At 46.2% G+C, this 58574-nt stretch overlaps 1 protein-coding gene across 1 annotated transcript; it reads right to left on the reverse strand.

The window, feature by feature from the left end:
* Positions 1–9211: 9211 nt before the first annotated feature.
* Positions 9212–58212, reverse strand: EFNB2 (ephrin B2). The gene is made up of 5 exons (XM_061133390.1): positions 57906–58212; positions 33014–33297; positions 16080–16172; positions 15231–15344; positions 9212–12942 (listed from the first exon to the last, which is right to left on the reverse strand). Exons 1-5 carry the CDS (start codon positions 58025–58027, stop codon positions 12554–12556), a joined length of 1002 nt encoding a protein of 333 aa, XP_060989373.1. The 5' UTR covers positions 58028–58212; the 3' UTR covers positions 9212–12553.
* Positions 58213–58574: the final 362 nt, after the last annotated feature.

A 58574-nucleotide genomic window follows, 5' to 3' on the forward strand; every position in this document is an offset into this window, starting at 1 on the left:
GTGATCATAAAGCAAGACTGACGGTTCTGGGCCCTCTAGAAGGTACAGCGTCCTATGTAAATATAAATACGCATATTTGTGTGTGTGATATTTCTAATTCCCAGAGCTTGGCACCAAAGCAATATTTAGTGCCTTAACAATTGCTACCTAAGGAGAAGGTACTTTAAACACAGCCCCACATGCAAGCAGAAAGCTCCTGGTGGTATTAATCTTTCTCATCCCATTTACCTCTTGCAGGTTTTAAAGCTCATCACAGAGGAAAAATGTAAACAAACTAGGGGAAGGGAGGCAATGGAGTGAGGCAGAAGTTGTATATTTAAGTCAGGAAAAAAAAAAGAAAAAAGAGGAAGGTAATTGGAAGGCAGTCTGGCAGTATTTATCAACATTTCAAATGTGCATTGCCTTTTGTGCAGCAATTTCGCCACTAGGAATTTACCTTATGGGTATACTTGGAAAAATACCTCGAGATGGTGAGGATGTATAAATTAGGGTAGGTGGGCACAGGCTGTGGTAACAAACACCCCACCCCCGCCACCCGCCCAGATCTTCTGGCTTACCACGTAAATTTGAGTCATCACACGCAGAGCCCAGTCACGCAGACGAGCAGGAAGCTCTGCTCCATACGGTCACTCGGGATTCAGGCAGACCAGACCCAGCCTCCACCGCCTTTGAACTCTGCCCCCTGGAACTTGTGACATCCTCGTCGTGACAGCCGGGGAGGAGGGAAGCATGAACCCCTCACCTGCTCTTCTGTCCTTCATACGGCATCCCCATTGCTGCCCATTGCCTTCAACCTAATTGCAAATAAAGCTGAGAAAAGCACAGGAGTATGTAATTACCCAATGAACCCCACTGTCTCTGCCGCTAACCAAGAGCTACATGTGATGTATTGTGTGTCCAAGCTTAAAAACCAAATTTTGCTAGTGGCCAATGGTTTAAATAAGCTGTGATATATTATAATGTGATTGTTTAAAAAATGAATCTACATTCTAATAAGGAAAGACCTCTTAGATGTATTATTTAGCAAAAAAAAAAAAAAAGAAAAGAAAGAAAGAAAACATGAACAATTGTGCAAAGTGTGATCTCTAGAGACATCATTTAGAGAATGCACATATGCAAGTATATACATACAGTGTTTTTCTAAACAGACAGACAAGATTCTGTTCATGATGGTTGCTATGAGGAAAGAAGGAAGGGTCAGGAAAAGAAAGATAATTTTTGCCAGTTGCAAGCACAGTACTAATTTTATTTAAAATAATAAAGATAAAAAGATAAATCTAATACACTAGTTAATAATATTATGAAATTCTTAGTTTTCTCAAGATTGATCATGGTGCTTTGGTTCCATGAGGGGGGAATCTTTGTTCTGTTATTTTCAATATTTTCTTGGCCATGCTGTGCAGCACATAGGATGTTAGTTCCCTGACCAGGGATCAAACCCACGACCCTTGCACTGGAAGCTCGGAGTCTTAACCCCTGGACCTCCAGGGAGGTCCCAGGTTTTTCTCTTCTTAGATGCTGAGAGGTGAAAGGAAATGTCCTGAGGTCTGTGCTGCTGTAACTGCTAAGTCACTTCAGTCGTGTCTGACTCTGTGTGACCCCATAGACGGCAGCCCACCAGGCTCCCCCGTCCCTGGGATTCTCCAGGCAAGAACACTGGAGTGGGTTGCCATTTCCTTCTCCAATGCGTGAAAGTGAAAAGTAAAAGTGAAGTCGCTCAGTCGTGTCTGCTTAGCGACCCCAAGGACTGCAGCCAACCAGGCTCCTCCGTCCATGGGGTTTTCCAGGCAAGAGTACTGGAGTGGGGTGCCACTGCCTTCTCTGCGTGAAGTCTATAACCACTTTCAGATGCTTTAGCCGAAGAATTGTGTGCACACGCACACACACGTGGCCACAGAACACACACTTATGTGCAAAATATGAACTGTTGAATCTGCGTGGTAGATCCATGGCAGTTTACTGTTCTGGTCGTTCAGCTTTTCTGTATATCTGAGAATTTTCAAGGTAAAAAGCTAAGGAAAATGAAATGATTAAAAAGCTTAGCACTTTAGGACAGAGAGCTTCAGAGATCTCCCGTCTTCCTGATGTAGGCAGCATTCACAGGTTGCCGTATTAAAACGTCAGAAATCAGGCATCAAAATCTGAAATCAAGACACATCACAGAAAGAGTGGAGACCGTGGTTGGACGGAAGGAGCTCTCTGAATGGATTTCTGTTCAGGCCTAGGAGAAGCTGGGAACCTCGGTAAGGGTAACGAGACTCTTCCAACTGCTTTGTCGCTATCATAATCATGGTACCTTCTTGGCTGGAGATGCTGCTTGAAAACTTCGGTTGCCTTATATCAAACCCTTTTCTGGAATCTATTCTTCAAGTTAACCTAAAGGAGACTTAAAAACAGTGCAAGGGGATGGAAAGCCCAGTGACGGTAACTGATTCTCTCCTGCGTCCTTGAGGTGGTTGTGACTTACAAGAAGGTGTGTCCCTGCAGGACGTCCTCGGGGAGGCAGCGAAGCTGCCATCCCAGTGGCTGGCGGCCTCTCTCCGCATCCCGAAGGTTGCTACACACAGACTCTTACCCGTGGCGTCCCACGCAAACTGCAGCGTTTCCCACATTCAGCAATCCGATCCAGCCAAACCCTGTCCCCACAGCGCAGAGCTGAGGGGGCAGGAGAGAAGTAACCATCACGGGCTATCTTCCATCATCCGACAAGACAAATGGTAACTTCTTCTTTGAATCTGACACACGTGCTCCTAGAAAGAGCATACGTGGTGCAATCTTGTCTTTTCCTGACCACAGTATGGAGGAATCCATGTGTGACGTGTGTCATTGACGACAGGGAGATCTGTGCAAGAGAATTAAAAGAGTCGGTGGTTATCTTTTCTTCTCTCCATTACAAGGAGAGAAGTTAAAAGGCAGAGTCCTGGTCTCGACAGGAGGAGGCCTGCGTCTGCTCTGCTAGAAACCTTCTGGTGCAAGAAACTCTGGAGGTCAGTCTGGCAAGCATCCCAGATCCTCAGACTTCAGTTTTTTTTCCTGCTGCTTTTGAGCTCAGCGCTAACTACTGTTAGCAGACAGAGAGCTCTCTGCAATTCTTTCCTCAGAACTAGCTACAAGAAAACTACCAATTATAGCCAAGAAACAGTCTTTCAAATACACATACACATTGTAATGTGGGCTGGAAACCAATTGGAAACGTTTTGATTTGCCCTTTAAGGCCAGAGGCTGGCGCTTGAGGCAGACTCTGAAGATGTTTTGAAGAACCATTACACTAAATTTAGCATCTGAACCAGCCTGTTGGCATATATATAATGAAAGATTTAAAAGGAAAGAAATGTAACCCACAGTAACAAAGACATAGGCTGCTAATGGACAAATACTTCTTACAAAAGATGCTCTGGGAATAAATCATAGAGTGGTTATTAGAGTTGTTACTCCTCTCTTTACACGTGTTTGAGATGCTTCATTTTTATTTGTGAAGGTTTTGAATTGCTGACTGGACTCTGAGCTCCCTACCAGGAGGAATCTTCTGATTCATGTCATCATTTCCAAAGCTTAGGGCCCCCGCCTGGCATATATTAAGTGTTAAATAGATTCGTGATGGGTAAGTGTGTGTGTGTGTGTGTTCAGTGGACAGAAGCTTCTAGACTTGTGTAGAGTCTACTGGGCCCCTTGTTAGCATCTTGGACCAGTCCAATAAAAAGAATCTCTCTGAGGATGCTGAAGTCACTGCTAATTCTGTTTCTGTGTCATGATTATCTGCTAATCTCTAAGTATTCACTCCAGATAAGCTACAGAGATAATAGGTTTTGATTTGTTTTGTTTTATAAGCTACACATCAAAATGGGATGCACAGAATTAAGTTAAACCTTATGAGTGAGTGTTCCAAAAACCCACTTTCAGATGACTGGCCTCGGAGGAGGAAGGAACAGCTATGCACTTTGCCTGGAGCAGGGCGGCGGGGGCGGGTTAGGGGTGGGGGAAGTGGAGAGGGGAATCCTGCAAGGAACCAGAAGCTCCAGACAGGTGTCCCCAGTTGTGGGAGTTGTATGCATTCTCTCAGGCAAATGACACTTCATCAGAAGGATGTGAAGAAACCCAAACACAGTAAATGACACATGTAAAACAAAGAAGTTTGCGGTGATGTTTGTAGAAACCTCTTACAGACTTCTCAGCATCTTGAACAATATGCAGATTGCCGGGATGATAAAGGGACCAAAAATCTTATGGACTCGAATGAGAGCTGTCGCAGCAACTTTTCCTGTAGTGTTCCTGTTACTTTTCCCAGCTGATATTCCTGGAGCCAGACATTATTCTCGGCCCCCTTTTTGGTCTCCCTCTCATGTTGCCTTAATGAGGCTACTGTACAAAAACGATACACCTCAAAGGCATCTCCAGATTTCAGTCGACTTTAAGCAGTTTTCTTTGACGACCATTATCTCCTCTACTGTTCTTGAGTTTTTAAAGATAGAATCGTGGATGGCTTTAAAAACAAAACACACAAAAACTCTGTGATGTCTTTATTATGCATGAATGATACTTAGGAAATAATAGTGCTCTTAACAACCAAAAGATGTTCTTCAGTCAGGTAATTCTCTGCCACAGACTACAGAATCAGAGGTGTAAATCAAAAAGGAGATATTAATAATAAAGACGTGTTCCAGCAACCAGCATGGAAAGAATGAACTACTGAGCAAGTTAATCTCAAGTACAAGGAAAACAAAGTGAACTTGGGCTCAGTTAACTGGTGGAAAAGAACATGGCCAATCGCTACCACATTGCCTGGCCCCTAGTGAAATCTTTAAATAGAAGCTGGGAGCCTGCTCAGAGTGACCTGACAATGTTTTTTAAAAAAGAAAGGAAAAAAAAAGATTTACAGGCATGCCTTGTTTTACTGAGCTTAGCTTGATTGCCTTTTTTTTTTTTTTTAATCAAATTGAAAATTTGGGCCAACCCTGTAGTCAGCAAGTCTGTTGGAACCATTTTTCCAACAGCATCTTCTCACTTGGTGACTCTGTGTTACATTTTGGTAATTCTTGCGATATTTCAAACTTTTTCATTACGATTATATTTGTTATGGTGATCTGTGGTCAGTGATCTTTGATGTTACTGCTGTAACTGTTTTGGCATTTTTTAGCAACAAAACAATTAAAAAAATTAAGGTCTGTACATTTTAAAAAACATAATGCTATTGCACACTTACTAGATTATGTGTGTGCATGTTCAGTCACTTCAGTCGTGTCCGACTCTTTGAAACCCCACAGACTGTAGCCCACCAGGCTCCTCTGTCCGTGGGATTGTCCAGGCAAGAATACCCGAGTGCGTGGCCATGCCCTCCTCCAAGGGATCTTCCTGACCCAGGGATCGAACCTTCATCTTCTGCTTCTCCTGCACTGCAGGCAGATTCTTTACCACTGGGCCATTGGTGCTAGACTACAGTATAGTGTAAGTATAACTTTTTTATATGCACTGGAAAATCAAAAAATTCATATGACTTGCCTTTATTGCAGTATTTACTTTGTTTTGGTCCAGAACCAAACTCAAACTATTTCTGAGATGTGCCTGTTCTTAAAAATTACGGCTAAAAGGCTGAACACACAAGAGCAGGGCTCCCAGTTCAATCAGTGTGTAAGATTGTTAGAGGCTGGATCTTTCTGAGTTTTAACGGCAGGAAGGGGTGGCGAGCTGCTGAGCTCAGAGCCGGAGGTGGACTCTCGACGGTGGCGGGGGGAACGGTCAAGTGCAGCCCCAAGGGGGGTGGGGTTTGACTGCGAACAGTCTTCAGAGCTCTGCCTGTGGGATGCCAGGATAAATAGGAGCTTGCATTGAGATCCCTTTGTACAGAGACTGACAGCTTTGCTGCAAATCCTGTAAAAAGCTGAAAGCGACCTTCAGTGTGTTGGAGACACGCCCTCTCACTTTACAGGTGAGGCCGCTGGGGCGCAGAGCACAAAGCAATTTGTTCAAAGGCCATGGAGTCAGTGGCAGCAGAGACAGAGCAGGAAGCCAGGTCTTACTTTCATTCATTTGACACATTTATCGACTATCTACAATTGTCCGTGAACTGTGCGGGTATCCTTATTTCCCAGGTCACACACTTGTGTCTGTAGAGATTTTTTTTTGAGGAGTTCGGTTGTTTTTTTAAATGTGTGTGTGTATTTGTTGCTCAGTTGTGTCCGACTCTCTGCAGCCTCCTAAGACTGTAGCCCACCAGGCTCCTCTGTCCATGGGATTCTCCAGGCAAGAACCCTGGAGTGGGTTGCTACTTCCTTCTCCAGGGGATCTTCCCAACCCAGGGATCGAACCCAAGTCTCCTGCATTGCAGGCAGATTCTTTACTGGCTGAGCCACCAGCGAAGACCCCCCTCTTAAAAAAAAAAAAAATATATATATATATATATATACACACACACAAATATAATTAGCTTCATGTGAAGAATTGTTTCTAAGAGAGTCTGTTAGTTCATTTACCATGATGTAAAATCCTTGAAGTGAATACATTTTCAGCTTTGGAGGCACACTTCCATCACTAAAAAGTGAATTTATCTATCTGTACTTTGCTAGAAAAAAAAGATAATATTTTAACATCCCCTCTATCATTGATAAATGCTTCACTACCTGGAAATATGAGGTAGGAAATACAGAAAAAGGAAGTATTTAGGAAATACAGAAATTGTGACATCAAGGGCATCTGTTGTGTAAATATCACAAACGTTATCCCAAATTCACTGAAAACAGGAACAGAAGACCATCCTGGGCCTTTGGATGCAGGAGCAATTTTGCCTCCCATTGAGCCACCTGAAGACCTCTTTTCTACCCAACCAAAAGGAGGTAATCAGTCTTTTGTACGAACATTAGCAGTCAGTCTTATTCCTCTGGATTTTATTTAATTTTTCCTCTTCCCCCGATCCTTCTCTGGGCTGGGGCCACAGACTGACACCAAGCCGCACGGCCAGAGGCTGATCTTTTATTTCATTTTTTTTCTCATTTCCACTGTGGACCTTTATCACAGGGTTTGAATGGACAGCTGCTTTACCAAAAAGGAGACGGACAACGGTGAGAGTCGTTCCGAAGAGTCGTCACCTGGCCGGGCAACACTTGGGGACACAGGCAGGGAGGTCGCAACCGCGGGCTTAGCTTTCAAACGGGACGCAGGGCTCCTGCTTTTGCAGCCTCTGCGAGGAGTTTCTGTATGTGACATTCCTTCTCTCTGATCGAGAAGAACAACAACTGTTGGGCACATTTTATTTTTCTCAGTTGAGGCTGACTTAGTTTGGAAAGGATGGTTTCAAAAACAAAGTGGCAAAAATAGTACTATGCATGTGACCATTGAAACTGCGTCAGAGGTCACAACGCTAAGTTGAAAACACAGTATTTTGCCATTGATTTCTTTTACTCACACTAATCATTTGTGATCGGGGTTGAACATTCAGCTGGGGGATGTGGCTGTAAACTGTGCCCGAATCTTGGATTTGCACTGGAGGGGCAGTGAAATAACCTGATCGGGGAGATGAAGCTACTATTCAAGCACCACCTGAAACTGCGGGCCTCCGGAGAATTTTGTTTCTGGTTTTTGGAAAGAGAGCATTTACTCGACAAACCCGCCTTTAGTCCAAGTCTGCTGGGCCAAGGCTGCAGACGCAGACTTTCATGACAATCTCCTGAGGGGCTACTGAAACACTCAGATTCTTCATTTGCTGCGGCCGTGGTCTGGGGCAAATCACCGTGGGCTGCAACGATCTCTGGCTCCTTACTTCAGGGGCCCCTTCTCATCCTCTCAACCTAAAAGGCTTCACTCCTTAAGGCAAGGATTAACCAGAGTTAATACAGCCAGTGAGGGCTTCTGAGGTAGCTCGGTGCTAAAGAAACTGCCTGCCAGTGCAGGAGACACAGGTTCGATTCCCGGGCAAGGAAGATCCTCTCACTCCAGTGAGGCTCTGGAGTCCTGGCCACTCACTCCAGTAATCTTGCCTGGGAAAGACCATGAACAGAGGGGCCTGGTGGGCTGCAGTCCAGGGGGTCACGCAGAGTCAGACACGACCGAGAAACTGAACGCTCACGCGCTGCATAGTCCCAGCGTAGCTGGAGAGCTGAGCCCTTCGTGGTAGCCAGTCGCCTTCTGGCTGGACCACAGCTCTGCCCTCGGAAATCGAAGGATGACCACGGTGGGGGTCTGATGATCAATCCTAAGACCTCAAAGACCACAGGATCGGGGAAGACACTCGGGCAGCAGGCACCTTCCCCAGGAGGCGCACGGCAAGCGGGGCTGAAGCTAAACTCACTGCTGGCCTCTGTCCGGCATCACAACACTCGCTTTCACCCTTGCTACATTTTCACAAAGAACATTTGACTGTTTCCCTCCTCCTGGGATTATTTTGTGAAGGAAAGGGAAGCAAACTGCTTTGTTTGAATGGAAACCAGATCAATCCCGAACTAAGGTTGGCATAAAAGTCCTTCTTCTGGGCCTTTCCTGGTGGTTCAGGGGCTGGCTAAGACTCTGTTCTCCTAATGCAGGGGGCTCCGGTTCCAGGTAAGTTATGGGCGTCCCTCATAGCTCAGTCGGCAAAGAATCTGACTGCAATGCAGCAGACTGGGGTTCAATCCCTGGGTGGGGAAGATCCCCTGGAGAAGGAAATGGCAACCCACTCCAGTATTCTTGCCTGGAGAATCTCATGGACAGAGGAGCCTGGCGGGCTATAGACCATGGGGTCGCAAGTGTCGGACACGACTGAGTGACTTTCACTTCATTTCAATTCCAGTTTGATCCCCGGTCAGGGAACCTGATTCCACTTGCTTCAACTAAGAGCCCGCACGCTGCAACGAGAGGTCCTGTGAGCCACACCCAACACCCAGTGCAGCCAAATAAATAAACAAAAATATTTTTTAAAAGTCTCTCTTCTTCTCACGGCTGTTTTCACACTGTGCAGGTCAAAGTGCTCAGGATGAAGAGGAGACCATATAAAACTTGACACTAAAACGTGAGATCAAAAGTTTTACAGGGAAGCCAAGGGGCTCATGCACCAGTGTGGGGCAACATGAGCCTTTACATTGCGCCCACCGCCTGGTTTGAAAAATGGGCGCGTGCACGCCTGTGGGCAGAAGGGTTTGGGTAACTGCAATCACAGAGAAACATGGGAGGCAAATTAAAATAACCAACAAAAAAGAAAGCCAAAGGAAAAGAAAACAAGCAGGAAAGGAAAATACTTTGAAGGCGCTTTTTCCATAGGAAAAAAATATTTTATTTTTTTTAAGAACAAATTCAGTTTGAAACAGGTTTGGAACGTGACTTCATTGGCTGGGGGCTAACGGCAATGTGGAACTAAAGCAGATCGAAAAACCTATGACAGGCTATCAAAATAAAACAAAGGAAAGGAAAAATATTTATAACTCAAGCATAATACTGTGTTACTTACAAATTGGACAACGAAATTTTAAATAAATATTCATGGTACATAATTACGGCACAAATATGCAGCAATTTGGCAACGTTTTATACCATTTTTTTCCCTCATTACAGTGCAAAGGGGAGTGACACTGCCGTTTATCAAGCTGTAGCTAAATACATTGCAAAATTCAGATTTATACAAAACATCTTGCTTAGACTTCATAAAAAACCAACATTGCTCTATGTACACAATCTGGGTAAGAAAAGCCATTTCTGTCTTGTTTTTCATGTGTATTTTTATTAAAAAGGTGAATAAGGCTACTGTAACACCCCAAATCCATATACAGTAAAATCTGAACTTATTTACAGCATCTTCACTTAAACATTATGGTGCAAATTCCAAAGTCAGGTGACTAGGGATGAGAATACAAGGAAGGCATTTACAGTAACTTTCCAAAGCTGAACCAACTTCAGACAAAGGGACAGTTGGTAGATTGTCATATTCTGCACCACACACCAAACAGACGCACAGACTACTTGTCAACTGCTTGCAGGCAACTCTTCATCAACTCATCTGATTTTTTTTCACAGTTTGGCACATCCTCAAAATGTAGCCAACTGATGACACGCACCTTCGATTGCATTAAAATCAGACTGTTTCCCATTTTTCCCCTTCTTGCCCCTCTCCCCCATCCTAAAGGTCAATTTTTGATGGCTTACAAGAAAACCTTATATGAATGCACGTACAGGAGAGGCCAGGGTGATGGAAAGAATTACATATGTACTGTGGCTGGTCACCATGGCAACCTTCCACAGAACTATGATATAGATATATATAATATATACTGTCGATATATATTATACATATATGTACACATGTATACCACACACCCACTCACACAAACACACACGCACTTTGGACCAACATCATTTTCAGGTTCAGGAATTAGAAAGAAGAATGTCTGTGACAACTCATTTTTGCAGGTATTCACTGGAGGTTTGAGAACCTTAAAAATGCTGTTGCTTCATTTCTTTTTTTTTTTTTTCTCCCAATTCAGAAAGCAAAGTGTTACCATAGTAACGGGACTATGTTAAAGATGTCTATTTTGCATAGCACATAAAAAGTAGGTTTCCTGTTTACTCGCTTCTTTTCCCAGCAGGGAAGGGGCGAGGGGAGGGGGGAGAGAGGAAGGAAGGGGGTCAGGCTGAACTTTCAGCCGAAGCCCCCCTCGACGTGACCCGGTGGATTCTAGCGAACACTTCAGCCCATGAGGCGAGGGAAAACACAACACAGAAACTAAAGGCCAGCACATCTTCTCATTGTTGAAAACACGATGCAGTGAACACTGATTTCCTGGTATTTGGGGCTTGCACTTCCTAATCTATGGTGACGTGACATGCCTTCAGAGGACTTGGTTATTTTTGTGTTTGCTCCCATTATTGTTATTTTTGGAGTAATGTCGTTTTTCCCAGAAGTAGCAGTCCAATTAAAACAAAACAAAACAAAAAACCACGGAGCGTTTGAGACCACTTAATCGTCACAAATGAGTTTCACATCTTCTGGTGTGGATTGTGTGCAATCTTAAAATATATATTAGTAAAACTCTTTCACTTTATATCCCTTGTGTTCTATATACCTATTATAAACACATCCTACCTTCCTTCCCCCTCGGCATCATCGGTTGGGTCCTCAGGACTCCTAGGAGGGTTGCCGTGTGTGTCTGGCCCTGACACGGTACCAGGGACTGCAGTCTCGCTCGGCACCCACCCCTCGGCCCCAGGCCAGGAGGGCACCACCGTAAACCGAAGTATCACAAGCCGCGATGAGGAGGGGGGCGGCAGGGGAGGGGCGATGAGGGGGCGGGGGGATCTGACCTTCCTTAAGGGTATGAAGATGCCTTAATAATGTCAATGATGATGGAATTACAGCCCGTGTGACCTTTGGCTTTTTAAACTGCTAGGTCAGATTTGGCTCTCCGCTAAAGGCTCTCCCTGTGTTAATAAAATGTGATAAGTATAGCAGCTGGGTCCGCTTTAAACAACATCCAAAGCAGACCGACGACTTCCCTACAGCCTCATAGCTGAACGTCTATTGCCAGTACCAAGAAAGTCCTGCCCGAATCACCCTTCTCTCCAAGCCTGGTCCTCTACCAACAATGCCCCTTCGTTCCACCCGGCCAGAGAGGGACTCTTTCTTTCTTTTATTTTTCCTGTGCATTGCTATTTGATAAGAGTGATTCCTTCAAATGCACCCTAATCTACTGTGTGTGTCGTTGTGTCTCCTACTTGCCTCTTAAAAATCTTAGCAGAACCAAAGTGCTGTGCTCCCTAATTGGGGCTTTCCCTTCCCAAACCTTGTTTCAGAGGCGGCAGCACGGAACCGCCTTTGCAGACAGCGTTTGCGTCTCCCCCCACGCCCCCCTTCTCACGAAACTCCTCGTCTTCCTGGGCTGACAGCCGAGCATCTAGCTGGAAGGCTCCTTTTTACCCGCAAACGCCATTCCTATCAACGTATGACCCCTTCCGCTGCGGCTGTTGTGGCAAAAGGATGGAGTAGGAGACGCCCAACGTTAGTGTCCCATGAGTGATGCGAGTGTGGCGTGAGGGAGGGAATCTCGGGTGAAGGCCTGCAGAGCCCTGGATGACAGAGCATGTGCAACAGTGAAGACTAGAAGCCAGCGGTCTCCCAAGGCCTCACGCAGCCAGAGTCTGTGCGACAAGACAAGTCCGGGGTGCAGCTCAGGGGTGGGGGGTCGGGGGTCACACCCGAGGCCGAGGGGGCCCCGCCAGGCCCGGCGAGCCAGGGGCCTGGGATGCTCCCAGCTCTCTCCCGCCCACCAGCCGCTAGGTCTCCCGGCTCCTGCGGAGGCCCGCGGGCTCGCGCGCTCGTGGTACCCAGTGGTACCGGGAGGAGGAGAGGGGCGGGGCGCGCGCGCGCGCGCGCATCTTCTACGCGAGTCTTCCGACGGCCAGGCCGGGGCGCATTCTCCGTCACCGAGGCCGAAACGCTACAGACTAGAAGGCTGTCCGACTCCACGGGGCTCTTCCGAGAAGGGGTGTCCCCGCTCCCTGATGCGCGTCAGTCCGTCGCAGACACAGGGGGTCTCGGACCCTCGGCGGGCAGCAGCGGGGACAGTAAGTTTCCTCCGGGAAGCGAAGGCACCGCCGAGGCTCAGACCTTGTAATAAATGTTCGCCGGGCTCTGCGGGGGCATCTCCTGGACTATGTACACCGGGTGCCCGTAGTCCCCGCTGACCTTCTCGTAGTGGGGGCAGAAGACACTGTCCGCGGTCCTTAGCGGGATGATGATGTCGCTGGGCTCCGAGCCGTTGTTGTTGCCGCCGCGCTTGGGCGTGGCCAGCGTGCTCAGCGACAGCGTGGCCGTGTGCTGCGGCGAGTGCTTGCGGTGTCGCCGGCGGTACTTGAGCAGCAGGACCACCAGCGTGATGATGATGACGATGAAGATGATGCACCCTGAAGCTATCCCTGCGAATAAGGCCACTTCGGAACCCAGGATATTGCTCCCAGAATGTCCGGCGCTGCTGCCGTCTGTGCTGGAACCTGTGGGGAGGACGGGGACAGGGAGAGCGGTCAGAAGAGTCACCGCTGGGCGGGGGTCCTCGAGCGCTGCTGGGGGTGAGGGGGGTGTGCCCAGGTGGGAAGACTCAGCGGGGGGCCAAACACTTCCCCGGCAGCTAGACTCTGGTAAACCAATCACCTCGTTTATTAGCCAAATGCAAGGGTAAATCAGAAAATTGGAATTGACCAACCACTGCTATATATATAAACTAGAAAACCAACAAGGACCTACTGTGGGCTTCCTTGGTGACTCAGAAGGTAAAGAACCTGCCTGCAATGCAGGAGACCCGGGTTCCATCCCTGGATCCGGAAGATCCCCTGGAGAAGGAAATGGCAACCCACTCCAGTATTCTTCCCTGCAAGAACCCCATGGATAGAGGAGCCTAACGGGCTACAGTCCAAGGGGCTGCAAAACATCAGATACCACTGAGCAACTAACAATACAATAAAAAAAAAAACCTACTGATAGCCCAGGGAATGATACTCAGTATTTTGTAATAACTTTAAAGGAAAAGAATCTGAAAAAGACTATATATGCATACCTGGATCACTGTGCTATACACTTGAAACTAACACGACATGGTAAATTACGTTTTGTCTAGTCACTAAGTCGTGTGAGTCTTTTCCGACCCCATGGACTGTAACCCACCAGGTTCCTCTGTCCATGGGATTTCCCAGGCAAGAATACTGGAATGAGTTATCATTTCCTTCTCCAAGGGATTTTCCTGATCCAGGGATTGAATCTGTATCTCCTGCATTGGCAGGCAGATTTTTTTTTTTTTTTTTTTTTTTTATCAATGAGCCACTACTGTACTTCAGTTAAACAAACAAACAGCTAAATGCAAACTGCAGAAGCCAGCCCTGGGCGGGGAGACGGGACTCCAGGTGGGGCTTTGATGCTGCTCCCAGACTGCTTCATTGCCCTTCCATACATCATCGTCCATCAGCCGCAAGAACGGGCTGTGACAGGCAGCTCTTGATCTTGCCCCATGTCTCAGCCCAGGTCAGCCAGCCTGCAGCCACCACAGGGCACAGGAAAGCAAGGGGCCAGGTTTTCAGGTAGGCGTCTGCCGCTCAGGCGGCACCGCTCTCGAAGTTTTCGGTGGGAATCTCCAAATCGCCTGTCATTAAGGACAAGCCCCGCCTACCCTGCAAACCACCTGTCATTAAAGGCAAGCCCCGCCTACCCTCCAAACCACCTGTCATTAAAGGCAAGCCCCGCCTACCCTGCAAACCGCCTATCATTAAGGACAAGCCCCGCCTACCTGCAGAATGGCGAGAGCGCTCGCTAAGAGGGATGGGGCCTGGGAAAACGTTCAAACCCGTAACTCGTTTGTATTACTTGATTTACACTTAAAATATATCTGGAAGGCAGTAGAAACTCTCACACGGAACAGACTGCCAACCCAAATGTTAAGCATTAAAAAACTGCCTGGCATCATTATATTATCCATTTATCAGTTTGTCATAAGAATTTGACACATCTTGTCATTGAAAGTTAGAAATAACAACTTCCCTCCTTGACGCTTGGAAAGAGATGGAATATTGCTACAGAGGCTAAATTCGTGCGACTACCAACCAGACATGCGGATCTTTAACACGGAACGGCTGACGTCTGCTCAGCGACCACCACATAACAAGTTCATTCGAGTGGTAACAAACACATAGCTATTTGCTCAAAGACTGCTAAAAAAAGCGAAGTTATACAACAGTCAGTTTTATCCAGTATTCTAAACTTTTGCCAGGACTCCCTTTAATATCTCATTTTACAGTGAATTCATGGAAAGAAAAATAAAATTGACGGAACCACCTGAAAAATGAAGCATTGTGCAATATTTTAAGACGTTACCATCTTAAATGTAGAAGAGGATCAATCAGGCTCTCTGTGGATTAGATATAATTAGATGAGGCATTAGAGCCTTAATTATATATACATTAACACCGGCTTGAAGCTAGTGTTGCAACCAGCATGATCAAGTGTCAGCCAATGAAAATAACTTTGATCTGAAAAAGCAGTGCTAATAATTGGCACTTACATTTGATGGATTCTGCTCTCTTGAATCTAAGACTTTGTGGCAGTGGATTATTGTATTCTGATTGGGTAATTAATAACAACTAACCGAGAGCAAAGATTACTGACTGCGGGAAGAACAAGTATGTTCTGGGGCAGAAGTACCCGTGCTCTGGTACGCCCCCTGAGTGTGACACCGTGTGATACACAGTAAGAGCGGTCCACGCAGGCTAGACACACACGGGTCACGCTGCTGTACCTGAATTTGGCTTGACAAAGGGACTTGTTGTTGAACTTCTTCCATTTGTACCAGCTTCGAATTCTGGCCGTCTCGTTGGATCATTATGCCTGGTTGACCCAGCGGAACTTGCATCTACATGAAAAACAAGCAGTTACTTACGGCACAGAGATCTGATGGGATCTACCTTTAGGAGCAGGATCTAAATCTCAAGAGGCACGAATAGCAATGAACATAAGATTCTTTATGCAAAGTACTGTGAAATGCAAGAATATAAATTTTCCTTTGAAAGCACAACGGTTCTACTAGTTACTTCAGAGGTTTAGCTAGTGAGGCCATCTGTGGAAACTATAGGGATTCTTGCATTTGGCAGGCAGAACATTGCAGATGACATTTTAATTTAACTGAGCGAGTTGACTGACTACTACCCCAATTTCTAATTAGAAGAATAATTCTCTCTGCACAAGAGGTCATCTCTGTGTGAAAAGGCTCAGTGAACGCAAGTCTTCCGTAGACAAGAGGCAGAAATGGGCAAAATGGCAGAAACTTTAATTTGCATTCTGGATATTTTAATTGCGAACCAAAGGGGGTGTTTTGCTTTGAAGAAGGAAAAATTTATCTTCAGATACAGACATGGCCATAGACACTGAACCTGGCTGACCTCAACTTTTATAAGTGTCTCCAATAAAAAGAAGTGGGCTGCATCAACTTAAGGAAGTCGGTCAGTGGCTCGAGGAGCACAGAAAGGTTTGCTTTGGAAACTAAGCTGAAGAGTGAGTGGAGGCGCGTGTGCACGGCCCTGGGGGCAGCCATACTAGCTGGGGGCCCAACCAGATCAGAGGCTCCGTGAATCAGCAGACGGTTTTTTACCTTGTCCAACTTTCATGAGGATCTTCATGGCTCTTGTCTGGCACACCCCTCCCTCCTGGTTATCCAGGCCCTCCAAAGACCCATTTGATGTAGCTGATCAAAAATAAAATGGACAAAACAAAAAAATAAAGAAAAAATCAGGAAATCAATAAGCCAAGTTTACATGAACATGAAATGTCTGAAAACAATTTGGAAAATAATTCACTCTTAGTCACAGGTTTGCTGAAAGTATGGGATGCTGAAAGGCAAAACGAAAAAAATAAAGAAACAAAGAGCGATGGATGTCATCCACACTGCTTTGCGTATGACCTCTGGTGTCCAATGGGCTTAAGCACTTTCCCCTCCCTTTATAATCAACGGATTTCGCCTGAGTCTGTAGATAAAAAGAACAGCATCTTCCAAAAGCTGACTATTTTGGAGTTCAGCTTCCAAAGAGCAGTACAGTAAATACGGTAATTTCAAACCGCGGTAATCATCACCCAGCACCTGCTTCCTCTACTACTGATTTCCTGCCTCAAGAACAATTACCTTGATGCTCCCTCATTGTCAAGCGTCCAAGTTCTATAAACACTCAAGAGAGGAGACTCCCACGCCCCGTTTTCTTTCCCCAGCCTTTCTGGAGCTTAAGAGGTTGTACTAGAATTCGCATCTTCCAGTTCTGGAGTTTTCCTATCATTTTGTACTCGACCCGAATGCACGGATGTGCTTTGACCACCACCATCGACCTTGGTCAGACTCATTAACCAGACTCCCTGGTGCAGAACTCTGGATGGACAGAGGGACCAACACATGCCCACTGCTCTGTGAGTCGCCCGGGCAGCTCGGGACATAAGGCAAGGACTTGGTTCAGGCCCCCCAGCTCGATTCCCTTTCCACCTCGAGGAGGAGGGGAAGGCAGGATGTTTAACCATTCTCAGTGTCTCTTTTTTCTCAACAGTCCATGCCCTACTCTATTTGAAGACAAAGGTCTATCTCTTTAGGACAGTGAGTTCTCTGAACAGTACTGTAACTAAAGCTGAAAAAAGACAGGCTGCTATGCTAGCTAACTTGCTGAGGGACAGGATTTAAATTACAGGTCAAGTTCCAGACAAGTAAAGGAGGTGGACGTTGAGACATTTCTATTCCTCCACAGTTCAAGGGGCAGGGAACTAAGTGTTTCATATCCAATTCTGCCATATAAATCCTTCTCTATTTTTTTTTCTCTCTTTCCTTTTCTTTTTTTCCTTTTTTGGTCATGCTGTATGGCATTCTGGATCTTAGTTCCCTGACCAGGAATCAAACCTGCAGCCCCTATGGTAAGCGCAGATTCCTAACCACTGGACCCTCAGAGTATTCTCCCTTCTCTAACGACCAAAGTCGTGCCTACTAACTCTATACTTTGAAAGGCACTGAAAAGGGGACAGACTTCCTGATAAAAATACATCCAAAGACATTCTCTTAATGGGCTGTTTGTTTCCCAAACGGCAGGGCAGCAGACAAATCAGGACAGGTGTGCATGGAAACATGTGTGTGTGGATGAGTATCTCAGCTGGAAAACGAGGCCTGGGCTGACTCGCTTCTGTGTTCTCGAGTTACTGACTTTTACATTCACTGTTTTCCGTAATAACAATGGCTGTCTCTTGTGTGTATAAATATCTCTTTGCTTATCTGAGTGCTTCCTTAAAGTACGGGCTCACAATCATATCTTACTCTTCTGTTCTTGCTGACACTGAGTTTCTCCTGGGAAACTGGACAAAAATTGCCATTAGAATTTTTTTTTTTAAAGAGTAAAAAGTGGATAGTATCCTCTTGTAGATGACTGAGAAAATGTTTGGCCGATAAGTTAGAACAAATACCTAAGAAGCTTGCATGCTTTGGCGACTCTAAAAATATTTTTATTTTTCTTTCCATTTTCTGTCTTCTTTCCCTTTTGTGTTTTCCAAACCTGGGCTTAAATTTCAAAATATCTTTTCCTCCCAAAGGCCTAGAATAGCATGGGTAAGTGTCAGCAGGCACTCTTTCTGAGCAATATCAGAGCAGTGCTATAATTGTCACTTGAGTTTTCTCATCTGATTTTTCTCAAAATTTAGGATATGTTTTTATACAGAAAAAAGGGTGAAAAGCTGATGTCTTTATCTGGCTGACAGTCTTAAAGGTTTAGTTACTTAACTGAAGTGGAATTCCCATCTTTTCTAATTCATACACACATAAATGCACCCCAATGCAAAGTTCAATGACTAAGTGTTTCTTGCTAAAACTGAGCTGACAAATGATAAAAATATTTGAAGGTTGATACACAGAAGAAGAAGAAAAAAAAACAGATAAGGGGAAGTAATATAGATTTATTTATTTTAACCTTGATGTAAAAAGATCAAAGATTCAGGTGTAAAAGTAAAAAAAACTAAAGGAGTACAAGAAAGGATAGACAAGTCACAGCAGAGAAGAGTCACTGGTGAATAACATTCAGAACTGCATCTGCAGAGGCAGAAACTACAGCTGACTTCCACTTTGTCAGATTGGAAGCAGGAAGGGTGCACATAATTCGAGTGACTTCTCTTTTGATTTTAATTTATAGGTCAGTGCCTTTTCTGAATACCAGTGCCTCCGTGGAGAGCTCCCTTTGGTTTACTCAGAGTGATGTCTGAGGAACCCCTAAACATAAAGAACTCCAGAAGTATTCAAATCAAAGAGCAATCTATAATTCAGCATCCATAGACTATACACAGCAGGCAGAAAATGTATAGTGGGAGAAGACCGCTTTGCATCTCCAACCGTGGACATTTTTTTATCCCTTGGTGAGGAAAAAAAAAAACAAAGCCTCAAGCCCTGGAGATTCCCAGAAGGAAACCTGAAGATGCAGCTTTGGCTGAGTTCTTGAGGCCAAGGCCACTGCTGGGGTTGGGGGGTGGGGATGAGGGGGGAGGGGGGCCAGGAGCAGAACACCATGACTTCGGAAGGTTCTTCTCTCCACTCTGGACTCTGCATCCCTCCTCTCGAAGTCCACTTGGAAGTTGCAAAGTTACTGGAAGATACTGAAAAATTCATTCCGAACGTTTGTTTTAGCATCCCTGATATGTGGCTTTTTAAAGGGGTGCCAAGTTGGGGGCGGGTGGGGTGAATTAGGAGACTGGAATTGACACAGACACCCTGTTGTTTTTTAACTTTTCATTTTGTATCAGAGTATAGCTGATTAACAACGTGGTGGTAGCTCCAGGTGAAGAGTGAAGGGACTCAGCCTTACAAGTTTCCACTCTCCCCGAACTCGCCTCCCATCCAGGCTGCCCCGTAACAACGGGCAGAGTTCCCTGCGCTTACAGCAGGTCCTAACACATACACGCTGGTGATACTCCACGGAACAGCGCAGGGAACTCTGTACTCAGTGACCTAAATGGGAAGGAGATCCAAACAAGAGGGCATGTATGTGTATGCATGGCTGATCTACTTTGCTGTACAGTGGAAACGAACACAACAACGCAAAGCAACTATACTCCAATAAAACCTTTAAAAAAATAAAAAATAAATAAAAGGGGGCTAAACTTTAAAACACAGTTAAGAGGGAATTCTCTGGCAGTCCAGTGGTTAGGACTTGGCATTCTCCCTGATGAGGCCCCTAGTTCAATCCCTGGTCAGGGAATTAAGATCCCACAAACCATGCAGCTCGGTCAAAAAAAAAAAAAAAAAAGTACAGTTATATGTTCCACCATGAAAGGATTTTTGCCCTTGGTTAGGAATGATGCAAGCTGTCTGGGAAAACCCTGTTTTAAGATGTGAGTGCCAATGGAAACTGCAGAAGGCAAACTTCATAGCAAGTTCAAGTATAAAATAACTTGAGCAACTTCAACTTATTTTACATCTAATCTCACAGTAAAAACTAATGTCTGTCTTCCTCAGGACCTTCTTATCAAGGAGTGTAGGGCATGTGGTCCTAATTCTAGAGGTGTCCCCTGCCCTCCCTTGCCCTCCGCCCCCCAACCTTGAGAAATAGCATAGCTGAAAGTCTTCTTTGGCCTTGAGCTCTGAAATAAAGCCTCAAGATTAATATTCTGATTTCTGATGCAACAGCTAGTCACCAACAAGCTTTAAAAGGCTTAGTGGCCAACTTTGACACACAATAAGAAAGTGCTAATTCTTGGGAGTAAAATCTACTTCAGGAGACAGTTTTGCAATTATTCTTATTGTTGATTTGAATGTATTGTGAATTTTTAACTGGGAGAAGGTAAAAATAAATTGATAAGCTCCTTCTACTTAATTTTTCTTTGCATCTCTCAACCAGCATCATCCAATGCCGCCACAATCATAGTATGACTGAACTAAATGGATGAAATTGCATTTACTCATTTAGAGAGAGAAAAAAAAAAAATTGTTATATCTAAGCTTTTAGTGCCCAGACTTTTTTCCCCCCTTGACTCAAGAGAAAAACTAGATTTTATCAAATCAAAAATTATCAGAAGAGTATCTCTATCTAGTTAGAAAGGAGGGTTCATAAAGATACATGGGCATTTTATAGCCTGCTTTTAAAAGCTTTTGCTTCTGGGATCTAATTGCACTGAGCTGAGTGTATTGAAATCACTAGCTTGTTCCCCCAGGGCCTGATTTTAAGTGGGTGGAGATCATGGCTTAGCAGGGGGTGGGGGGGAAACCCTGAGTTCATATTGCCTAAAAGTTCTCTTCAGGTCTGAAAACTACTCTGCGAACATCTGTACCTGCCCGTGTATTTGTAGGTGGACTTAACTGCGGTTTCTCCCTCCCTACAGGTAGGCAGCGTGCTGGTGATCTGAGTAACAGAGGAGACCCAGTGGGCAAGGCATACTGCGTTTCTGGCGGTGTTTCTAGGCTGTGCCCACGGAGAGGAGGTCCTATCGCATTTTAATGTGTCTTCACTGGGTGCTTACGGCTCTGCACCCAGGGGAGGGTGAGCTGGAGTCCTGGATCTCGGCTGTTTTGATTTCAGTCTTCCACCTCGGTCACCGGATGGGGCATTAACTGCTGGCTGTGTGCCGACACATACATGGGTCTGTCCCATGCCCTGAGGCCCGCGCCAAGAAATTCTACAGAGTCGGCCCCTCCTGACCAAGGGCATCCATCATTCTTAGGGTATGATGGAAAGAAGGAAACATCGAGATAGCCTATGCAAGGTATTTCATACTATTTAATTTATTTATTTTCTTGGTTTGTGGGATCTTAGTTCCTTGACCAGGGATCAAACCTTCGCCCCTGCATTGGAAGCACAGAGTCTTAACCACTGGACTGCCAGGGAAGTCTCTAGATCATTTTAAAAAGTAGCTTACTGGGATGGGGCTGGGATGGAGTTGGGGGGGGGGGCGTTGATGGACATCCCTAAAGCAAATCCTTTTCTCATCAGAGAGACCCACAAAAGAGAGACAGATAATGAGCATACAGAGTCAGGAAGTGAGAGGGTTCAGTTTTCTAGAAAGAATAAAAACTTTGTGTCCATATAAAACGGCACATGACATAATTTGCTCTTATTTGGTTATGAAACAACGAGCATTTTATGAGAATCCTCTACCAACATCATCTTCTTGGCACTATGCGTGTCCACCTGTCATCTGATGCTAGCCGTGCTAATTTTGGTTTCTTCGGGCAGCCCTTCTATACATGGGTCTCCCGAAACTCAAGAACTGGAAGAACTTGGAAGCCTATTACCTGGGAAACTGAGGAACTAAGGGAAGCAAAACCAAGTGAGAAACTTGCAAAGTAAAGTCATGACACTGAAATGCATGTGACACATAGACTGGGTTACTGTTTTCTTCCAGGAGAGTGAGCAAAATTTTGAGTTTCTAAAAGAAAAGAAAAAAAGCACTGAGCTATGTAAGTTGAAAACCAGAAGGTTGAGAAAAATTTAACTACTTAATATGAACATACAACCCAGGGAGCTAAGATCTACCTACTTCGCACCCTGACATGAATTCAAATTCAAAACATAGGATGCATATTCAAAATATATATTAAAGAGATAGGGATTCAATTTCTAGAACTCAAGGTAGTTTAATGCCCTGAGTATCATGGTTATCCTTTAACATGACAACTTTGAAGAAAAATTCTAACCATGGAAATGATAACAATCACTAAATGCCAAAAGGGACTTGCCCTTTGCCTTAATTAATAAAAACTTTTTTTTTCAATAAAAACTTTTGAAACAAAAACATCTGTACAATGTGTCAAAAGGAAGATGAAAAAAAAATCACTTCTAACTTCTTTTTTATATGCTTTCCTCTGTGGTTTTATAGTTATAGAAATGGTGAATACACTGCCGTGGTTTCCCAAGGTCCTCACAATTTTTGCTTGGCGCAGTATCAAAAAAAGTTCAGCATTAATTCAAATCATATGGCATTTCTTCCCAGAATGCCTGATCTTAGAGTGAAAGTTTTATAGATACTTCTAAAAGTCTCGATTTGAAGAAAGAAAAATTCAAAGGAAGATACAGGATGTGTGCGTTTTTCACCCAAGGAAACATGGTTCTAGTAACGATGGGAAGAGTCACTTGAACTTAACCCCACATCATTCTGGGTGTGTTTTGACATTCTAAAGCAGTAAATCAGGCATTTGGAGGTAATAACGGGCTTAGCCCCAGTAACTTCTATACAACACATTCAGTTAGTTTCTCCATTAGACAGAATGATTTGGAAAAATGAATTAAAAACGAGAGTCACACTTTAGCCCCTCCTACCATATTAAAATACAAGTAAAGATATCTACTTCGCAGGGAGCACTAGTAGTAAAGAACCTCCTGGCAATGCAGGAGACATGAGACGTGGGTATGATCCCTGGGTGGGGAAGATTCCTTGGAGAAGGAAATGGCAACCCACTCCAGTGTTCTTGCCTGGGAAATCCCATGGACTGAGGAGTCTGGCGGGCTATAGTCCATGGGATCTCAAAGAGTTGGACACGACTGAAGTGACTTAGCATGCATGTAGCAACAAAGATATCGGTATCCAGTATAAATGAATGCTCTTGAATAAAATGGTATAATTTTATTTCCTCAATTTTAAATGTTTACCATGAACAGTGATAGGATATTCTACTGACAACTCAGTAATGAGAGTTTTGAAAAATGTAACAACCTTGAAACAATTTTGTGAACTGTTTGTTTGTGTGTTCACCAAAAAATTGTATGACTTATTACTCTTCCACATATTACTCTTTGGGGAAAGAGGGACAATACAAAGATACTACATAGAACTGAGTCTAAAGGTGCCAACATATGTTATATCTCTGATGTCATACGAGACTTGGACGTTGAGAGAATTCAGCCAATTGAGAGAACAGTAATAATTGAAAATAATAAATATGACCCTCAGAGCATAAGAAATTTCATCACAGCTTACTCATAAAACCCCTTCACCATGAGGAAGTATATACAAAGTTCAAGGTAGGGACAATCAATGAAGATGCTAAAAGCCATAGTCACCTTTGATGAGAGAGCCCTGAACAGCCACTGACTACACATAAGACCAGAGTGGAAAAACACGGGAAAAGGAGCAGCAGAGAATGTGTGTGTGTGCGTGTGGGCACACATCGCAGGTGTATGTCAATGACAGAAGCACCTCCCAGGTTCAACGGCTGCTCTGACATTTCGCTGAGAAAGATCAAACAGTCCCGGAAATAAATCATGGGTCCCCTCTTTTTACAAGAGGCAGGCTTAAACACATGGGGGTTCCTTTATGAGTGGCTTACTTTATTTTCCTCAAAACATGGCTTGCAACACCTTGATGTCTTGATTTTTCATAAATTCTGTTGTGGGAAAACATTCCTTTCAGAGTCTAAAATTTTATTGCTACAAGTGATAATGATTTATGCAGGTAGGATCTCTCATTAGGCAAAACAAAAATTTCAATAAGATTTAAAAAAAAAAGAAAAAGCTTTGCATCAAGTGTGCTTTAAGAGAGTGTCACAAAGATTCATAATTGAGAGAATGTGAACATTAAAGGTAAAAGAACAATCAGCTTCTACACGTGAAAGTCAACCTTAATATGGGCCAAAATCTACTTCAAAAGAGGAATCACATTTTAAAAATAGGGTGCTAACTCCCTGGTGGCCTAGTGATTAGTTAGGATTGCAGACTTTCATTGCCATGGCTCTGGTTCAAAAACAAAAATTAGGGGGCCAGATGATCACTTCAATATAATGACCAAACTCACATTAAGAAAAGAATGAGGTCAGAGTTCTAAAGATAAAACATAATGCCCTATTGTCTATATTAGCTTTACTTTGGCATTCTGATTTTTTTTTTTTAATAAAAATGAGACTTCCCAGTCAAGAGAGAGTGATAATATCTAATAAAAACATTTTGGCCATGAAGAAGCGTGTGTTTGGGCGAATTATTTCCAGCACACAATTTCTAGCCCACTTCTGAGTGTTTAACGGTTTTCATCATTAAAATATCTTTGTGGAGATGTGGAAACCTCTAGACAGTGAAGGGTCAGAGTAAAAAGTTGATGGTGGGGCGGGCACAGCCCACAAGCCTCCTGCTCACCCCTAATCACAGGCAATGATATTAATGACCCAGTAATTGGGAGACCGCGGCACTGAAGTGGAAAACTTCCATCTGAGGCAGAGTTCATCTCTGGGTGGTAGGGCTTCACCAGTGCCTGAATTAATGCTTGCTGACAGTTTAGAGCATAACACTGCAGATGCGAAAATGCAAAATAGCTCAGACGGACATGATGCTATTTGCTTTGACTGCCTAGAGACCAGCAGGAACCCCGATAAAGTGCCCTGCCTAAATCTTCCCTACACGTGAACCTAATTCCATTCCGGGGACACGTCCTAGACGCCAAGAAGCCACAGCCATTTTCCACATGTTTGTGTCAATAAAAGAACACCTTCAGCTCCTGGTTTAACATCAGGAACGATGAAACTGGGTTACTCCACCAAGGCAAAAAGCCATTTGCAAAGCGGGACGGTCTTTAAGGACACACAGCCTGGCTCCTCTGTGAAGTGATCAACTGTGCTCCTGCCAGAGGTTCTGCCTGCCCATTCGTCCATCCACCCATCCACCCATCCATCCATGTCTCCCTCCCTCCCTCCCTCCATCCATCCCTCCCCCCTCCATCCATCCATCCATCCACCCATGCCTCCCTCCCTCCCTCTGTCCATCCCTCCCCCCTCCATCCATCTACCCAGCCACCCATCCATCCATGTCTCCCTCCCCCCCTTCCTCCCTCCGTCCATCCCTCCCCCCTCCATCCATCCATCCATCCACCCATGTCTCACTCCCTCCCTCCCTCCATCCATCCATCCCTCCCTGCTCCATCCATCCATCCCTCCCTCTATCCATCCATCCCTCCCCATTCCATTCATCCATCCATCCATTCCTCCCTGCATCCATCCAGCCACTCCTTGCTCCATCCATCCCTCTCTCCATCCATCCATCCACCCACCATTGCATCTATGCTTCTATCCATCCATCCATCCCTCCTCCACCCACCCATCCGTCCATCCATCCACACAAACTTGTACCCTTAAACTTGTCTAAGGAAATCTGAAGTCTCTTATTACCTCTTTTGTACACTTGAGAGGTTTTATTATTTTTAATTTTACTATTTCGTCACTTCTCACTGACAGGCAAAGTACACTGGACCCTTGAACAACATGAGGGTTAGAGGCCCTAACCCCCAAGCAGTCAGGAATCCAAGTCTAGTTTATGGTGGGCCCTCCATACCCATGGTTCTTCCATATCCTCAAATTCAACCAACAGTAGATCCTACAGTGCTGGAATATTTACTACTGAAAAAATCTGCATGTAAGTGGATCCAACCAGTTCAACCTGTGCTGTTCAAGGGTCAACTGTACTTGATAAAACACAAAGCTCCACCTTACTAGAGAACTGGAATTGACTGACAGTAGCTCTAAAAAGAAAAATGAAAATTTGGAAGATCTGACAAACTGCCACTACAACCACTGTTAACCAATGGCCCTTTCTCCTTTCCTACTGCTCTATAGAATTTTCATAGGTCAATTTCGGGGCATATGATTGAAGTCAGCCATCGTTGTGATCATGCTTGGTCACTCAGTTGTGTCTGATTCTTTGCAACCTCATGGACTGTAGCCCTCCAGGCTCCTCTGTCCATGGGGATTCTCCAGGCAAAAATACTGGAGTGGGTAGCCATTCCCTTCTCCAAGGGATCTTCCCAACCCAGGGATGGAACCTGGGTCTCCTGCATTGCAGGTAGATTCTTTACCATCTGAGTCACCAGTGAAGCCAGAGGGCAGTTATACATTTGGACAACAGAGGCCAGCACCTCTGGTCCAACAGGTCTCTGGGTATCCATGGTGAAGATCCACGCTTGGGTGTCTGGGGATCCATGCCTGCTCACGAGGCATGCGCTTTGTATGTATACATGCTGTCTCTGCTGTCACTCTGTATGAGACTTGTGTGTCCCAGGATGTAGTATGCTCTGGCTGGAGACTGTCTTTCCTCTCCATCTGTACACATGTATGTGCCTGGCCACCCCAAGGAGCTCTGTTGTAATCTGATGATGCTGGTCTAAGGGTCTGAAAACTCTGGTCTCAGTTTTGCCCCTCACACTGCCGTGTGAACTGGACTAAACTTCTCACACGTCCCAAGTTTCTATTTTCTCACGGTGATAAAAATTCCTCTGTCACCTGTGTTTTGAGACTGCAGAGTGACAGAGAGTACCTGAGGCCATAACACCTTCTTGCAAGTGATCAAACACCCAGAGCCTGAGGTTTCAGTCTGTTAGGAACAAACCTGGGACTCTTAAGAATGATATAAATAAGTTCTTGCCAAGTAATCTTTTCATGTCTGTCTAATGCCTCTTGGCTATTTCTTGAAGTACTTTATTTTGCTTTAAATTTTGATTTTCATGATAAATATTTAAAGGCTATTAAGAAAGAAACGCGTTCTCATGCTTCCACAAAATCTCCAGGACTGTTCAATTATTTACAAGTCTAAGTAAACTTTGCAAAAGCTATAAATACAGGTGCTAGGGAAATTAAGATGTATTTTATGAAATAGTAAAGGCAGTTTTATTCTGAGCAATTCCTACATAATTCTTTTTTTCCAAGGAATTGCCTTCACTCCTCATGTACTCTTATTTTACATGAGAGGCTTTTAGTCTCTCCCCATTGCTTTAAGGACCAGAGTCATCTTGTCCGTTCATAGGTTATTTTGGGAAAAAGGAATGGTGCTCACAAGACAATCTCTGTCTAGCTTTAAATAAGCTGTCACTACCACCTAGGTGACGCCATTGAACTTGAACAGAGTCTCAACCTACAATAGCCTAATCCTCCTAAACCCCAAGAGATACGGGATAAATACCCCAATGGCCATGACTCCATCAGACCTGCAAGCCAGGCATTTCCCAGCACAAGCTCCAATGAAGCAAAAGTTGAGATTTTATTCCTGAAATTATAAAGAATTTAAGCTTTATTCATATTAAATTGAACAAGGAGCCTTACTGATGTACTCTGCTAGAGAGCCTCCAATACGGTCATAAAAGGATTTTATGTTACGCTGAAAATAACAGAAACGATGCTTCTCATGGTCAGACCAGTGAGAGGAAGTACGGTCTCAGTTCATCTCAGTGACAAGCCAACAGTGACGCCTACGTTTGCTCTAGAAGAACACGTATACCACGTGGGGATGCTGTGGAAATGACCGATAAAAACACAACATCTCCTTTGTGTAACAGGGAACAGAGAAACGGACCTGGCAAGGCTGGTGAGATGCTAAGTGGGAGATGATTATACGTGTAGAAGACTCCGCCCAGTCTGTCTCTTTCGGGTCTTACAGAGGATCTGCTAACAAGCTTGGGCAATGCCTCCGACAAAAAGATCCATAACTGCATGTTTCTCGGTAAGGAAAGCCCAAGGACAAAAGAACTTTTATAACACTCCAAGAAGACAAAAAAGAGGGAAGGTCTTATAATTAAGTTACGCAGCATTACTGAAACTTGTAAAGTCTCCGGAGTTTCATTTTGTGGATGGTTTTTCAAATAAATGACACTTTTGGAGCATCGTCCTGCCTGCCAGCTCGCAGGAGCGCACAGGCTTGCCTTTAATCTCCTGCCTCTCACATCCCTCCACCCCCTGCCTCTCCGCAAAGAGACCCCCAGCTGTGCTTACTTGGGGGCCGCCCTGGCAACAGGCAGTTCACATACAGCACCCCACTTAAAGGCACATGGTCCCCAGCTGACAGACAGGGGCCTGAGGCAGGGACTGGTTCAGTTCCTTGGTGAGGGGCACTCGAGAACCCAGCTGTGCCTGACTCCAAGCTCCCAACGGGGTTTTCCCAGGTGACTCAGCGGTAAAGAATCCAGCTGCCAATGCAGGAGATGCGGGTTCAATCCCTGGATCCGGAGGATCCCCCAGGAGAAGGCAACGGCAACCCACTCCCGTAACCTTGCCTGGAGAATCCCATGGACAGAGGAGCCTGGTGGGCTACAGACCACGGGGTCACAGAGTCGATGAGCATTCTATGATGAAGCCAATCGGTTCAGTTCAGTCGCCCAGTCGTGTCCAACTCTTTGCGACCCCATGGACTGCAGCATGCCAGTCTATGAAGCCAACAGTTGTAGGTGAAAAATAAAAATGTGTCTAATTCTTGAGTTTATATGCAAGGCAATTCTATGCCAGGTATCAAACATAAATCCCTACCCCAAAGTTAGATAAGTGATAGGGCTCATACTGTCATATTTTAGAACTTAATGATGCTCCGTGATGGAAATACAGCGTTTGCCACCTTTATCATGTAAATAAGTCATCAACTAAAGCCCATAATCAACTGCAGAGACCACACATATATTCTAAAATAAATCTATGTGTAGAAGGACATCTGAAACCTCCCATAACGATTTTGCTAGGGAAAGGGCTATGGTACATTCAGCATATTTTATTTTTCATTTATGTACATATATATATTTAATCTTTTGGCCACACCACTCAGCATGCAGGATCTTAGTTCCCCAACCAGGGATCGAACCTGCGCCCCTTCCACTGGCAGCATGAAATCTGACCACTGGACCACCAGGGAAGTCTCTATTCAGTATATTTACTGCTATTTGCTACACTGACTCCCAGAAATAGGGAAACCAAAAACAAAAAAGAAAAACAAACAGGAAAAAGGAAAACACTCCACAAAAATACAGGGATGGAATCTGCTGTTCTGTTTTGATTCTTTAAGAATGGTGTTTCCTTATATTTGTGTGCAAACATTTTAATTTATTTAGCAATTTTGCTCAGAAGTGAAGTTTATGCCTAAAAAATAGCAAAGCTGACTGAGGAGCTTTCCAATTTTATATGCTCTGATAACATAAAAAAAAAATTGCTTTGGAGAATGAAACCCATAATGGGCCTATGAAACGGTGACTCATTCAAATTCATTCAGCGTTTCTCAAGGAAGACTTTCCCGGGGGGCGGCTTTCGGAAGGACCACTGCGAACGCAGCAGGGTGGAGTTACAGAACAGCGTTCGATCAATCAAGCAATCGTTAGAAATGATGTCTTTTAAACTATTCCACAAATCCACATCTTGGCTATGGGTTTGTGGTGAAAGAACGTACCAACCACACAAGGGTAAGTTGGGAGGTGCCCTGGGCGGGCGGTGTTCTTCCTAACAGCTGGGCTGTGGACAGGGTTCACTTAAAAATTATCCACACAAGGGCATTCATTGTCACCGTCTCTGACTCACAGGTTTTGGTAGTGTGATGAAAACCTCTTTGCAGGTATTTTGCAAGATTTTACGCTGTGGCTGGCTGACCAACCCAAGGGACCTTCGTGAGGGTTAATACTGCAAAGGGCCTCCACACCAAAACTGCTGATTCATTCAGCTCTGAATTATTAATTCCCCCCCTTTTTTTTTTAACTTTTCAAATTCTTCAGCCATTTGTTTATTAGAAATAAATGACTGTTAAGTGCCAACCACATAGCGCATACCATGCTTAGGTCTAGAAATATCCTGGTTATCAAGCCCACAAAAGCTGAATCTCTGCCGTGGAAGGCAGAGAGAATACAAAGTGAAAGTGTCAGTCGTTCAGTCGTGTCCAACTCTTTTCGACCCCATGGACTGTAGCCCACCAGGCTCCTCTGTCCACGGGATTTCCCAGGCAAGAATACAGGAGTGGGTTGCGATTCCCAACCCAGGGATCGAATCCCAGTTTTCTGCATTGCAGGCAGATTCTTTACCATCCGAGGCACCAGGGAAGACCCAGAGATAATGCAGGTGAGTTATTAAACAATTTCAAAGAAATCAGTGACAATGACTCCCAATTTGATATTTGGAAGCAAGCAAATCCTTCTGGGTTATCCCTTCTAAAAAGAAACTGGAAACAAGCATAAATTTGACACAAATAAGGTTGAGGACACAGTTAGGAATGCTTGCCTAGTATTCACTGGAGTGTTTTTCTGAGACTAAGCTTCCTTTGACAATGGGTCACTTCAGAACAGATAGTTATTTTATAAACTTTTTAAAAAAAATGTAAAGACATGCTAATAAAAAAAAAACTGTAGCTTATAAATGTTTGTCTTTGAGGCAATTAAGAATCAGAATGTAATGAAAAAGAGACCCAATGGCCACAATATCCTCACCTCTGGAAGATTAAAGATTAGGAGACTTTATTATGCAAATTAAACCCAAGGTTAATGACTGACCCAGGTCACCTGAAAAAGTCAGTTCCCAACATGAGGAAAACCCGTATATATCATTTTGCCCCACGTCAAAGCAAATACTCATCTAGGAGAAAAACTAATTAGGATGAGCATCGTTGTGTCATGTCCTTTCCTAGGGGAAGTCAGCGGACACTTGGTAGGTTTAAAAATACACTCCCAATTAAAAGTTAATATTGACTTCTAAGACTTAAAAAAAGTGTGACGCCTGCATTATAAACCTGTTACTACTACAAATCCGTGTCTTTAAAGAGTTTAGTGGATCCTGTCCATTCAATTGGAGAAGAGCCACTCTGACAAGAGATGCTAGACCAGATGTATCCATCCAACCACAAATGCTATGGAACTGGAGACTTCTACCCTTAGCCAGAATAAGAACAATAATAACAATAAAAGCCGTTTCCTACAGAAGGCATCAAAATTCAAAGAAATAAAGTAACCTCCTCATTAAGCTTAGGCAGCAGGACTAGAACCCAGGTGTCAGGGCTCCTGGGAATGACCAGCAGTTCCCCTAGGGAATGGCCCAACACCAATTCCAACTCAGTCCACTGGCAACTTGGACTGTTCCTCTCTGGGGGTGCTGAACAACTGCTCCAAAGTGTCACTTCTCTTCTTCCTACCCATGGACAGAAACCAGGATACAGTGATGACGCTGACTGGACTAATACTCTTAGTTATGAAGGTGCCTACTAGCTGGATGCTAAGATTTGGAGTTAAACTCATGTAATACACATTGCCGGGCTTTCCTGGTGGCTCAGTGGTAAAGAATCCACTGCAGTACAGGAGACCCAGGTTCCATCCCTGGGTCAGGAAGATCCCTGGGAGAAAGAAGCGGCAACCCACTCCAATATTCCTGCCTGGGAAATTCCAGGGACAGAGGAGCCTGGAGGGCTAAAGTTCACTGGGTCGCAAAAGAGTCAGACATGACTTAGTGACTAAACAACAACGAAGTCTTACTTTTAAAAGTTTTTTTTTTTTTTGGGAAGACACTGTTGGACTTCCAAAAGCTTAAGATTTCCATTTATTTTACCTAATGACTATTTTATACTTTCAAAGATTTCCCTCTTATTTCATACCCATCTGCTTGTCCCATCCCTCAAAAATACTTTTACTTTCATTGTATGATCACTCTGCTTTTAAATCTATAATTCACCACTTTCCCTTTTTCTTTGTTGCTTGTTCTCACTAAGCCACTCTCTGTGCATTACCATGCTTTAAAAATAGGCTTTCAGCCGCTGTGGCATTTCAGGTTCACAGCAAAGGACAAGGATTAGACGGTTATGACCATATCTTTGTTTTAATTACTAATGACTGTAATAAAAAACAGAAAACAATACATTATTGAGTACTTAATAAGTAGTCAGTGAATTGTTGATTTTGCAATTTCTCAAGAGCAGCCAAGAGAGTTTCAGTCTGATCACCCAGAGACCATCTCCCAGTAGACAGCAGCTCAGTGCCCCCGACAAACTGGGGCCCCTTCTGACGAGTGAGTGGAGACTCCCCAAAGAAACCGAGAAAAATGACTGCGTTGCTTGCGTGATGTGAACAGCTGTCCTAGGCACCCAGACCAGGCTCTGATATACCCTGGGCCCGGAACAACCCTAACTCCTATACCTACTAGGCACAGGCTGCCTCATTGGAGTTCACAGCCTCAGGAGTGAACAGGAGCTCAGATAGAACCCACGAGGTACACGGGATGTGTCAAATTAATTATATGGGGAGAAAAAAAAAAAAGAAATTCATCAAACAAACCTAACTTTATTCTTCTTCCAAATCTGGTTTTAGCCTACCCATGTATGACAGTGGTTGCCTGGAACTCCCATCCTTTGACCTACACACTCCATGCGGAATGGGTACCATTTTACCATCTTGCTCACTGCTGAACCCCTAGCACTGATGCAGTTTCTGGCACAGAGTAAATACTAAATGAATGGATGGATGGATGGATGGATGGATGGATGGATAAAGATAAAAGTCATCGCACAAGATTCACCTATCAAAATCTCACCAATGTCTCTTAAAAATGGTTTTGTCAGTAGAGATGCTGAGTATATTCAAATATATCCACTTATTTCAATGCTACAAAAACTCTAGGAGGCTCTTTCTCTTTAGGTATTTATATTAATGGTATTACTAGTACAGGGTCCTTCATTCAATTAAGGCTTCTTTTTTTAAAAAAATGGACAATTTTCAGCAAAGATTCCCACCAAATTATTTGCCACAGTAATAATTTTCAGGAAACAAAAATGGATACAAACCTATTTAGCTTATCCTAATTTCTATAAAATAAATGAATAGAATTATACTTACATATAATGTAATAATCTCTGTTCTTCTGAAATTCTAGACCCCAGAGGTTAGGGCTGAATTCTTGGAACTTGATAGTGAACTTTACATCTTGATCTGGTCTGGCACAGTTGAGAAGAGGGGTATTTTCCTTCTTAATAGTGCATCTGTCTGCTTGGTCTTTGTCCACCATATAAACTTTATAATATTCATACTGGCCAACAGTTTTAGAGTCCACCTTGGGGCAAATAATATCCAATTTGTCTCCTATCTGTGGGTATAGTACCAGTCCTTGTCCAGGTAGAAATCTAAAAGCATAAAAGAAAAGGTACCATTGAGTTTATTTTTAAAAAATTAACCATGTTAATAATAATGACAATATAGTCAGACAACATCAAAAATTCCAAACTCCAATTTCATAGTTCCACACTTTTATTGATCAACAGTATCTGAGTTCACTTTGCCGACAAAAGTCCGTCTAGTCAAAGCTATAGCTTTTCCAGTATTCATGTCCAGATGTGAGAGTTGGACCATAAAGAAGGCTGAGTGCCGAAGAACTGATGCTTTCAAACTGTGGTGCTGGAGAAGGCTCTTGAGAGTCCCGCAAACTGCAAGGAGATCCAATCAGTTCATCCTAAAGGAAATCAACCCTGGATATCACTGGAAGGACTGAAGCTGAAGCTCCAGTACTTTGGCCACCTATGTGGATGGAGAGCAGACTCATTGGTAAAGACCCTGATGCTGGGAAAGACTGAGGGCAGGAGGAGAAGGGGGTGACAGAGGATGAGATGGCTGGATGGCATCACCGACTCAATGGACGTGAGTGTGAGCAAACTCCGGGAGACAGTGAAGGACAGGGAAGCTTGGTGTGCACAAAGCGTGGGACACCACTGAGTGACTGAACAACAATCTGAATTCAGATCAATATGGGATGCATGTATTTAGGAACTAAGCTTTAAAGGAAAAAAGAAAAAGAAAGAAACCACACTCCTATCTTTACCCAGTAGGATCAAGTCACCCTGCTGACACTCCTTCCCCACCCCCTCACTGTAACATTTCAGGGCTCCTTTGTGTAACTCCACAATGACTTCTCCTTGATGGTGAGTCAGACCTTCCCACCTGTTTGTTATTTTTTAACCATTGGCAGCCTCCGTTTATTGGGCATGCCACAGAAAGACCGCCTCAATTCCATGGAATGGTGGATGCCCGAAGACTTTGTTGTCCTGTTAGTTTCCATTTGCTGTTGATGCTAATTAACAGACAAGTTTCATCAAGAATGTTTCAAATTACTTATCATAATTAGTCAGTCACTGATCAAACAATGGCTCCTTTATTACCCTGAACAAAAGAAACGTCTTACAAACCCATAAAAAGTTAACCAGAAATAATTAGTTGGAGTATTGATTCAGCTGCAAGATGCAAAGTCCCCAGCTCAGGAGGACAGCATCTACTGTCCCAGCCCCACAAACCATTTTCCCCCTCCCTTGAGATACAGTTGCTTCAATTAATTCTTAGAAGCAGATCTTTAGAACCCAAACTCCTAATGCACTATCCCCACAGTGCTTACTGCTAACAGCCTCCCTCCTCCCCGTTCTTTCTTCCTAGCTCTGCTGCTGGAAGATCTTTCCTACCGGGGAGCTCCTCTGAGAACCTGAAACAAGAGCTTCTCAGTGAACATCCTTCTACAAGTGCTAACATTAAAAACACACTTAAGAAACCCATCTCGTTCCTTCTGAGGAGACCAAGCCTGCAGGCTCATTCAAGTATTAAAGCCTGGGAACAAAGCATCATGTCTGATCCAACGTTTACTGAACCAGGGAAGGCCATCAGCCATGACCATGAATGGGTCATAATTCACTGAGAAAGAAGCAGAGAGAGGGAGGGAGAAAGCAGGAGGGATGGGGCGTCCCCAATTTCAAATCGATACTGAAGGAACAGCTGATGATGTGTGCTAATGAGTGGTATGAATTTTTCTAAAATGTGCATGAGGTTGATTATAAAGCATCACAGAACATAACAAAAACTAGATTGCAGATTTATATGAAAAACCAGGAAAAAAAGCAAGTTGCACACAATGGTCTGTCACTCTTCCCTGGGAATGTGCCTTTTTACAATCTCCAAGAGAGAGTGGCCCCCTTTCTTATTTTGCCTTAACTGAAATTCCTAAAGCAGGGATATATGACACTTTTTTTAAGTTAAAAATGAAAGAAAAGTGGATGACAAAAATCTTTCCTTGAAGCAGAACTCAAAATGAACGACAAATTTCAGACAACCATGTTGTGCACCCTTGAAGAATTCTCTAGAACTGCTGACAAATGTAGATCACCACTGTGTAGGAGCCTCTCAGGGAAATTCTGGGCCATTCCTGCAGTTTTCTGGAGAGCTGCTTGGAAAACTGGACTCCAGGGGACTGCGGGCATCCAGGGCTCTCTCTCCACCCCGAGGGTCGGGGGTCTCCGTCTTTCCTGTGGCTAAAACCTGGCTCTGGTTTCTGGTTGACAGACTGAAGGACAGAATCTGAATGTTTGAGGCTTGTTCAGTCTTTACTAAGTGATTCTGCCGTGGTTGGGAAGTGGGGGCAAGGAGCCTGCTGGTCCATATAGATGAGATACACTGAGTATTAAAGCTGCTCACCTTCCTGACACATCATTTTTCTCATGTCTTACTCCTGGACCTTCTTGGGAAATCTTCACTGCATCTGAGCACCAAGGGCAGACTCCTGCCTGGGGTTTCCCACCCCTCTCCAAACACCTTCTCCCCTAAACCTGCTCCGAGAGCAGCCGGCACAGCGAGCACCTGCGTTAGCTGGAGTGAAATCTATAGCCTGGATGCCCAGACCTGCCTCCTTTCAGCTCTGACCTCCACGATGAGCGACCTTCACCCTGGACCACCAGGCTCCGGACCTCAGGATCCTGAGACAGATGGACTCATCTTCTTGTCCATCCACTCAGTTCCTTTAAGACATCAGGGCCATCCCCACCCGAAAGCTGTGTATCATCTCTGTACATCTCCGTGCTCTCCCACATCATGCCTACGTCTCAGGTTTGGCTCACCAAGCTCTTTCTTCATTCAAGATGCTACCCAGATCCTGTTCCCCTCACGAAGATGATTTTTTCCTGCGTAACCGAAGACTCGCTGTTGGTTCCCTCTCCGCCCCTGTGAGCACCTCCACGGGACTCTCTCTTCACTCACCAAATCCAAGTTCCAGTTTCTGCTGGAGCTGATGGGGTGAAGTCAAGAACAGAGGACACATGAATGGGTTTAGCTACAAGGATCTCTGTGTTTCAGACCAGGTTCTCAGAAGGCCCTGATTATATTTGCTAAGTCACTTCAGTCGTGTCCAACTCTTTGCAATCCCATGTAGCCTGCCAGGCTCCTCTGTCCATGGGGTTCTCTGGGCAAGAATACTGGAGTGGGTTGCCTTTCCCTTCTCCAGGGGATCTTCCTGACCCAGAGATCAAACCCTCATCTCTTGTTTACCAGTAGCACCGCCTGGGAAGAAAGTACTGATCACACAAAAAGCTTAAATGGTCAATGACAGGAGAGCCATGTCTGGGGAGGAGTTAACCCAGGGGATGCTTTTTGAAAGGGGGGAATCTCAATTGCAACAAGTGTATTGGATGCACTCATAAAAAGTAAATCCTGATAAAACCCACTTTTCTGGGTTTTATGCTTTTGCTTCTTGCAAAAGCATCTGTTCACTTTTCAGAGGACACTGTGGCAAAAAGTCAGGCAAGGATTTGCTCCTTCACTCTGAAAAGTGGTTTCAAGGGTTCCTAAAAAAAATTATTCCTTCTTTAAATGCATACAACAGGACCCGACACTTGAGCCCTTCAGAGGTTGACTTTTTTAAACCTATACAGGTATATATTAATAGATATACCAGCAATTAGCACACTTGTTTCTCTAATTGATGAGATTATGGTTTCTCAGTAGACAAATGACTCGGGCGGAATTTCTTGCACATGTTACCACTAAGTTTATTGAGCCCAGAAATTCCTTTGCCTCCCAGGAGACTTCACGGTTGTTGTTGTGTTTTCTTTTAATTGAGATATAGTTGATTTATAATATTATATTCCTTTCAGGTGCACTGCATTGTGATTCAAAATGTTTATGGTTCTATTCCATTTACAATTATTATGAAATATTGATTATATTCCCTGTGTTGCACAATACACCCTTGTAGCTTATTTATTTTATACATAGTGGTTTGTGGCTCTTAATTCTCTTCTCCTCCCACCTTCCTCTGCCCACCCCCCTCAATTAATAACCACTGGTTTGTTCTCTGAATCTGTGAACTTTTCTTTTTAGTTACAATCACTAATTTGCTTTGTTTTTTAGATTCCACATGTAAGGGATCACAAACAGTATCTGTCTCTGGCTTACTTAAGAAGCAGGCAGGATACCCTTTGGGTCTATCCAAGCACCTTCACTGTCTCTAAGGCAACATGGAGCAAGTGGAATCAAGTGAGGGTAACAATGGAGGCACCCGCATCTCCATGAGAGATGCTACGAGAGATGCTACAGGAAAGTAAGACCCGGATGTCAGGACTTTACAATCTGGCTTCCCGAGGGCAGCGGGTCCCGGGCGTGGCTGACTCAACACAGAACGTCCAAGTGCTGACATCTGGTAGACGCTTAAAGAACCAGCGGCAGCTAAGACACAATCAATTTAAGTCAAATCTAGTGCCATGAACTAGCTGCAGATCGCAGGCACGTTAGGGATTCTGAAGGATGAGCGGGAGTTGGGATGGGGCCGGGGAGGTGGGCGGGAGGGTGGTGGTGCTGAGAACCGAGCGGAACCACCCCGGCAGGATGCGTTTCTGGACAGTCAGGGGCTGTCCAACTGCAGATGGAGTTCTGGACTCCTTCTCCCCGGTCATGAATATCGGCGGTTTTCTGCAATCCTTTCCGGGTCACAACGCAAAGCGGTGCGCCGCCCCCAGAAGCCAGGCGGCTTTGGGGCACTGACTCTTTGGTAAGTGAACACGGATCAGAGCACCCTCCACCACGGTCTCCGTTCGGTCCCCGCACCCGGACCCGACACGCAGACCAGACATGCGTCTCGTGCCACACGCGAGACGCAACAGGAAAAGCCTCCGCCCCGCACACTTCTCAGCTCCGGCTACATGGCATTAAAGCGAAAATCAGGTTTGGGGAAACACAGGTTTCTCTCAATTGAGCTTTTCATAGAAAAGCCACGCAGTTAAAGGCGAATCAAGAGAAAGAACGTCAGTCCACGTGCACGCCTTTACCCAGGCGTCAGAGACCAGGGTCCGAGGCGAAAACGGGCCAGAGGCGGAACTTGTGTTTCCAGTGTGGTGTTACAGAGCGATCTGGACAGTTCAGGAGAATCGCAGAATGTATGTGGAAAGAAAACGGGGTGGATGTCCTGATACTATCATTTCTGAATGGAAAGCAATGTGTCTGTCCCATAGGTTAAAGCCAAGGAAGTAACCACAGAGTTCTGTTTTTGAAGCCAGGTCACTTATATTTGCATTTTATCACCTCAAGATTGCTCAGACATGTTAACAAGTCAGACCACACAGTACATCTGTACCCTGAACATTTGGTAAGACACTTGTCTTATTGTTGACTTGGGGATTTTTTTTTTAAAGAATAATTAGGATGGGGACAACTGGCTAATTTTAAATTACTACACTGACTCTGCCTCTTGTTGTTCAGTTGCTAGGTCGTGTCTGACTCTTTCATGACCCCATGGACTGCAGCCTGCCAAGCTCCTCGGTCCATGGGACTTCCCAGACAGGAATACTGGACTGGGCTGCCTTTGTGTTCTCTGGGGGGCTTCCTGACCTCGGAATCTTCCCTTCTCAGGGATTGAACCCTCATCTCCTGCATTGGTCAGCAGATTTCATTACCACTGAAATGCCAGGGAAGTCTAGTGACCTTGCCTAGTGAATATTAAGTGCAGATTTCCTTCTGTGTGCTGAGATCACATCTATTTCTGTAGCCAAAGAAGCCCAGGGGAAAATCCCCACATTTGTAACCCATACCACAGAGCTGAGGTTGTTGTCGTTCAACCACATCCAAAAAGAAAAAAAAGTGATTAGAGGTCTTTGTCAATAATATCTGCTGGCTTTTGATTGAAAACAAAGAACAAAGAAGACTCACACCGTCTCACGTCCTATATAGCAGAGCAAACACAGTGGGTCAGAGCCCCTTCGGGGCCGGGGCTCAAAGTCAGAGCGAGTCACCCTGTTGCCCTCCTGGGAGGCGGCGGCCCATCCCCATCAGGGGAGCTCACGGTCGGGACGGCTGCTGGGAGTGTCGGAGCTGTGGTTGTGGGTCTCTCCCTGGAGGGCTTCCGTGGGAAGGCACGGGAGTGGGGTGAGCCGAGCAGAAACAGGGAACTCCTATGGTTTTTCAGTTTTTCCCAATGAATCACTCCCAAGCAAGACAATGAGATACAATGACTCTGAGCCAAACCCAGGGACGCTATGTGGGACAAAATGGAAACTCTGAGCAGGGTTTCTGAAGCTTCCCTGCCTGAAATTTATTATTAGCATGATTATTTTGGTCGCACCACACAACTTGTGGGATCCTAGTTCCCTAACCAGGGCTCGAACCTGTCCCCGCTGCTGTGGAAGTGCAGTCTTAACCACCGGACCACCCAGAAAGTCCCTGATATGAAATGCTTTGCTACTAGGATCTGTTTCTATCTTCTGATTACCTATCAACCTGAATCCAAGTTTTCAAAAGTTATTCACCAAACTAGACTCTAACACTTCCACAGGGAATACTCTGAATCAATCTAATAACCTAAATTAGGCTTTAATATTTAATAATCTAAATTAGATCTCTAATAATCTCAATTACATACTCCAACTCCATATTCATCAGTGGAAACTTTTAAAATAATGCAACCATTATGTGACACAGCCTTTTTTAAAACTTTATTTTATGGGAGTAGAGCTGATTAGGTGTGTGGATTTCTGCTGTGCCTTCCTTCCCAGGTGGCCCAGGGGTAAAGAATCCACTTGCAGTGTAGGAAACACAAGTTCGATCCCTGTGTTGGGAAGATTCCCCTGAAGAAGGAAATGGCAACGGACTCCAGTATTCTTGCCTGGGAAATCCCATGACGGGCTACAACCCATGGGGTCGCGAAGAGTCAGACAGACATCTAAACAACAACAATAATTCCTGCCATGCAGCATAGGGATTCAGTGATACATACACAATACATTCTTTTTCATATTTTTTCCATGAGGTGTGTCATAGGATATTGAATATAGTTCCCTGGTGACACAAATTTCCTTAATGTTTTAATCCACACTAGGATCCCATGCTTGTTTAAAAAACCTAGCATAATGCATTGAAAGCCTAAACCTGCCACTTAGGCGTTTAGGGGTCACGACAGATCAGCGTATCACACATTACGCTCTCCAATCTGGACCCTTCTGTTGACTAGCATCGCATTCCCAGGTTTCACAGGGTACATCAGATGGGGCAATGGTTGCCTGCCTGACTTCCAAACCAGGCCCGAGGGAACAGCGAGGTCCACGGGACCGAGGAGCTGAGATGCTCATGGCTGGCTGCTTATGGGGCCACAGCAATTCTCCCCAGCCCCTCACGGACACTCCGTTTTCCTTGCTTCTCTTTTCTCTCCTTCCCGCTCCTCCATTCATGCCCCCATCATACCATATGTTCCTCAGGACAAACGTGCAAGGACTTCTCACACTTTTCTTCGAGGTTGCCAAAACTATGTAGGTTGAACTTAGGACAGCCGAGTCACCGTGGCCCCCTTGATGTTCAAAGAGTCTGAGAAGACTTGAAATAAGGAGCCCTTGCTCTCCTGAAGGCAACAGCACGTCAAGGTAGATGACCGGAGAACACATCGAACTACCATAGTAATAAGGGCAAATCGATACGCTGCTGCCAAACGCAAAAACATCCCGCCGACCCAGAGCAGAAGAGATGGGAATGAAAGGATGTAGACAGGAATGACCAGCTCCTGGGTCCAAACGAATAACCGGGTCAGACAAACGCCCTCCAGACGGGCATGACCACTGAGCTTCTTGCTCTAAAGTGCGTCAGCTCCGACCCAGGGTCCTCTCCCGGTACCATGGTACACATATGATTTCAGCATCTTTCTGAGTATCTAATATTTCCGCCTACTTGTGGCAGGTATTGTCCGACTGAGAGCAGGAGCAAGTTACTCACGTATCAGAACCCATGCAAGCCCTGCCAATGGGCAGACTGGGGGGGGACCGACAGGTGACACTCTTCTACCTCTGGAACAAAACGCCGAGCAAAAGCAAAAGCTTCAGCGTCTGAGTGAACAGACCTCACTCTGCCATCTGTGTCTGTTAGTCACTCGGTCGTGTCCGACTCTTCACGGCCCCATGGACCGTGGCCCACCAGGCTCCTCTGTCCACGGGATTCTCCAGGCCAAGAACACTGGAGTGGGTTGCCACATCCTCCTCCAGGGGACTTGGCCAGCCCAGGGATCCAACCCAGGTCCCCTGCAGTGCGGGTAGATTCTTTACCGCCTGAGCCACCTGGGAAGCCCGTGTGTATGACTGATTTTATTTTTCCTTTCCTTTCAAAATTACATCATTAGAGGCACATGTGCACACTGCCATATTCAAACTGGACAACCAACAAGGACCTCCTGTAGGGCACAGGGATCTCTGCTCAATGTCATGTGGCAGCCTGGATGGGAGGGGAGTTTGGGGAGAGTGGATACATGTATTTAATGTAGGTATGGCTCAGTCGCTTCACTGTTCCCCTGACGCTATCACAACGGTGTTAATAGTTAATGGGGGTATACCCCAACACAAAATAAAAAGATGTGAAAAACATTACATCATTAGAGTATATGATTATGTAAGTAAATGGCTAAGTTCAGTTGAAAATACACACACACACACACAAACACACACAAACACACACACACACACACACACACACAGAGCGTGCTGCTCTGCTCATTCTGCGGACCAGACAGAGAACACAGACATGGACGGTCAGACGCGGGGCCTCTATGTGAGGCTGCTCTGAGCTACTGGATGCTGGACTGGGGGTGACTGTCAGCTTTCTGTGTTTTGTCAGAATTCTCTGCGATAAACATCAAGTGCTTTTGTAATCTGATTAGAACATTATGCATCAAGGTCCAGTTTCAAGAACAAACTACTACATTCTGGAGCAGTCTTTCATGACTCCAATTTAAAACAAGATTTTCAAGGCCTGTAGACTTTTACACTTTTGGGGGATGCATTTCCTGAGAACGCAACGAAATAAAATTATCGTTCTCCTGAACTGCGGTCTATTTAACGAAGCAGTTCTTGAGTCTACAAAAGCCGTATGTAGTCACATACAAGTAGTTTATTCAAACAGATGAAAACTACGGGATACAGTTTCTGCTTAATCATTCAACTGCACAGATCTGGGAGTTGGCTAACATTTCAGGCGCGCTTGAGTCCCAGCTTTAGGAACAGGTTTTTATTACCCTAGCCGTTGGCACACCCCAAATCATACCACAGAATAGGCTCATTCACAAGCCAGAGTTCTGCATCAAGTACGCTTTCAGTTTACCATGTTTTGGAAAACATGCATTTTTCCCAGAAAATGCTTTTATTTTTAATTAAATATCAGAGGCTGCAGGAAGAAGAGCAGTCGGTGTGTAAATCGCTGTGTCTGAAATTCTGAATGAGGGCAAGCCCGCCATTGCTCTGTCCTCCAAGGCACACCTTCCTACCTCCCTCCTGAAAAAAACATACTCGATACTAGAGATGAGCCCACACCCTTGACCCCATGACCTCCCCATGCACCTGGGGCTTTCCAGAGGTGGAGCTAAAACAGTATTAACGCAGAACCCCGAGATTCCTTCCAGCAATGCTCAGTGCACTTGGGAACATAAATCCCACCCCCCAAAATGACTTAAACTCATGAGTTTGTGAATTTGATGGCACATTTCATAAACGGGCAGGATTTGGGGGCTTGCCTTACTTCCATTTAATGCTAGATTGCTGCTCTGGCTTAGTTCGATCAACTCCAAACACCCCAAACAGAAGAGTTTGTCATAAATGAATAAAAGCAGGGCCCAAGAAAGACTTAGGCAATATCGACCATAAGAAATACTCAGGGAAACCATTGTGCTGTTTTTGTGGACAGCACTTTACTGCCCCCTTTTGCACTCTAATATCAGAACAAGTGTCTGCAAAGTTACTCTGAAACCAGAGAGATAGTGGGGTGTCGCTATAGGGTGTCAGGCTGATACAGAATTAGGTTACCAGACCCCACCTTGGAGGAACAAGTAATTACCTTAAAACTTCAAGTAAACGCACCATTCACTGTCTTCTCTGTGGCTTTAAAGCTCTAAGAAATAAGGTAGTCACTGGAGGTTTTAATTGGCATTTGCAGCTTTTGATTCCAATATGTGTGAGTGCTGGGACAATTGTCTGTTTTCACAGGTGTCCCTTCTTTCACACTTTTCTAGAAACAAATATCATCTGCAACATGAAACTGATTTATTCAAGGAAAAGAAAAGGTACATAAAAGCTGGCTCTACACTTTGGACCATTGCAGAGGTCTTAATCCAAGAGCTGACGGGGGGGTGGGGTAGGGGTGGAGAGTACATCTCAAACTTCACACCGAGGACAGGCAGCATCTTTTCAAGGAAAGGAAAGATGAGAAGCACTGAAATTCACACGGGCGGTGAGCACAGGTGCCCGATCCAGTTCTGCAACTCTCCAAGGGGAGGCGGACTCCTCATCTACACAGGCACTTGAAAGAACTGTAAACTGCAGTGACTGAAGCAAAGTTTTATTTATAAAATCCTAATCTGCAAGGACACAGCTCCGGGCCCCCATTCTTGGCCCAAAGACCTCAACCCGCATTTGGCAGTATGTGTGTGCACGGCGTGTATCCTTTCATTTCAACTTAATCCATTTCCCTCTGTCATTCTACAATTACCGTACAAGTCAAAATAATATCAAATTTCACAGCCTCCAAGGCTGCACAATGGGACGAAAACTGACTCCCTTTGATGTTAATCTTGTTTGTTATTTGTGATATAACGCTCAAAACACTGGTGGCTAAAAGTGAATTTTAGTCTCCAGTGCTCAAAGAGAAGATGCTCAAGCTTTAAATTTTCTTTCAGGAAAATAACACAAGTAGGTATTTAATTTTTTGATCCATACCATAATTTTCACCGTAACAAAACCCTCCAATTCACAGAAGGCTGGCCTTTAACGAGCCGAGGTTGGACTAGATATGTCTTTATCAGTTAAGTTAGAATTTAAGAGTGGGAAGGGCAGAGATCATAGTTTCCCTTTCCCAGGTTCACAGAGGCTAGTTAATCTCCAGCATGGAATTAAAAACAAAAATCAACCACTGGGCCCAAAACACACTAAAAAAATCAAGGTCTTTATTTATGGAAGTGACCCAAACATCTCCTCCCTCAAAACTTTCCAAAAAAAAAAAACATGCCATGAATTTTGTAACTAGCTGGGGCAAAAGGGTTGGGGGTTGGGGGGGTGAGACAGGGAGGGCTGGAAATGCTGGGATGTGCCTGGGAAAGCAGCTGGTGGGGGGGTGAATCACCCAGGCCAACCTCTGTCAGGCTGGCCCGACCACGCGGCCCCATTATCGAAACAGGAATTTCATAACCCTCACAGGCGAGAGCCGGTGCGAGCAAGCTTCTTTCCCAAGTGTAATTTGTTTGCACCTGTACGGTCTTGTTCCAAACTATGCTCTTAGCAAGAGTCTATAAAGGAAGGTGGGACTCGCTATTCACAGCTGAGGGCCCGGAATGAAAACTCAAAAAACCAGCTTTCCTACAGAAAGCCATTCGAAGGGCATTTCCAGCCGGGTCTCTGCTGTTTCAGACTGAAGCTTGGAGCCCCCGTGCTCAGCTACCTGAGTGGGAACACCGCCGGGAGGAGGAGCAGGACACGGTCCAGAAACAGGCTGGCATCTTAAGGAGATGGGCCTGAGGTCTCAGCGCAGCACCACCATCGAGGGCCCTTGAGCATCCTTTTCATTTCCAGCAGCACACCTTTTCTTTTAACTTCAAAGAATTGGGCCTACGGAGAGAGACCATCCAGCCACGTTTCATGGGCGAACGAGACCGCTCCCCTTTGGTGGGGAAAACAGCCTTGAAAGCAAGCACACGCCGCGGGGGTGGGACGCCCGCTCTCCAGGCTGGAGTGTGACCCCAGGACGGTTCGGCACTGGACCCCGGGGCCCCCACCCCAGTCTGCCCCGCGTCCAATGAGGGCTCAGTGAGCGTCTGTGTAACTGGAGAAAGAGCATTTTCAGAAGTAAGGTTTAAAAAAGAGGCGAGATTCCAGGTCTCTCCTGCCACGAGCAGAGAAGCCCCTTGCCAGGCAAGCATCATCTACCAACACAATTCAGAAGGCTGCACGCCAGCCCTTCACAGCCACCTACACGGTTGCCTTCTGGACGCTTCCTCCTTCCTCGCTCCAGAGAGGGTCAGGGACGGGTCCGCTGTGGGCGGGAGATCCTCAGAAAGGAGGAATACCAGCCTGGGTGACTAATTCCCTTGCAGATCACCCCCCAGGTGTGTACATTAGGGGAAAAAATGTGGGTGGTGCACCGCCGTAGCTTTGGGGACAATATATTTCCTGCTCAGTCGCCACCAGCAGCCTGGGATGAGCCGGATCATAAAACAAACACAAGGGGAGTCCAGCACCCTGAGTTACCCAGGTTGCTACTGAACCCCAGGAGGGGAACTGGACCATGGTGGTAAGAGGAGGCCCTGAACTCCTCTTATCAGGAGTGAGGGCTGGGGGTGTGAGAGCCCCTCACCACCACCCCCCAACCCACACCAGGGTTGCAGGTGAGCAGACCCTGAGCCCTGAGGGGATGCAACGGGGTTGGGGAGGATCTGCTCGGGAGTCAAGAGCACCCCAGGCCCATAGATCCTCCCTGCCTCGCTTCCTGAAACAAACTGCTCCAAACTTGCCGAACATCAAAAGCCAGATGGGCTCCACTGAATGAATCCACAGGCAGGAAGCCAGAAGCCCAGTTTGCAGTAGAAATAGGCCTGGACTTGATTTGAGTCTTCTCAGCTCTGACAAGATGGAAGCTGGCTCAGATCCCAAAATCCAAAATAAAATGGCATTTAATTGTGACTAGACTCTAAAAAAGATGTCATCCTATCTCCTTAGCTTGACACACGTGCACCATCGAACCCCATGGAACTCTCCGCACAAACCTGACCTTGTCTTCTCCCAGCAAAGAGACAATCAAATGCTCCCATTTTTAAAAGGAAAATGTTAATAGTCAGAGGAGTAATATTCAATAAATGCATTATTAATATGATGGACTTTTGTAACTGTCTAGATTCCATTGGGTAAAACCTTGTTATCAAAGATTTAAAGGATCCATTTAGAATCGCATGTCCATCCCAGGAAAGTCTATAAATCAAGATGGACAAGCGAAGTGTGATACCCCAACCTTCTTTCAGCCCACCTTGTGGGTATTACTTTGAGCACCCATACGCTTCACTGGGTTATGTGATTTCTAACCACTCCACGAAACAGCCTAAGAAAGAGAGCTGGAGAATTTGGAGGAAGGAGCCTGGAATCAGAACACTCAGGTTCAAATACAGACTGTACCACCTATGAGCTGAATGGCTTGAGGCAAGATGATGAGCCAGGCTCTGCCTTGGTTTCCCCATCGCTGTCACGGGGGTCATGAGAGTTCCTTCCTCAAGGGGTCATTATGAAGTCTGAACGAGTCAGTATTTGTGGGGCGGCTGGAACAGCCACTGGCCCCCAGTGTGTGCTGCAGGCAACTGTCGTTCAATGAAACAGACTGTGCCCGCCAGGTGAGGAGCTTGCTAAATAAGCAACCGCATGGCACATTAATGCCAGAAGGCTACTGGGCTGCCTTCGAGGATTCATTCAACAACCCAATGGCTTCCCGTGTCCTCCCATAAAGGGGGTTCGCCCAGGATCCAGACCTTCCCCAGCCGTGGTGGAGAAGCTGAGTGAATCCAGGGTTATAGATGTTACAACACAGCACCAGGGCAGGAAGCAGAGGAGAGCACATCTGATTTGGCAGCAGAAGGGAACTAAAAAGGTGCCTCCTGGAGCAGTGAAGTATGCGAGATGAGTGGGACACAGGCAGCTAAACAGAGACGTTAGAAGGTGCAGGCGCCGTGTCCTAATCCTTATTAACATTTTCTTTTTATTTACTTGGCATCTGTATGTAGAAGGCAAACTGAACCAGACGGCCAAGCATACAGTAGATGCTCAATTCACTTTCAACGGCAGGAGCTGACATGTATCGGTTCATTGTGCCAAGTCCAGAGCTAGAGTCTTCTTTAAATCCTGACCACAGTTCTAGCACGCTTCTTCTTCAGTCCTGTTAGATTATTGTCCCCCAGTTCAGAAATGGGACAAGTCAGAAACACAGGGGGGTTTTGTTCCCAAAGCTACACAGCAAAAAAATGACTAACCTGGGAGTGGGCGCCTACGGCCAGGTTCCAAGGCCCGTCCTCTTAAGCAAACTAAAATAGCCCTGGCCTGGCTCACTTTGCTAAATTGAATCACCTAACCTTTCCATTATCAGCACAGACCTTTTGAAAACCAACAGGTACTGCTAGTTCTCCTGAGAGTAAGGGGGCTAGAATTGCTGGGTTAGCTGTCCCGCAGGGTCTATTTGTTCACTTGTGGGAATCTGTCTTCAAGCTCCACTGAGACATAGGAAATGAGGCAGATTATTAAAGACATACGGTGTAGACAGTGGCCACCCTTAGCTGAAATGTGTTCCTTTGATTTGCTGTGGTTCTGTTTTGGAGATCTCCCGGGACTTTGCTGAGCGATACTGTTGTCTCTCCTGACTCAGTTTCCCCTCCCATGGGAGGAACTCCAATCCCTTTCTTCCTCCGTGCCCACGGCCACCCCGGCCACGCAGCGCTGCACAGAGCATGTTTGCCTTCCCCGGGGGACGCCCTTACTCCCTTAGGGTTTAAGTCTCCCGAGGGTAGAGACTGCTCTTTTCTGTATTCTCAGAGCCCAGCGTTAACAGACCTCACCATTCACAAATGCTCATCCAACAAATCAATGAATTATCTACCGTTAGTGATCAACCAGGCAAGAAGAGAGGCCAAGAGCTGGGAGACAAGGGCCTCCGATTTCTTCAGCGATCCAGGGCTTTCTTCAGCAATCCAGGGCTTTCTTCAGCGATCCTTATCAGCCTTTCGGAGAATGGTGATCTAATCTTTAGCCGTTTTCCAAAAAAAAAGTTGGAAAGAGGGCAGCAGTTCTTAAGGTGTGGCATCAGCTGAGAGCTTGTTAGAAATGTGAATTTCAAGTCCCACGCAGACCTCAGGAATCCGGAACTGTGGGGGCGGGCGGCCAGCCTGTTTTCACAAGTCCTCCAGGTGATTCTGATGGTTCTAGAGCCACTGGGCTTGAGGGAGCGCTCCAGGATAAGGTGATTTGTTAACAGGGGCAGCCAGACACAAACCTCTGCGTTGTGAGTGCCCCTTCGACTAATACTTATTGGATGTCAATGCTCAGTGGCAGAGATTGATGACAGGAAAGAATTCTGCTCCCTGCCTTTTAGGGACAGGCTGGGTGCTGGGGGATTAAGACTTGCATATGAATCACGACAGTGCTGTGTATCACGTTCTTTCTGTGCCCTGGGTATTTAACTAAAGTGCTGTGGGATTACAGGGGCAAGACTTAAAGGAACTGTGTTTGATCTACGCCATCAAGACAGGGCAGTCATTTCAGGTGACACGGTGACCTTTAAGGACAGTCCATTTCTCATGAAGATCCATTTTCCCATAGACAAAGTGGGGTGCAGGGCTTAGGAGAGCCTGTTTTTATCGAAAATGTACCCCCAAGAACCCACTGTACAGCACAGGGAATTCTACTCGATGCTCTGCAGTGACCTAAACGGGAAGGAAATCCAAAAAAGAGGGCTTATAAGTAAACATACTGTTGATTCACTTTGCCGTAGAGCAGAGAGTAACACAACAGTGCAAAGCCAGCTATGAATGTGGCGCAAAAGTGCCAGTTACTAAGTCATGTCTGACCCTTTGTGACCCCATGGACTGTAGCCCACCAGGCTCCTCTGTCCACGGAATTCTCCAGGCCAGAATCCTGGAGTAGACTGCCATTTCTTTCTCCAGGGGATCTTCCCAACCCAGGGAACAACATTTCAAATAAAAATTAATTAAAAAAAAAAACCCACAATATGCAATCATAGAGAAGGTCAATCTTATTTTTAATTATTTCCCCCATACAATTAGACATTTATTTTCTGCTGATTGGAGTTTGCAAGATTAAAATACTTATTGTTTAAAGGTCATGTATTTAACATAAGAGAAGGGCATTATACAGTAGATGATACTCCTAACACTGACTATGCATAGATTTGTACTGAACATAAAAGAATAGAGATGAAAATACACTATGTTTATAGCAAAAAAAAAAAAAAAAAATGTATCCCAAATATAGTTCTGGTAAGCTAATAGTGGCTCATCAGTAAAGAATTCGCCTGCCAATGCAGGAGACACGGGGTTCAACTCCTGGGTTGGGAAGATCCCCTGGAGCAAGATGATGGCAACCCACTCCAGGGTTCTTGCCTGGGAAATCCCATGGACAGAGGAGCCTGGTGGGCTACAGTCCATGGGGTCACAAAAGAGTTGGACACGACTGAGTGGCTAAACAACAGCAATGGAGCTAAGTGAAAACTGACCTCTTCTAACTTCTGCAGGCAGAGGCACTCTGAGCTGGCCTTGAATATAAGCAGCCTGGCCCCACTCACGCATCAGACAGTTCCCATTCGGGACAAAAGTTTGAGGCCACAGTGAGACAGTTTAATAGGTGGAGGAAGCAAGGACCGAGATTCAGAAGTGCTTCCTCAGGTGAGAGCGCCACGCCGGCCCCCAGGTTCATCAGCTGGCACAGGAGGCGCTGCAGAGATGCTAGGAGGGCCACTTCAGACATCAGCTCTGCAGCTCAGAGCTACTGAGGCGAGCACGGTCGGGTGGGGAGCACCCATCACCACTCTGGCGGAATGCGGGAGGACTCAGCAGGTGGAAAGCAGAGAATTCTGTCTCAGAAGCAAGAGACTCAACTAGCACCTATGAATACCCGTGGGCTTCCCAGGTAGTGCCAGTGGTAAGGAACCTGCCTGCCAATGCAGGAGACACGGGTTCGATTCCTGGGTCAGGAAGATCCCCCATAGGAGGCCATGGCAACCCACTCCACGATTGTTGCCTGGAGAATCCCATGGACAGAGGAGCCTGGCGGGCTACAGTCCAGGGGGCCGCAAAGAGTCAGACAGGACTGAAGCGATTTAGCACGCATGCACATTAATACTTGTAGAGGGATCCAAGGACTGTAATTAAAATTGGATGCCACCAAACATAAACTGAGAAGAAAAATCTGGATGATTTTCGAGTTTCATACAGAAAACACCAAGAAGATGAAGTTTTCAGAGTATGGGTCATTCACGGTCTTCTGAATGCTTGCCCAGTACCAGGCAGTTAGAACATTCACCTACCCGTGCTCTCGAGAATGGAAAGAGCGAACTATTAACACTTCACTACTGCCAATTTTGTCTTCATATTTTGTTGGGGGGAATTACTAAGGGCAGAAACAACCTGTTTGCCTTTCATGGCGCCTTCTCCTACGATGGCGTTTTCTTTGAAACCAGCACGGCTGCACTCACCAGTCACAAAATGCTCTGGACTAGAATTACATATTTGATATTTATACATGAAAAGGGGAATAAAGACCCTCTGCCTCTTCTCTGCGGGAGCCACAGAAATTGGTGCACCTGGCATTCAGCGCGCGTGCAGAACAGTTCATAAGGGATCACCTTCTCTTTCCACAGGGCCACTGGATCCAAACATCCTGATCCCTAACGCTCCTGCGGGGGGTTCTCAAAGGTAGGATGCGAAGCTGTGGGTTGGATGCTGGTTCGTAAACAAGTGGCAGGACTTGCCTGCATCATTTCTTTAATCACTTTAACCCTGTTCCTCATAGAAAGCTGGAGGCCAGGGCAATTCAGCGGCTCCTTTTGTCACTTGCCTGCCATAAATATGCACCAGCCTGCGTCTGAAAGGCTGAAGGAGGCCGCAAGCTTGCTGGACATTTATCATGCTCTGTTCCCCGCTAACAAGCAAATACTTTCGCTGAATGGACCATTAGCGCTCATTGTCAGATGCAGAATGCAAGGTGCTGGGATGTGACCAGCTTGTAAATGAGGGGATGCCCCTTCTCTTAGATGAACCTGGGTGAACGCTGGGTCTTTTGATATGGTTTCTGAATTGTACTGGAGAGGAAGGTAGAGTAGCAGGCCCTGAGGAGGGCAGGTCTCTGGGCCCTCTCTTACATGTTTTGAAATGGTGAAAGCTACACCGCAGTGAAGAGAAGCAGGCAACAAGTGTCAGAAAGCCATCGCTCCACACCATTGAGTTGGCTCTCTGAGAATTAGGAACAAAATCCACGAAATGGGTCTAAAACAGAATAATTTCGACTTAGTGAAGATCTTCAGACACGGGATGCATTCGCCACGCTGTTTTTTAGAGGACGGCCCCCAAATGCCCCCCACCCACTCCAGCAAGTCACCAACCTAGGGTGTTTATAGTTTTCAGTTTTCTCAGCCTCTTAAGAGTTCAGACTTTCCCAAAGAAATGCTGAGACTTTTCTAAGAACCCAAGCAGGAGGCAGAAAAAGCAAAAATCTCCTTTCTGGCCTGACTTAACTTGATGCCACTCTGCCTGGAACCCAACCGTGGCTTCAAAGGCCGATTTTGGTTATGACTAAAATGCAAAGTGTGGACCTCCAAGACAAAAGCCCGGCCCATGGACAGGGCTGTTCAGGGCACAGGAGAGCAAGAGCCTCTTCCGTTTCTAACTTTCAAGCTGGCAGCAATCACACTTTGACAATCCTACCGTTTCCCCAATGAGGGCCTGTCCCTGTCCCATTCAACTCAACTCATGGTTAGGGGTGAAATGCCATCTCCACCGGTAGGGGCATATCGGATTACTGCCTATCCAAGTGAAAACCCAATTCGTCCTGTGATTTTGCTTAATTATACTTTTTTTTCTTTTTTTCCTGGGGGTGGGAAAGACAAAACTCAGAGAGGAGCTCCCTGGCAGAGGCGGGGGGTGGGGGGTGGTATATAAATGTTTAGCTCGGCCTTGCCCGGGCTGGGGCTGAAAGATGGCTGAAATCAAAAGGTCGGTGTTTTCTTTTCAGGTCCCTGTGGCCCTTCCTAGCCCCTCTGGGCTCTGTTCATCCCCAGCAGGTCCCTGCCTGGAGCCCAAAGAGATGAAGGCAAGTACCGCCAAGGGCGGCTAATCCTACATTACGGCAGCCGCTGTTAGGCCAGGAGTTAAAAAGGAAAAGCTTGCAGGCCTGAACTCACTGCAGTGAGCCGAGGTTTTAATCAGCCGCAACCTCAACCTCTGGAAAAGGCGGTCAATGGGAACCTACCTTGGCCATATTATCCGCCACCAATGAGCAAGAACTGAGCCATCTTTTCTTCCCGGCTTCAACCAACCCAGGCCACAAGGGGGGCTTTCATACCTTCTAATCCGAGTTTCCAAGTCTGTATGGCTCCCACATAATAGCCAACAGCCTGAAGCAAGGGCCTTCCTTTCTACCCTCTTTTCAGAGACGTGTCATTCCCCACATCCAGCTAATCTATATGTTGCCATGGCTTCACCCTTTATCTGCCTTTACATCTTATGAACTGCATGGATTTACCACATTATTTTTATCTGAAAGACAGAAAATGGTGGTTTTATTGCCATACAATCAGATTACCGCTGCTACTTTCTCTATGCCTTTTTACCATACTTCAATCAAAAGGGATCCGTGTCTTTTTACTCTGCCCTTGATTTACATTACATCTGTAAAGACCCAGTCTGGGTTGTAATCCCCTTATTAACTATGACCAGGGTTGATTTGCCTAAAAATAAAAGCAAATTGTGTCAGACCCTTTCACTTTGTTTTTGATTCGGAACTACAAAATGGATTACTAAAGAAATCTTCAGAGTTCACACGGCTCGTATAGTACTGAATTTAAAATGAGAATTAAACAAGTCAAACAGGAGAGCCATGTCCACGGTCTACATTTTCCATCATGGGAGAAGGGCTGAATTGCCTATGTCTTTGTGTTCTTTGGCTTTAGAGAGACAATGAAGCCACAGGAGTTTTTCCAAGCTGTTCGAAACTCTGTCCCTTCCCTACCCTACCCTTCCCTCTTGCCTTTTCTTCTCCTCCTCTCTCCCAGCCCCATTCTAATTCCTCCCCTTAAAAAAAAAAAAAAAAGAAGATAGAAGTGGGGGGAGCTCTTTCCCAAAAGACCTAATTCCTGACTAGCAGCTTCTAGTCTGCATATGTTAATGAAAATATTTTAAGCAGCTGAACACTCCCCATTTAAGGCTCTACTTTACTGCACCAAGAGCAAGCTCCTAAGTAAATCTATGTAGATATATGAAAAGTGACCTGAAAAACAGGTTTTTATGGCAGCAGCCAGAGACTAGGCGGGCCCCTAGGACCGTTTCGATGATTATTTTCCTTAGAAAAGCCCTCCTTCTCATCTCATTTGCAGTGGGAGAGTTCAAAAATAAAGTTTTCATGGAATGCTCAAGAAATAGCCTGCTTGTTTCTTTTCTTTCTTTTCTGATGAGGGTCTCAGTCTGTATATCCTTGCCCCTGCCACTCCCATCCCTGTGACGCGTCACTGCAGTCACGCTGGGATCTCGAATCGCTTCCCATTAGGTGCTGGCGCTGGGAGACGTAGCCGGCTGGGGGGGTCACTCTCAGCCGCCCCCAGATACTACCTGAATTATTTCAGGGCGGGGCCAGGTAGCAAAGTCCCTCTGCAGGTAATCATGCTGACCCACCAACCAGAGGATTCCTCTCCGTGTATTTCCAGATAAGAGGTTTTACGATAATGATTCTAAATATACCGCTGACTCTTCAGCTGACTCCGTATGGAGCAACCAAGGCCATCAGCAGTTCTCAGCTGGTCCGGGGCTTGATGGCTCATTTACCTGTCCCCCAGCTTCAGCCCGGCACATTTCAGGACGCGGGAGTCATTTGCATGCCTTTGCCTCCTAGGACAAGTGTCAAGAGCTACCCTTTGTGAAAGATTTTGAACCAAGTGCTTAAGGAATCATTTTAACCTCCAGCTCCCGTTTCTGAAGCTTGAGGCTGTAATTGCTGAGGTTAAAAAGTGCAGTCCCTGGACACACGATTCCCAAATCAATTCTCTCCTGGTCTGAAAAGAAGGCTCCCAAGCCTGCGGTGAGATTTCGAGGCCGCCCCGGCTTTGTGCTCGCCCTGGCTCGGTCGTCCTGTGCAACCGCGACAGTCCATTACCTACAGTTTATCATCCTGACAAAATGTGAGGGCTGTGGATGTGAAAGCACTAACAATTCCACCCCTGCTGCTTTGTGCTCCCCTCCCCCCCCATATTAAAACCGACAAGATTAACCCAAACGCAAACTGGGGAGCATAGTTCAAGGGGCTATTGAATCCTTGCTGAATGTGCATTTGTTTACCTACAAAAATAAGAATTTCAGACACAATGGAAGGCCGGCCGGCTTATATATGGTATTGAATGGACTGTTTAAACAGCACTATCCATTGTAGTTTATTTTATCAATCTCTGACAGGTCTGTATTTATTCAGAGCCTGACTGTGGCGGAGCCTAAGTATTATAGGTTATCTGGACATTATCCAGCCATTCTTTTGTATCAAGTCAATCAATATCAGGAATTCACCATTATGTAGGGAAAAAATGACCCGAGAAAAGCAAAACGCTTGGTTAACTAGTATATGGCGCATATACTAGGGAACAAATAGAAGAAATGAATGCTCCAAATTCAACAAAGCTAGTGTAATTCACTCCAGAATTCCATACCAATACGGACTTGCTCACTCTAAAGTGAAGTTAATAATAAATAAATAAATATATTTTAAAGAGTAAACCTTTTTTTTTTTTTGGCAAAAACATCATGCTTGGAAAAAATTATTCTACTGAAACGTTAATTAGCAATGAAAGCCAGGCTCTGCTTTTCTCTCCAGAGTTAAAAAAAAAAAAAAGCTACACAACGAAATGGCCACAGTTGACACAACTCTTCCTTGAACCTGTGGATGCAGTGGCTAACTTTTCAGTCAGTAAAACTTATTCAAAACTCTCCGGGGGTGGGAGAAGCAGACAGTGTGATTGAAGTAGTTATGGAGACGGTGAATTTACAAAGGCTTTTCTGGACTGTGTCTCCAAACAGCTGCTGTGTGCTCCCTCTGTCCACCACCTGCTAAAAAAGCTGACCTCCGAGTGAAACAAACCTAATTACTGATGGCCGCTTCATTACAAGTGAATTGTTCTACACTTGGACAAACTGATGGGCAACTTCAATGCAGTTGATTACTCTCTGCCACATCACATTTACTGACCGAAAACTTTCCCCCTGGAAATAAATATGCAACTCCCCCCAACAAACAGAGCAACTCCTTGGCACCCTTTAAAAAAAAAAAAAAAAAATTCATTCTCAAACTTAGAAAAGGCTCTTTTATAGCATTCCTCCAGGAAGAAATCTTTCTGATCTCTCAAGCTAGCATTCAGCTGCATAACTTAGTTAAGTAGACTTTTGCCAGGGGACAAACGATCCCGTCCTCCAGGCCAGCCATTATCGTGAGGATTGTCAAAGAAATTCTCCTCTTGGGGGCCGGAGCCATCACACCAACAGCAACAGGGTCAGTGCAGGGAGGCAGGCTTCTCCACAACCAGGCCTCCGGGAGGGCTCTAAACCCGAGCCCAGCTCAGAAGAGCAGCCTGATCCTCCTATCAGGCCAGTGAGTATCAGTCACCCCTTCCCCCAGCATCCTGGAGGAAGAAGATACTCACAAGGAAACCGTAGGCTGAAAGAATTACTGCGCTACCTTTATTGTTTGCAAGTAGCTATTTGCAAAGCCTACAAACCAGTAGTTAATAATACAAAAAGGTGACTTTTACTGAGCTGAAACCTGAAGGGGTTAATGGGAATTTCTTTAAAGACAGGAATGTAAAAATTAAATCTTACTGGGAGGAGGAGGGGAGTGGAAACTCAAACCCCAAAACCAGCCCCCCAAAGCCAGTCGGTGAGTGAAAGTGCAAAGCAGCCCCGGGGAGGAGGCGAGGGCCAGCTTGGCGACAGCGCAGGGAAGAGTGACCCCTGTAGGCAGGAAGCGAGCGCCGGCCGCCCTGGGCCGGCTCCACGGGGCCTGCTGCCCTGGCCCGGCTCCCGGCTCCCCGGTCCCCGGTCCCCGGTGCCCGGGCCGAGGCTCCCAGCCCCGCGTTCTCCCGCACCGCCCGGCGCCTCACGCTGCCGGAGCGGAGACCAGCTCTCACTGCCAGCATTTTCTCAGCAAATCCAGTATGTTACACCGAGGCGGGGAAAGGGAAACAGAAGTCCATAAAGATCAGGCTACAGGGAAAGGGAGTGCACGGAGTAACTTTTATTATACACGGGAGCAGTGTTGGGAAAAAGCCATCCAGCCTCGTGCAAGAATCTCGGTTTCATCCGCTTTATAGCCGTGACGTTTTTCGCTCTTTACCAGGGAATTCTTGGTTAGCATGTCGGTGAATCTGAAATTCACCCCTTTTAAAAGCGTGGATTGATAATTCTCTGATTGAGATGTGATCTTCAAATCAACCCCACCCCCACCCCCACCCCTTTATTCCTAAATCCACGGGCCGACTCAGCTCAACTTCTTACTAGGTCATTGATTTTGCTTCTGATCTCAAATGCTGACTCCGGGAACAACCAATGTCTTCAGACTTACCCCCCCAAGTTTCCCAAGGTTAAAAAATCCCATGGTTCTGTAAAATAATTCTGGCTAGGATTCGAAACGTCTCCCGAGAGTGAAGTTATAATGCAATACTGAGTGCACAGCTGACTAATTACCAGTCACAGCCATATATGTATATATGTATATATATATCATATATGTATATTTCGAGATGGATAGCCTTTTCTAAATGCTAAACGTACTCGGGCTGCTCACAGTGAAACTTAATCTCCGCCAGGCCTGGCTTCTCCCGGCTGCACCTTTCGATAAAGCAAATCGGACCCAAGGCTCCCATTCCCGCCCAGGCTCCCCAAGCGCGAAGGCTTCAGGAGCTGTGTGGCTACTGGGCAGGGCCTTAATGAAGCTTTTGCGCAAAGCATCTTTAAAATCAAGTTAGCCTTCGGGACCACAGAGTCCGGGCCATCGGTTTAGAAACGAAGGGAGAGGCCGACGTGCAGACGGTTCCCCGGGAGCAGCCGAAGGCCAATCTCCCGGGAGGGGAGGGAAGGGCTCGCCGCCCGACTTCTCCCAGGCGGGCGAGCTCCCCGCGCACGGCCGGGCAGGCGGCGCGGCGCCCAGACGCGTGAGCTCTGGGCGGCCCAGGGACCCCCGACTCCCTTCTCCGGGGAGCGCTCCGCTGCCCCCCCGGGCTGCCTGCCCCGCCCGCCCAGCCGGCCCGGCCCGCGCCCGGCCGCTCCTCGGGAGCGCGGCACCCTCGCGTCTCCGGAGCCCGCCAGCCTCAGCGCGCCAGCCGGCCCTGTTTGTAGCCCCGTTCTCCGCCCTGGAGAAGAAGTCAGGGTCAGGAATCGCTATCGGACACCTCTCCGGACGTGACACCCAAGTCAACAGGGGCTTTTTTTTTTAGCGCCCGGGGGCCTGTTCACAGGGCGAAGAGGACGAGGAGGGCGCCCCTCGGGGCCGGCACTCTGGCTGCAAGGCCGAGCGGAGTCACCACAAAGCGAAAGGCGGCGGGGGTGGGGGACGAGGGGGCTCGAGAGATCGAGGATCCAGAAACACGCTCCGAGGCTCGGCGGCCCGACCCATCCTCCCTTCGGGGCTGCGCGGAGCGGCGGACCCCGGGGCGGCGAACGAGGGGCATCGCGGACGCTACTTACTTGGAGTTCGAGGAATTCCAATAGATGGGTTCTAAAACTATCGATCTGGAAATCGCAGTTCTGCATAAAACCATCAAAACTCCCCAGCAGTACTTCCACAAGGAGTCCCTCCTCGCGGCCATGGCCAAGCCGCTCCCAGCTCCGCGCGCTCCTGACGCCGGAGGAACGAAGTGCGGGCCGGGAACCCCAATCCTCCGGGCAGGCACAGGGGAGACCGCAGGCAGCTCCGGGGCGCGCCGATCAGCAGCTCCAGCGGTCGCCAAGGCCCGGGGGCGCTCTCCGCGGGGGCCCTTCAGAGCGCGGGGCGGGAGCGCACGCGCGGGGCGCGGCGGCGCGGCGGGCTCGGGGCTCCGGGGCGCCGCGCCGGACGCAGCTCGGACAGCCGGCTCCCGTGCGGCTCCAGGGTGCCGGGCGCCGGGAAGCGGGGAGGGCGCGCGGCCGGGACACAAAGGCGGAGAGACGACGCAGCGGCGGGCGCGGCGCCCCGAGAGGGGCCGCCTCGCACTATAGATCCAGGGGGCCCGGCAGCGGCCCGAGCGCGCGGGCGCCGCTTCGGCGCCGTTCCATGTCCCGGAGCGCGCGCGGGGCGCGAGCGGCGAGGGGCGCCTCCGGGCGCACGGGGAGCCTCCACAGTCCTCGCCGATCCCAGCCCGCGGGGCAGGCAGGAGC

This window comes from Dama dama, chromosome 30 (assembly GCF_033118175.1).
Source record: "Dama dama isolate Ldn47 chromosome 30, ASM3311817v1, whole genome shotgun sequence".
In the NCBI taxonomy this organism is placed as follows: domain Eukaryota; kingdom Metazoa; phylum Chordata; class Mammalia; order Artiodactyla; family Cervidae; genus Dama; species Dama dama.

Coding starts and splice junctions, on each gene's coding strand:
- EFNB2 (XM_061133390.1), bottom strand. CDS start 58,027: ATGGCCGCGAGGAGGGACTCCTTGTGGAAGTACTGCTGGGGAGTTTTG. Junction 16,173..33,013: donor CAGAGATTATTACATTATAT/GTAAGTATAATT, acceptor ATTTTTGATCAG/CTACATCAAATGGGTCTTTG. Junction 15,345..16,079: donor CCTCATGAAAGTTGGACAAG/GTAAAAAACCGT, acceptor TTTTTCATGTAG/ATGCAAGTTCCGCTGGGTCA.